This window comes from Pseudoliparis swirei, chromosome 12 (genome assembly GCF_029220125.1).
Source record: "Pseudoliparis swirei isolate HS2019 ecotype Mariana Trench chromosome 12, NWPU_hadal_v1, whole genome shotgun sequence".
Classification (NCBI taxonomy): Eukaryota; Metazoa; Chordata; class Actinopteri; order Perciformes; family Liparidae; genus Pseudoliparis; species Pseudoliparis swirei.
Window position 1 is genome coordinate 8825732 of NC_079399.1, and position 70799 is coordinate 8896530.

General features: G+C 44.0%; 4 protein-coding genes across 10 annotated transcripts; 3 read left to right on the plus strand and 1 right to left on the minus strand.

Moving 5' to 3' along the window:
• Nucleotides 1-275: 275 nt before the first annotated feature.
• Nucleotides 276-4581, plus strand: LOC130202390 (uncharacterized). The gene is made up of 6 exons (XM_056427894.1): nt 276-398; nt 1775-1987; nt 2509-2601; nt 2986-3105; nt 3555-3669; nt 3786-4581. Exons 1-6 carry the CDS (start codon nt 336-338, stop codon nt 3878-3880), a joined length of 699 nt encoding a protein of 232 aa, XP_056283869.1. The 5' UTR covers nt 276-335; the 3' UTR covers nt 3881-4581.
• A 712-nt stretch (nt 4582-5293) lies between these two features.
• Nucleotides 5294-23266, minus strand: snx9b (sorting nexin 9b). Of its 5 annotated transcripts, none has more exons than XM_056427890.1 (19): nt 22993-23266; nt 21338-21424; nt 19618-19692; nt 18626-18751; nt 17851-17937; nt 16671-16833; nt 11077-11215; nt 10726-10813; nt 10511-10636; nt 10251-10368; nt 10024-10154; nt 9851-9954; nt 9635-9738; nt 9388-9465; nt 9169-9245; nt 7739-7828; nt 7081-7195; nt 6901-6992; nt 5294-6768 (listed from the first exon to the last, which is right to left on the minus strand). In XM_056427890.1, exons 1-19 carry the CDS (start codon nt 23002-23004, stop codon nt 6721-6723), a joined length of 1860 nt encoding a protein of 619 aa, XP_056283865.1. In that variant the 5' UTR covers nt 23005-23266; the 3' UTR covers nt 5294-6720. The 5 variants fall into 5 exon arrangements, with proteins under 5 accessions (XP_056283865.1, XP_056283863.1, XP_056283864.1 ...); XM_056427888.1 differs by having other exon boundaries at nt 18626-18754; XM_056427889.1 differs by having other exon boundaries at nt 10726-10810; nt 18626-18754; nt 22993-23265.
• A 192-nt stretch (nt 23267-23458) lies between these two features.
• moxd1l (monooxygenase, DBH-like 1, like) lies at nt 23459-30116 on the plus strand. The gene is made up of 13 exons (XM_056427893.1): nt 23459-25028; nt 25190-25336; nt 26612-26764; nt 26966-27052; nt 27330-27485; nt 27624-27726; nt 27949-28121; nt 28221-28309; nt 28485-28581; nt 28735-28794; nt 29173-29267; nt 29437-29536; nt 29698-30116. The coding sequence occupies exons 1-13, from the start codon at nt 24759-24761 to the stop codon at nt 29851-29853; spliced, it is 1686 nt and encodes a 561-aa protein (XP_056283868.1). The 5' UTR covers nt 23459-24758; the 3' UTR covers nt 29854-30116.
• A 173-nt stretch (nt 30117-30289) lies between these two features.
• On the plus strand, nt 30290-52378 carry rps6kc1 (ribosomal protein S6 kinase polypeptide 1). Of its 3 annotated transcripts, none has more exons than XM_056428416.1 (16): nt 30290-30420; nt 31502-31537; nt 32994-33114; nt 33396-33511; nt 33591-33684; nt 33799-33852; nt 33978-34400; nt 35243-35367; nt 35763-35861; nt 37492-37539; nt 38087-38219; nt 39680-41314; nt 42943-43032; nt 48314-48396; nt 51039-51134; nt 51680-52378. In XM_056428416.1, exons 1-16 carry the CDS (start codon nt 30319-30321, stop codon nt 51779-51781), a joined length of 3357 nt encoding a protein of 1118 aa, XP_056284391.1. In that variant the 5' UTR covers nt 30290-30318; the 3' UTR covers nt 51782-52378. The 3 variants fall into 3 exon arrangements, with proteins under 3 accessions (XP_056284391.1, XP_056284393.1, XP_056284394.1); XM_056428418.1 differs by lacking the exon at nt 51680-52378 and adding an exon at nt 50052-50145 and having other exon boundaries at nt 50258-51128; XM_056428419.1 differs by lacking the exons at nt 48314-48396; nt 51039-51134; nt 51680-52378 and adding an exon at nt 44941-46630.
• The last annotated feature ends 18421 nt before the right edge of the window (nt 52379-70799 follow it).

A 70799-nucleotide genomic window follows, 5' to 3' on the forward strand; every position in this document is an offset into this window, starting at 1 on the left:
GTTTTGCAATCACGCTGTACAATGAAATACATAGTACAACGTTACAGATGGATATTGAGAAGAAAAAAAACTATTTTAACAATCATTTTATTATCAACTTCCTGTTGATCTGCCTCCCTCCATCCCTCGGCCGTTGTGAATCCTCTTAGAAGTGGATTATGCCACTAAGAATCTTAGTGGCATAATCCCTCACAGCGTAGACATTTTAGTCTAAAATGTCTATGCTGTGAGGGAGAGAGCGGAAAGGGAGGGCGAGGGAGAGAAGAAGAGCATGAGGCACAGTGAGAGAGAAAGATCGTCATAGCGGAGGACATATAGGGAAGGAGAAGAAGAAAATGGAGAGAACCCCTCGGCCTGAAATGGGTCGGGAACGGGGTAGAAGACGGTCTGTAACCAGGGTGAGTCGGCAACCAGACACCTTCTACAAGAGGACAGTACAAATATATTTGCTTAAGTTTCTGTCATATATATATCTAAATATATATATGTGCATGTTTGTGCTGTTGAGCAAGATTTAGAAAGTTAGAAGACAGAAACTATTACCTGCCTTCTAATTTAGCTTAATTTTGTCAACATCTCAGTTTGGTATTTGGAACAAGTGACGTGTGCAAACTGTGTGTGTGTGTTGTGTGTGTGTGTGTGTGTGTGTGTGTGTGTTAACTGAGTTACCTGAGGACCTACTAACCACAGTAATGTGATAGACTAAGGGGATGACCTTCCTCTTTCATTAATCTCACTTTCCTATAGCTTTATGTTCGAATACTGAAACACACAAGTGGGTGAGCGAGAGAGAGAAAGGACTTTTACTGATATAGCAAGTAGCGTTTTACTGATGTAGCTGGTCATGTTGCAGATAGCTTAGTCCAGTTCCCAATAGAGCTCAGGCCTGAAGTGAAATATGAGGGGTGTGGTTGCTCTCCCAAACTACCACATTATTTTGGACCTTCCTTTATCTGTGAATGATTGTGTACGTTTACCTCTTTGGGCCTTGGACAGTTATTTAAAATATTATGTTCACTGTTGATCCCTGTTGAGCTCATTTCCACTGCTTTATATACTTTTCAGTAATTCAATCAAAGCAACTTGATCATTCTATATTTCACAGTATTTAATTTTTTTTACATTTGAAATATAACTCGAAAAGCATCATTCTAGAGTGATGGCGGTGATCATCAACTCGAGTCCAGAATGATGTCTTCAAACACTGTATTTGTATTAGTGTGAAAAACTGAGGGATACAAGTTATTATTGAAAATAAGGGCTGGGGATGAAGATATAATCCTGTGTTGCGTTTATTCAATCTAATATCACAACATCGACGAACATCAGGATGAAGTCAACTTTCTGGAAAATAAATTTTATTGATAAAGTAGCCAGACAGGAAGGTATGTTTTTAGCCAATCCAATACATTTAATAACTGAACAAATGAAGGTATTTGAATACAACATTGACCTGCATCATAAGCACTCTAGCCTTATACACTCTTCAGTAAGCACACACAGTGACAATCTTTAACTGTTGAGAAATGTAACAAGACACATATGTCATATATGTCATCAGCACAAATTCAGGAGCAAAGTAAAGTGTTGGAAGTCCTGGAGTGTAAACGCATGACCGGTCTGTGAGGAGGACGCAACATGGCAGGAGCCAAGGAGCTGCACTTTGAATCTGCATGGGGAAGGGAAAAAAACACATCTGGGCACTTGTAGTTAAATTATTCATGAACAGATACGTTGCCACTCTGGAAGTCAGGAGTTGCCTGTCCCCGAACAGGTGATGGAGGATGGGATGTGTCGGCTGGTGGCCACACTGCCTCAGCTGGAGGAGCAGAAATGCCCGGATATGTTTCGCTGCACGGACGAAGTGTCCTACTGGCTGCAGGAGAACGAGAGGAAGCAGCAGATTGTGGCGCTGAAGGAGACCATCTCTGAGCTGCAGGAGGCGCTGAGAAACCACCGGCACCGCGTCAAAGTCCTCGAGCTGCAGGTGAGATCTCCATATGGACTTAGCAGACCGGGGTCAACCATCAGCACCAATCCTTTGAGAGCTTTACTTCACCCGCCGCTCACCGGATGTTGTGACAATGTGACTAGTCAGGTGACGCAACTCACCACAAGTAAACCTATTTGCTTCTTATGTATGTGTGTGACATTAAAATCAACTTTTTAGAGCCAGACATTTTTTTTTTTATTACATTATTTTTTGCATTTCCTCTATTCGGGGCCTTTAGGGTTGAGAGATAGTTCAGTCGGCACAGAAATATTGACTCAAATAAATATGTGCTTTAATTCAATATGTACTTTCACTATTAAGTTGAAAGCAAGGAAGAAACGTTCCTATTCTTAATATCTCTCAACTCTGAATAAATGTCGTGGTGTGCAATGTGTTGGAACGATTACAAATACTTGGCTGTACCATATTTTGGTCATTCGTGGTGTACAGTTCTGCACTGTAATGTGGCGCCTGGTCATCAGGCTGGCTTCCCCGTAACACGCCCTTGACCTTAGTCACGAACAGGATTCGCCTCCTACTCTTCCTCGTGCTGCCTCGTGTGCTCAGCCAGGGAGCCTATATACAAACACAGACTCTCAGCTGCACAGGTCAGTGGCCAAAGGTGGATGTTGGAGAGGGTTCATGTGTCGGATGTTTTGTCGGCTACATGGGAAGAGGGCACGGGACAGGGCACCCGGGGAGTTAGTGTTATCCTCTAGGTCCGGGCTAGGAATAGAGAGGGTTTATACGAGAGGGCTCGTCCCTTTTGTCTCCAGAGCGCAGGGAGGCGCTGCGTGTTTGAGGTTCAATGTGTGTATTGAGAAAGATTTTATTCTCGGCCAAGTGTCTGTTGAAGTAAAGGTGACATAAAGAAAATAAATGTAGACATTTCAGGCCATTATAAAGAGTTTCTTATACGAATCACAGTTATCGCCTGTGTTCTGGTGTGTGTGCATGCTTGTGTGATTGGCTGTTTACATGTATGGCGTCAGAGTGAAGAGAGGAACCCCTCAAACACCTCCTTGGAAAGCCGCTTTCACGAGTTGGAGCATCACTACACTGAAGCCACCACCCTGCTGCACCTGCAGGGCACCCTGATCCTGGACCTCCAGGTATACCTATAATAATAATAATAATAATTCAGACTTCTAGAGGGCTTTTCTAAGTACCCAAAGACGCTTTACAGGGAACAAGAGACAAACAGAAAAAACCCAAAAAGAAAGCAGACAAAACAAACAAACAGGACAAAGGTAACAAAAAGAAAGGAAAACAAAGCTTCTTAAAGCTGTATGAGTCGTATCTGGGTCAGGGGGTTAGCAGGTGAAAGCGAGTTGGAAGAGGTGTGTTTTGAGGGCTTGCTTAAATAATGGTAGGGTGGGAGCCTGACGGATGTGGATGGGGATGGGAACGCTCTGTTCCAGAGGGGGGGGGGGGGGGGGGGGCAGCTATATATACTCATAGCCGGACCTGGGGTGACCGGGCCTTCTCTTTCACTTCCGGGTGAAATGTGCACCGGGTGGTTCAGGATAGTTCTACTGATTCACTCTGTATTCCTCTTTAGAACCACCTCCATAATCTGACTCTTCTGGTGGATGAATTCAAAAGAAGCCCCGGGTGCTTGACCAACATCCTCCATGCCAACCCGCTGATGAGTGCTCAAGAAGCTCGGCACTCAGGTACTCTCTCCCTCTCTCTCTCTCTCAGAAACATTAACAGTATATAGTCATGTGTGCCGGGATCTGCCAGCAGAGGGCATCAACCCCACCTTGTTGCTCCCCTTCTCTTCCCACAGAGCATGTGAGGAACTGTCCCATAGACTGCGCTTCCATCTACTACAATGGAGCGAGGAGTCAATGGAGTGACGTTTGTCACCGTGACGACAGGTAGTACACAGGAGCAATCCTCGCTGGAGGGCTCACGTGGGAGATCTCTGAGACGCCGGAGTGATGATCCAGAAGGAACTGAATGACAACAGAGATGGCTGCAGGTGACTGGTGGGTACTCCATGTTCTCAGAAGTGTTGACGTCTCTTTCTGCTGCATATTTTTGGAAAACAAACTTTATACCGTGTCTTTTCGGGACACGAGCATCTTTCATTCAGTCACATAGGAAGCAAGTTGTTCTATTTGTTTACCTGTATTTTGTATTTTTAGTTTAATACATCAATACTTGACAGACAGCCAAGAAAATAAAAATAAAAACGGGACATTCTTGTGATGAGGAGGTGAGGAGCTCCCAGAGGAGGCACGAGCAACATGGCAGGAGGATCAAATCAAACTGTTTATTAAATTCTCTGCATATGGTCTTTGCTTATTGCATATTTATTATTATTTTATTATCCAATTTCATTTGTTTTTGAATTTGCAGCCAACGATGAGTTTAACCATTTGAGTAAATTCTCTTAAAATGAAAAAGGGTTTTATTACTAAAGCATCAGAACACTATTGTATTAGCTCTAATAACCCTTTGATTTGATAAGCGCTACTCTCTCACAGTACGAGGGTATGGCGGAGAAGATGTGCTATACGAGGACTATGTATACATACTGTATGGATTGTACAATAAACATATATATATAAGAAATGTGACACAAACTTCACGATTTCATCTTTAAAAAAAAGAACATTTCTGACCGGTATAAATAAAAGATAACTCTTATCATACAGTACACCTACTAGAGTTTATCAGTGGCATCCAGAAAGTGTTCAAATGACTTCACACGTGGTTTCCACAGAACTTTTAGTCCGTGTCAACAAAGCAGGAGAGTGTTGAGCGGGGGTTAAGTGGCTTTGGGCCACTATGGGGGAAAAGAGCTGCAGGTTTGTACGAAGTTCACTTTAAACTCGGAAGCAACTTGCAATCTAATTTAGAAATGTTTCACATTGATATTACAGACTTGAGTGTGAGAGAATTTGTATAGTTGAAGAATCATTTTAAACTAAAACGAATCCCCAAAGACACTAAAGCAAATACACTCAGAAAATAACAAGAATGCACGTACTGTCTGGTGTACAGGATCTGTACTTTATACACATCCAGCTGCACCTGATGGGGGCCGACAGCCCAACGTGGAGTAAAAGGGCTCTTTCACTTCCTCCACTACAAACTGCACAAACACACTCTTTGACCATTCGCTGCAGACTCATTCTCATTCCCATCCATCTCTACGCAAGAATCTGCAAAAGCGAAGAAGGGCTTTACTGTGTGGGTCAGAGAATGCGTAGTGTGTTGCGCTCTCAAACCGTGCGGGGAACACAACGAGGTTTCTTTGGCAAACGCACACAAAGAAACAAACTCCCGATGAGTACAAATCATTGTTTAATAAATCAAACCGAATTTGTGCTGCTCTTTGAGTTACACTGCATTGCAAATACTATACTCCTATACATAAAATAGTATCTCAGTGAAAAAGAAGCACCTGATAAGATATTATATATATATATATTTATATATGTATATTTTTCATGTATCAAGTGACAAGAAAACAGAGTGAACACAATTAGAGAATGATTGAAAAATGGGTGGAGAAAAGCAGAACTGCAGAAGTGACGTAATCCACGGCTCTTCTTTTAGTATATTCTTTCAGCTAACGGTGCTGTTACATATAAAACACTATTAGCTGGTCAAAAAAAAAGGAAAAATATTCTTCATAACTGGGGGGGGGGTATAATATTTACTGACTTTTGACTTTACAGCCCCAACACTTAAAAGAATCGAACTTGAGTATTATTTCTCCCTCATGTTGTCGTGTCTCCTGATATGTAAACTGCAGTGTCATGGTATTCAGCCTGGGGGGCCACTAGGTCAACCATTTCTATTTTCCTAAAAGGGGAAAGACTGGAAGGAGGTGGAGCTTCCTGTTAGCTCTGTGAGGAAGTGCCGGATGAAAGTGTGTGTGTGTGTGTGGGGGGGGGGGGGGGGGGGGGGCTGCCAGCAATGGACGTACAGAGAACACACTCCGTCCTTTGACGGCTCTTCCAAGACTCCATGGAAGGAATACTCCACTGCTTTTACCAGATATGTTAGGACTCTCTCGAATGTTTGCAAAAAATTATTCAAATATTGGCTGAGGAATAGACAATAAAGCTCTGATTTGTTGACAGTGCTGTATTCAGAAACCCCTCCCCCCCCCCCTTGCTGTCCCTAAGGACAGAGGGGAGGGCAGCTTTGGTGTTGGGAGTAAGTACATCGCGACGCCACTGTGCAGACGGCACGTGTAAAACCTTTAAGTTACCATTTTCTACATGGAAAAACTGCAGAGTATTGCTTTAAAATAAGTCGATATAAAGTAAGCACAGGCATGTTGGCACCGATAAGCTGTACAACACTTCCCTTGCATCACATGAGAGAATGCGCAATGTGCAATTCATGGCGTTAACTTCCTGTCTCGCGAGCCGCAGACCTTGAGCGAAGGAACGGGGGTGCAAACACGTGACTTGGTCCGTTGTCATGGCTGGCCCGAACAATAAAAGCGCCGAAGCCTTTTTCAGCTGCCGCACACGCTCCTCGACCGTTCATAACCCTCCGAGAGCGCCGCGCACAAAAGGGACACCACGAGCCGGGACCGTTGGCACGAGCCGTAAAGAGATGAGGTAAGACCGAAAGGAAGAGAGAAGTGACATTTAAATTAAAGGGAGGGAAAGGAACGCAGTGTGAGGAAAAGAGTTTTGGATGCCGAGCTGGTTGAATTCTTCTTCTCGTCTCGCGGCGCGAGACCGGAACGTCGCTCACATGGTGGTGAACTGACCGTGGGCTTGTTTCAGCTTCTCGGCGATCTGTCGATTCAGAAGAAGAGACACTGGCATGAGAGGCTGGTGAGCACCAAGCGACCGCTCCACGGGCGAGAAGGCAACCGCGAGCTCAGACCGCCACGGACTCTGACGGACGCTCGATGTGAAAGGCTTTACCGTCTCGTAAAACTTGACTTGCTCCTCCAAGTACAACTGCATGACCCTGTTGTAGTCATAGATACGGTTACTGTGGAAGTGGTTCATCTCCGCTGTGGGACACAAAGAGGGGAAACCAGATATCAGGTATCACGTGACGCTTAAACTCCGACGATTACAATGTTTGGGGGTGAGTGTTACCTTGCAACGCGTACGACATGGTGCTGATCCGCTTAGCCATCGTGACTTTGTCCTGAGGGGTAATCTTACTGGCGGCCACAAGCTTGTCTCCCTCCTTCACCTTCTCTATTGCTGCCTGCAGGAATGACAAACAGTTGGATGAAGACAAAAGAACATTTTAACTCCACTGCATTCAGATAAGGTGAAGGAATTAAAAAAAGCTAAATTAAACTTTTAGCTGGGTTCCACCAGCTACTACAACTAGCTACAGTCTAAACCTGCGAACTAATGAATTGACTTGAACTATAATTTGTCTTCAGGAATGTTGTTGTTAATAAAAACTTTAACAATGTGTAAATTGGCAGCTGGTAGCGCTGTCAAGCAATCAACCATGTAAACATTAGCATTATGACGCTACTGTTTACATAGTTGATTGCTTATGAGCTGGAACTAAACTTCCTAATACAACAGTCTTAGAAGACAAATATATTAAACTGTAGGTATGACTTTGTTTTAAACCTACCGCATACTGTACGTGGAAAGTTGGAGTTAGTGTTCAAGCACTTTCTCTACTTGGTAGAAACTACCACGGCAAAGCTCGAAGGTTTAAGCTATATAAACGAGACACCCCATTAAATTAGTTTTCTTGCCAACCTTTGTGTAACTAATCCCAGTTTACCTTATGGTACCCGATGGTGTCAGGGAAGCATCCGAGAAGACCCTTATATTCATTGTTGGTCTCCATGACGAAGTGGAGGTCTTTCTTGGGCTGTAGAGGGAGCAAAGGAAGATGGACAGAACATAAATATTTGACTTAAAATCAAAAACAGGAAATACCAGAGATGTGAACGTGATATGAAAGAACACAGGGAAATATTACCTCACAGCGTTTAAATTTTAAAACAAAGGCCAAACTGCCTTAAAAAGGGAAATGTATAATAGTGACGATTCTCCTTAAAGGAGCAGTGTATGGGATTTAGTGACATATCTAGTGGTGGGGTTGCAGTTTGCATCCAAAAGAATACCAATCAGCTCTCGCATATATGTTTTACCCACGGCGACCTTCAGGTAGCTGGGAAATGTGAAAGGCTCTCACTAGTCAGTGTTTGGTATGTCCTTTCTAGGCTACCGTAGGAGCACGGCGGACTCCGTAACAAGGACCCGTTTCCTATCTAGAGATAAACACCTCATTCTATTCTAAGACAACGATTCTTAGTTTCAGGTCATTCAAGGAAAACATAGTTAATTATACTATATTCCATTTCGACCAATAAACCGTCCTAAATCCTACACACTGTTCCTTTAAGGGACCACTGATTGAGGTTTGCATCCAGCAGAGCCAGACACTAAAACAAGAGTTGCTGTAGTACGACAAAAACATGTCGTAATAGTAGAGGCAATAATATTAAGCTGCTATATCCATGCATCCTGCAGGACATCTTGATATATGTATCAAATTAAACAGCTGCATTGATGCCGTATCCTTAAATATATCAAGGGGAATCTGTTTGCAGCCTTAGTTCAACAGATACACAGCATTGTTGTAGAAGTTTGGCTCCATCCGTGTCCAGACTATCAAAGGCACAGCGAAACTTAAGCCAACACTTCCACAGTCACACTGACAAAACGGGTCCGGAGCAGCAAGCGCTAACCAGATGAATCCGCCCTCTGGAAGCTGCATGGGTATCAAAAAAGGCCCAAGTTTCATTTTATTACACACCAAACCGACCAGCCCACACAGAACGTCAGAGAAGCCACAAATAGAAGGTTAAAAACAACGTGTCGGAAATACGAGACAGAAGTTTGCCCGTGGCCTCTTCCTCTACAGATACAGGCATCAGGGACAGGACATCGGGTTCCAGGGGCCATTACAACCGACAACCAGGATGTAAACACTGATTGCAAGCAGGAAATGTTCACAGAAATTGAGAAATATGATGATTATTGCGAGAGTGAACACAAAACAATGCGTTTGATAAACGGGTCTAAAATAAACTCAGGATCTGCTCCGCTGACAACACCCGTCAGGACGGGAGAAGTAGAGGTTGTTTGGGTGAGAATAAAAACACGTGATGGAAACACTACATATCTCTGAGTAGTAGAACCCACCTGCTCTGCCACCATCTGAGCTATTTCTTCATACGTCTTTCCTGCCGCCGTCATGGCATCAGTCAGGGTGGACTCGCCTGGAGCAGAGAAGGGGTTAAAATATTGTCGTCACCGCGTTTCTCAACAGTGTCGGTGTGCAAACTGGTTTCAAAACAAACAGACTTCCACGTGATGAAAGCCAGCTGGTACGATGATGATGAGCACACAGGGCGTATGTACCTTGGTATCCACTGCTGTTGAAGACGGTCGCCAGGTTTTGGAACGCTTTGCCGATTCTCTGGTACTCTTTGGGCAACGCTGTGGAGGGAAAGAGATGAACCGCCAGGGCGGACACACACACTGTGTGAACGGATTTGTCTTCAGTTGACAAAACACTCCACATAATGAACCACACATTGGACAAACAGTAATTACAGATCCAAATGAGGGTGTGGCCTGTGTGTGCTCAAACATGTCGTGTACGTACGGCCTGTGCATCTCTTCCAGTGCTCGTTGCCCACTGTGAGGATTTCCTTCACGCCGTCATCCATGGCTTTGGTGAACCGGCTGAACTGCTCACATTTCTGCTCCCTGTGGACGAGGGACACGTGTGACGTACGTTAAAGCATACGCAGCGTACAGGTCTGCCGCACAATTCATGTTGGTGCCTTTTTAGTTTGTGGTAACGTTTGATGGAACTCACACTTCCACGGGATCCAAGTCGGCACCCTCAGGCTCTATCGTGGAGAAGACCATCACTCCCACCGTCTCGTCCTTCTCTGCTTTTCTCTTCCCCGTCTTCCAGTCCTGGAGCAATAAATCAGTTTAAATATGCACTCATAATAATAAAATACTTTAGGAGGAGAAATAGCCCACCTTCTCATCCTTGTAGGTGAGGAAAATCTGGAATACGTCGCTGCTGGAAAGAACGGGGTGCCTGCACATCCTGGTCATCCAGCCCTGCAGCCGCTCCATACGCATCTTAATAAACTCCTCTTCAAATCGCCCTACAGTAGAGGCGGGTGGGGCACAGAAAAGAGTCCATATTTCATGCTTAAATCTTCAGCAACGGTCATCTTTTTTTGCGTCTTGGTCACACTTACCCGTCACCTGCTTGTCTGGTAGAGCCGGGATTGGGATGGCCGACCCAAATTTGTCTAGAAGCCTCTCATACAGCCAATCAAAGTGCTTGTATCTGTGATTGACGGGTCGGTTTGTGGTCTGCAAACCAAGAACGTGGAAATATAGACACAGTAAGTAATTCCCACTGGAGGCAAACGTTGAGCCTTATTTCCACCATATTTCATCATGTTTATCTGACTGAATGTGACTGGAACATGATTGGACGGTACCAGATACTTACATTGGGTATGATTTGGTACTCGATGTAGCTCTTGAGCCCGTACATCTTTGAGCCTTTCTTGGGATCAGCCACAATACAGTCCAGCTGAGTTTCTGGGTAAGACCACACGGGACCAACTTCTCCTACCTGAGCATAAAAAAGAACGTTTAGAAACCTAATACTCAGCTTTCTAATGGCATACAAACAATTGGTATGTATATTTAGATATAACCCACATAGATTGGTAACCTCTCTTTGCCCTTAGTGAGCTGCTTGCATAAGAGGTAGAGCTCCGGTCCAGGCTTGGAGAACCCAGGAAACCTGCTCAAAGAGAAGTTTGGAAATTAACCACAATGTTGACGTAGAATTTTGGGAGTGACGGTCGGTGACATTCCTGAAGGAAGTAAACCAACCAACCTCTTAAAAGGGAACTTATTAGCTGAAGCACATCAGCTCAATCCTATTACAAAGCATTTGTAATAGTTTAAATCCCAATATTTCTATTTTCAGACACTGATGTATGACTGACAACAATTCTAGACCAATCCACACAGTTCTGCATGTCTTACTGCTCTTTTAGGTCTTACTTGTTTAGGGAGATCTTCATTGAAGGTGCATGAGCTCCTCCCCTCTGCATCGCACCACTATCTCCAGATTCGGATTCGGCGTAACCTCCAGTGGACTTTACGTCGTCCCACTCGTCATCCCACTCATCGTCCTCCGCTCCTAAGAGCAGATACACGCACACACAATTGTATTTTAGTACAAACTCTGAGTCAGGCTGTAAAACGTGTAAATGTAGCGCTGCTGCAGGAGATTAAATGATACAAACAGCAGCTTCTGCTCCATTAAATCAATAAAACACAAGCAGGGACGGACATTAAAAGAATCAATTCTGTTAATCAAACAAATTCCTAATTGCTTCCATTATTGATTGCCGTTGTGGTGGATAGAGAAACAACTACATGGTGAAGCAAGTGTTTGATTAATAATGTAGAAAGTAGACGGAGTGGTGGAATATCTGAGTCCAATTAAGGTTGGAGTCAAGACTCGGAGGACAAAGACATAGGAGTCTTCCGTTGGAGTCAAGACTCGGAGGACAAAGACATAGGAGTCTTCCGTTGGAGTCAAGACTCGGAGGACAAAGACATAGGAGTCTTCCGTTGGAGTCAAGACTCGGAGGACAAAGACATAGGAGTCTTCCGTTGGAGTCAAGACTCGGAGGACAAAGACATAGGAGTCTTCCGTTGGGTCTTGAGGGTGGCTGAATTTTTTCCCCTTTTTGAATATGTGTGTCTTTTCCATACCTGTGCGTATCTCTACCTAGTTACTATAGGACTCGCTCATTCATGTGCGGAACCCTCCTCTGTTATCCTTCCTACCCGTTCTACTCACACCCAGCACCTGGTCACAGGAGGCCTCTGGAACTGTCAGTCAGCCAACCGCAAGGCCGACTTCATCTCTGGCTTTGCTGTGGAGCAGTCGCTTGACTTCCTGGCTCTCACTGAGACCTGGATCACTGCAGACAACTCGTCTACCCGCTGCTCTCTCCTCTGCCTTCTCCTTTAGCCACACACCCAGACCCTCTGGTGGGGTGGAGGTACAGTTTACTCATCTCACCCACATGGTGTTTCTGTCCCTACCGCTTCCTCTTTATCCCACTGACTTTTGAGTTTCATCCGGTGACCGTTACTCATCGTCCAACTTCACATTGTTGTTCTCACCGTCCCCTGGTTCTTTGGGAGATTTCTTGGGCGAGCTAGGCGTCCTCCCTATCGAACTTCGAAACGGGCCCCCGCTCATCCTTCTGGGTGACTTTAACATCCAGACAGAGAAGTCATGTGATCTCTTACTCTTATTGTCTTCCTTTAACCTCTCACTCAGTCCCTCCCCTCCTACTCACAAAGCCGGCAACCACCTTGACTACATTTTCACAAGAAACTGCTCTACCTCTAACCTCACTGTGACTCCTCTCCATGTCTCTGACCACTTCTTCATCTCTTACTCTCTCTCGCTCTCTGGTACTGACAACCCACCCATATCTACAGACTCTGCACCTGTACGGCAACATTCGCACCCTCTGTCCCTCCTCTCTTGCCTCCTCTGTCCTATCTGCTCTCCCTCAACTGACTGCTTCTCACTCATGCATCCTAACTCTGCCGCAGACACCTCTCTTCCCTGTCTTCATCTCTTGATTCTCTTTGTCCTTTTAAGACACGACCCGGTTGAAAATCTCTCCGGCTCCGTGGTTGTCGACTCGTGCTTGTTGCGAGAGCCACCCTGCGGCGGCGGAAAAGAAAATGGCGCCGTCGAATCAAGCGGAAGACTTGCTCTTCTATCAATCTCCTCTCCTCCTTCTCTTCCTCTATCTCTGCAGCCAAAAGCTCGTTCTACCTGACCAAAATTCAGTCTTCCTTCTCTAACCCCAAAAAACTCTTCTCTATCTTTTCCAACCTCCTTGATCCCCCCTGTCCCCCTCCTCCTTCCCCCCCTTTGCCGAGCCACTTTGTCGACTACTTTACAAACAAGATAGACGACATACGCGCCTCCTTTACAAATCCATCTTCTATCACCTCACCAACACTAACTTCTTCATCCCCCTCTCTTTCCTCTTTCACCCCCTTGTCTCCCAATCAAGTTCTTAGCTTGGTGACCTCCGCCCGACCGACCACCTGCGCCCTTGACCCCGTCCGTCTCCCATTCTCCAGGCTATTGCTCCTGACCTTCTGACCTTCCTCACCCATCTTATTAACAGCTCCTCTCAACTGGCTGTTTCTAACTCTCTGAAGGAGGCGAGTCAACCCTCTCCTGAAGAAACCCACGCTCGACCGTCTGAAGTCAGCAACTACAGACCGGTCTCTCTTCTTCCTTTTCTCTCCAAAACTCTGGGCGAGCTATCTTGAGCCAAGTGTCCTCCTATCTCCACAGTAACAACCTTCTTGACCCTCACCAGTCTGGATTCAAGGCCGGCCACTCGACAGAGACGGCCCTCCTTGCTGTCTCTGAGCAGCTTCACACTGCTAGAGCAGCCTCTCTCCTCTGTCCTTATCCTTCTCGACCTTTCTGCAGCATTTGACACCGTGAACCACCAGATCCTGATCTCTTCTCTTCAGGACCTGGGGATCTCAGGCACTGCACTCGCTCTTTCTCTTCCTACCTTAAAGACCGCACCTACCGGGTAACTTGGAGAGGATCTGTGTCTGATCCTTGTCCTCTCACTACTGGGGTTCCTCAAGGCTCCGTCCTGGGTCCCTCCTCTTCTCTCTGTACACAAATTCTCTCGGCTCTGTCATTCGTTCGCATGGCTTCTCCTACCATAGCTATGCTGATGACACCCAACTGATCTTCTCGTTTCCACCGTCCGAAACACGGGTGGCGGCCGAATCTCTGCCTGTCTGACTGACAACTCTCAGTGGATGTCTGCTCACCACCTGTAGATCAACCCTGACAAGACTGCGCTACTATTCCTTCCAGGGACAGGCTCCCCACCCACGACCTGAATACCACTTTCAACAACTCTGTGTTAGCCTCTAACCCGACTGCCAGGAACCTCGGGGTGACACTCGACAGTCAACTCTCCCTGACGGCCAACATCGCTGCGGCGGCGCGTTCCTGTAGGTACATGCTGCACAACATCAGGAGAATACGTCCTCTTCTTACTCAGTAGGCGCCGCAGGGTCTGATCCAGGCTCTGGTCATTTCACCCCTCGACTACTGCAACTCCCTCCTGGCTGGTCTACCTGCTAAGGCCATCCGACCCCTGCAGCTCATCCAGAATGCAGCAGCTCGACTGGTCTTCAGCCTCCCGAAATTCACCCACACCACTCCGCTCCTCCGCCTTCCACTGGTTACCGGTGGCTGCTCGCATCCGCTTCAAAACACTGGTCCTGGCGGATCGGGCCCGTCTACATCCGGGATATGGTCACACCGTACACCCCACACTTCGCTCCATTCGGCAACAGCCAATCGACTTGTGCCTCCTGCACCTCGAGCTAATCACTAAATCCAGACTGTATGCTGACCTGGCTGCCCAGTGGTGGAACGGCTCCCCACTGACATCAGGACAGCAGAAAGTCTCTACATCTTCCGTCGGAGACTGAAAACACACCTTTTCCGACTATATCTGGATTAAAACACAGATTAGCACTTCAGTGGCACTTAGATAGCACTTACTTATGGTACTTTTGTAGTTCGACTATGTTGAGGAAATGTTACTTCCTGTATTCTTGTTGTTCTTAGTTTGTACTCTAGGTTGAAATGCACTTATTGTAAGTCGCTTTGGATAAAAGCGTCTGCTAAATGACATGTAATGTAATGTAAAATTTACTCTTATTTACAGAGGAAATGCTGCTTAGCCTTACTCTGTGCAGAAAGAGAATCTTCCAAAATTAACAGATCCAGTTTGAGAGCATGCAGCAGTCGAATATTAGTGATCAGAGAAATTGCATTTCTGGAATGACGTGCATTTCCATCAAGTGTTTTAGCATCTACACAAAATTGCCGCCCTTCCTCAAAACAAATCAGTGGCAAATATTGCACTTTGATCTTGTGATGTTCGGTTAAAAGTATTCACAAACTAAACAGAGCGCATGCGCCATGGTTTAGAATTATTTATTGCATCTGCAAGTACAGCTGAGAAATAAATAGCCATTGATTGTAACCTGGTTCTAAACGGGAAGCAATTCTCAATTTGTATCCCTAAAAACATGAAACATAATTGTCATAGCATGACTTTATCAACAGTTGTGCACTTTAAAAATGATTACGTCTGCCTTAAAAAGCCAAAATGCAATCACTCCCTTATTAATGAAAAAGTTATCTGATTTTCTGGCATTTTAATTTCAGAGAGAAACATTATGTTAAGTTTAACAACCAAGCTAAAACGATATGTAACAACTCTTTCCCACCTGTTTCCTGTCACTGAAGAATCATTTGAAATGATGCAACATGTTATTCACTTTGTCATCCAACACAAACTGAGACAATCCAGCTAAATGACGAGCACAGCTTAGCAGAGCTGTAGCCGTCGGTTACAAAGTCTGAAACTCAAAACCTCTTTTTCTCAATTTCAACCCGTCTTTAGTGACTGCTCTTCATCTTCTGTAGCACAGAACTCAAACTCATCATCAAACACTACCGACTACAACAACAGTCTGTTAAACATTCAAACATTGTTAATTTTGACTTCACGAATGCGCCGCATGTACCAGAGGTACATTTAATCCATTAACACTCGGTTTCAGAGATCAGTCACATCAATTAAGTTAACAGTGTTAATATCAAGAAACACATTGAATGCTGCACACACACACACACACACACACACACATGCTTTTTAAAAACTGTCCATTTCTTAAAACTATTTGCTGGTATTTATTGCCAGTCCACACACTCACAACACTTTGGAAAAGGCTTCCACCAGGCAATGCATGGGATACCTGTGTAATCGATAAGGTACGGATACGGGTAGATGTCTTTGGCAAGAGGGAAAGAAAGGAACATTCAGTTAATTCTTCTCCTTCATTTCTTCCCCCAGTTCTGTTTATACAATAACAACTGTTAAACTATTAAAAGGTAACGGGTCATGAGTTCGGATAACTTTTCAGTAATGACTTGATTGTCGTGTCTCTGGAGGGACTGACCGGAGACAGACAACTGAGCAGAACCACATCTGGGCGTTAGTCACTGCACATATTTAAAGAAATGGATGAATGGATTTGAAAATAATAAACAATGGGTCAAACTTCCCCGAAGTTCCAGATTAGAGGGTCGCTTTTCAGCGAGTATCAGGTCAACCTAACAGCGTGACCTTCCCACGCCGGGATGCAATCACAATGGAGAGGTGTAAACTCTGATTTCATTTGTCTCGATCATTTTGTCTGTCACTTCAGAAATCTTAGATTCAAATACAATTAAAATACCCTGTTAAACATTTGACAGGAGACGAATATAAGAACTTGAAAAGAAAGCAGATTCACTCTCGTGTGACATGTGTGAAGCGGAGTCTTAATTTACTGATTTAATCCTCAAGAGCATTTGAATAAACTTAGTGAGTGGTGTGAGTAAAACTATAAGAATTATATTTAATATGTATAAATAGTACACGGTCATAGGCAGTGCTGTTTGCTGTACTGACACACAGTGTGTTTCGAATGGTTGCTAACTGAGAAGCTGGTCTTACCGGGGCCCTGGTAAGCCTGAGGGTGGCCCTGGGATATGGAGCTCCAGGGGTCAGCGGAAGTCTTCCCAGTCTGGGTGCCCTCTGGATTGGATGCCCAGTTGTTGTTGGAGCCCCCTGAGGGGTCCGTGTTCCACACCGACCAGGGGTCATTACCGTTACTCGCCTGGAGCAGACGGAGAGAGGAAATGTGAGAGGGCTGAAAGAACGACAGATGAAGTCTGAACAGGAGCGAGACGACACAGAGTCCAGTCCGGTCCAGTCCAGTCCAGTCTGTTTAATGAGAAGCTGACTGTAGTCATTTCACAACATGCTTGTTTCAAACACATGATGCAGACTTAACGGCTACTTTTTTTAATTTTTAAGTGTAGTTTGTAAATGCTCCTGAACACATGCAGTAACTACGAATATAAAGATATTACAAAATGATGCATATGAAAACACGGGTGCCTCCAATATGAATATGCACACTCACACACAAACTCTACCATCCGCATGTCTTTACAGTACTTACAAGTTTAAAAAAACAACTGCATGCCATGCTCTGAAGAACCGCTATGAAAACATGTCGGCATAGGCATGCAGCAGAGTGTGTGTGTGCCTGGGTTGCAGTTAGCTTAATGCTAACCAAGCAATGAGCTGTCTGAACACAGAACCGCTGCAGGGTCACTAAATCAGCCCATAATGCACAGATATACAGAACAATGACAAATTCACACCGCAGTGCAACGAGGACCAACACTCTGCAGCAGCAGCATTTTCCAGAAGCACCTTCATGCACACAAGTAGACAACAAGTTATACAACAGTCAAAACGGCTTTGAAATCATGTTGAAGATTATTCATGAGATTCAGACGATCATGACGGAATTGTTTGTGCTCCGGTCTGATGATTCGTCAGTGGGATGATTCGTCAATTACACGTGAGATACGGGATCTTTATGCTTTTAAAGCTCCGCCGTCGTGCTGATTCATACGGTTGAGATAAAGTGCCCGGGTGTCGATTGGTGACGTGCGAGTGTGTGTGTGCAAGGTGTAAGGAGAGGGTGGGGTCATGCTCTTTGCAGGCAGTGGGAGTCGGTGTGGGGGGGGGGGGGGGTACTAAAACAGGAGGGGGCATGGGGCTGAGAACAGGGTGAGGGAGCAGCACTTGGTTTCCTCCACCACCCCTACGTGGCGGTTACCTCATCGGGGGACGGAAAGAAGGGGGAAACGGGGGTGTCGGGGGTGTCGGGGGTGTCCGGCTGGGGACTTAAGCCCCCAGCATCCACCTTGAGGGGAGAAGAAGGTGACATCAACACAAAGCGCCAGCAGTGGAGGGTTACACTCAGCATGGGATGAGTTAAAGTGATGCTGGATACGGATGCGTTTGTGTGTGTGGGAGAAGAGAACGAGAGAAAAAGAGCATGAGGGATAATGGCTGACACATTTCCTGCCTTGACTCAACACACTCACTGTGCCCACATTTCTACTGATCCAGCATAATGCTCCGACTTGTGGAACTTCCTGCCTGTTTTCACTGAGATTTCACTCAGCATTTTTCCTCTTGTTTTTTTCTTACTAGAGCTAAAAACCCGTGTCGGTTATAAGTGACATGACCATGATGAATATCCTCCACGGCAGTCGCTCTCACTTCTGCATCTCCGAGGATCACACAGGCTCCACGGCTGCCGGTAAAGCTCGGTCATCACTCACTTCCGCTTTCTGATTCTTCCCTCAAAACATCACCCTGTCACACAACCGTTTTAATGGACACACGGGATCATGGCGGGAGCTCTGTGTTGTAGGTTGTAACGCTTACTCCTCCACCACGGGGTCTGAGCCGCTGAGTTTCGAGAGGTGAAGGTTGTATATTAATCTACAACTCTGACTCGACGTCAGCAAGTAGCCAAAGAGGCATTTGATATGACACCAGTAACAATTGCGTCCACCCAAAGCTTCATCAGGTGAGCACATTACCTGGTGTTGTACAGGTGGTGCTGTAGGTGGTGCTGCAGGAGCCAGAGAATCAAAGATGGACAGGTCTGGAGTTGCAACATGTCCGACACTTGGAGCGAGGGCGGCAGGTCCTGTGAACGATGGTAACTGCTGACCGAACGACAGATGAAAAGTTGAAAGACAGAGGGAGAGACAGATAACAGTCCCATTAGAACAATTCCAGAGATTCCAGTATGATTTTGTTGACTTTTAAAGATACATTCTTCTGAGGTGATGTGATCGTGTCTCCTTGGCATTCCCTGGCAAACGGTGTGGTCAACTTTCTCAGTGTATCTAAAGTGTGATAAGACTGGCTGGTGATACTTAGATGCACACATTTAAAATCTGCTTTACCACTTGTCAATGTGAAGAAACCACACTTAATTATTCTGTCTATTTTTGTAGTTCGCCTTTTCCTTTTTGCAGATCTTATTTTTACCAGCAGATTGCACTGAAACAAGTGTAATTGTCCTCAGTGTTTTTAATTTAAAAAAAATATTTGGAAAAAAAACTGTCTGGGGGCAGCTGGGGAGGTAACTTAAGGTCAGAGAAACACACACATCCACTTGAGCTTGCACACGCACACACAAAATGGTTGTGAGGGAGGCTAAGCTGTTAATAGACTTCATAAACTTTACTTCTAATCAAACTATCACTGTATCTTTTTATGAATGTCATCAGAGTGAATCATATCCCCATGATGAGGTCAGCCACACACACACACACACAACCCTAAAGAAGGCACATCCTGTTGTGATTTTAGTGAGCACCGCAGTTCACAGTCAAAGGAGAAAGCCATCCTTGACTATGACGCTCATATCTAACAGATAGAGGGCCTTGATAGGTTGACATGTTTAATTGTTGAATGTTGATTTCGTACATATTGTGGCATCACGACCTCAAAACCTGATAGCAGATGTCTTTGCGGCTTTATTTTCTGTGGTTCGCCAACTCGCACTAAGAGACGGTCTTACCTCGATGTAGTCCACTGGCACCAGTCCAACCTCTCCTCTGGAGTTCTGCGCTTCAATCCAGCCGCCTCCAATACTCTAAAAATAAGAGTGAAACCAAAACACAACATGTTAGCATGAATAGCCTCAGGCCAGCAGAGAATAGATGTCTGCAACACATGCACACCAAAAACATCCGACTGGGAGGGAAACAAATCACATTCAAAGGATCTCTGAGAATATGATCAAATGCATGATTACTTTAAAACCCACATGTACATGCAGTTGATCAGTAATGGTATTTCTGCTCTCGTTCCGCCAGTAGTTTTCGAGCATTCGGAAGAGCTCAAAAAGACAGAGCTGTGGAATTAAACTCTATAAATCTTATCAATTTTGAGGCAAGGACACATTTCTCCAAGTTCTGATGTTACCTTGATCCCTGCTGCCACAGCAATACATTAACACATGTAGCTGTGTTTCTCAGAATGCACTGTTGCATTTAAGGTCACTGGCTTTTCCATTAACATGTTATTCACGTCGGTTACAATGACCAGGTTTCCCAAGTATCTGTAAACGCACACCGAAAGCATCCAGGACAAATTCCTCCACTGTCCCTTTATTTAGACAAGAAAAGATAGAGACTTTTTTCCTACTACAGTAGGCCCCGATTGGCATAAAGGCCACTTTAATGAGAAAACTATGCAGGTCCGCAAACAGCGAGTGACCTTTGAACTGTCGACAGGCTGTAATGACATCATGTTTACTCTTTTTCCTTCCTCTGTACGCGTTTGTGACACTTCTTGTTTGTGTTCGGCCTGAGATCATGGGAGTTGAGCCTTTTAGAGGTCTGTTTGTTTGAGATGGCCATCTTGCAGAAAAGTCACATGAAAACAAAATATCCGGCAATAACACATACAACTATAATGGCTAACTAATACTCTAATTTTAAACAGAACATGTATTTTCCCTCTTTCAGTGTCAATGGTGACAAACAATTAGGTCCAGTCATTCTTAATAATCTAATGAGATAATGCAAAATTACATCAATCCAAATATGATTTTTATATGATATAAATAACCACCAACAATGTAAACAAGCTGAATAAAATGAAAAAAAGACAACTAAATTCAGCAGTGAGATCATGTGCAGAGGAGATATATATATACAGTATATATATATATATATATACAGGACTGTCTCAGAAAATTAGAATATTGTGATAAAGTTCTTTATTTTCTGTACTGCAATTAAAAAAACAAAAATGTCATGCATTCTGGATTCATTACAAATCAACTGAAATATTGCAAGCCTTTTATTCTTTTAATATTGCTGATTATGGCTTACAGCTTAAGAAAACTCTAAAATCCTATCTCATAAAATTTGAATATTTCCTCAGACCAAGTTAAAAAAAAAGATTTATAACAGCAAAACAAAATCAAACATTTGAAAATGTGTTTCCAGGTGTTTCGAGTTAATTAGGCGATTCAAGTGATTTGTTTAATACCCTACTAGTATACTTTTTCATGATATTCTAATATTTAGAGATAGGATATTTGAGTTTTCTTAAGCTGTAAGCCATAATCAGCAATATTAAAAGAATAAAAGGCTTGCAATATTTCAGTTGATTTGTAATGAATCCAGAATGCATGACATTTTTGTTTTTTTAATTGCATTACAGAAAATAAAGAACTTTATCACAATATTCTAATTTTCTGAGACAGTCCTGTATATATAGAGATTTACCTGATTGGTGATAGTAATCGTCTCTCCTTCTTTCACAGTCAACTCGTTGTTTCCGGCCTCAGCAGAGAAGTCATATAAAACTTGTACCTGAAAAACACACATGTTTGACTGCTTGTTTGATGAACACTTGTATGAAAACAGCACATGGATATTTATCTGCATGTACACGCATATCCCAACACACCCAATATCACCCTCGGGATTGTACCTTTGTGGACTTAAATTAAACTGCAGTGAAACCGGCTGAACTAGTTCTTCTGCAAACGTTATGCTGACTCCTAATTATGCACTAGTATAAACCAAAAACAAGGCCAGAACCATGAGTTTAAAACAGGAGCCTGCAGGTCCTCTCCCACATCTACAAATCGGCCCTTCCCTTTTGGCTCACACATGTAGCACACCAACACATACACGCAACTAAGGGAAGTAACAGTGTAAAAAATATTCTAAATATGACTTTGTTTTTCACAGTTGACTTCAAGGCTATTTTCTATATTCAGGCCGCATTATTTTTCATATATTTGACTATCCAAATGTACTTGGAGTGTCGTTTCCGCAGTCAGTATGTCATGTGCTATAAAAACAAAACTTTACAGACTATTCTAACTAATGTGTTCATGAACTAGTTAGATGGGGTTTAGAAATATTTAACCAGAGAGCTGGTTTAGTGTAGCCACCCACCTTCCAGAAGTTAAGAAAAGTGGATAATATTTAAAAATACAGGAATCACAAAGGGGTCACAAATTCAATTACCAATTTTTCTTTTGTAAAAGCACTTTTGTTTCTGTTAAGTTTTCTTAGGTGAAGGATGATAGACCCTCTTAGTTTGATGGCATGATGTGGATTGGTATGTTATTTAAATGTAAAGTCCCCCACCAATTAAAAAGGTGTTTTACTCATTGTTACTTCACTTTAATGTTAATAATAATGACACTAAACAGATATTTTTTACATGAAGCTACAGATGAGGAAAGGTTGCTCAGGGAAATCATCAAAGCAGATAAATTTGTCAAATTAAGAATATTTACATATTTATAAATTCTGAAAACGAGATTCTTATATTATGTATTTAATTTATATTGTTTGGACCACACGTATATAATTGTATTAAAATGACCCATCCACCTATTCCCTGTTATAGAATAGTATTAATACCAACAGTAAATCTAATAAATGTATAAATAATACTTTAAAATAACTGTATCCTTTGTAATCTATGGTGAAAACATATCAAACAATCATATGCACACTCTGTAACTGTACAGGAGGAACAGACGCGCATTGGACTACATTTCCCAGCATGCCTCGGAGGTAGACATGACCCGCACTGGAAAGGTAGTAAAATGTCACAAGACACTTTCATAATGATGCACACTTTCCATGTATAGCAAGAAACCCCTTGTACTGCATACAAGCGTGTCGTAAGCGCCCATTACACGCGTCCTGGTCGGATCATTGAACAGTGTTTTACTCTTAATATAAAGCTCATCGAGTGAAGAGTTCACTGTGAACCTAAAGCGAGAAACTACAACTGCCTGTGCTTCTCCGAGTCCACAGCCCGCCTTATTGGTAAAAATGCAGCTGTCAGGGGACCCAGAAGGACACGAGATACCGGGAATGACGTTGAAACAGCCGAGGAAAGTTACCGGACTTACCTTTTTCGCCATTGTCGAAGTATCGATCAATCATTACAAACACAGGCCCTGCGATTTTCTGGATTTCCAATCCTCAGCTGGACATTTCCCTCCGCTGCTTTACAACTAAAAAGCGGAGACAAAACGGTATTTCCGCCCAGTGAAGAGCGGCCGCGCCACAGACTTTAACACATTACTACTCCAAAAACAAGAAAAGTGTGTCGTTTAAAACGCCCGAAAAACACAAAATGAAGCCAGCAAGAAGACGGAAGGAATAGTCAAGTTAGTTCAGTGTGACTGCAAGTTGGAGCCGCGCAGAGCTGCTGACAGCACGGAGGGAGTGACCTGCAGCGCGGAGGGAAACCGGAAAGGTAGTGTCGGTCCGAGACGGGACTCGTTAATTCAAAAATAAAACGACACACTTCAAGTAAAACGAATATTAATGTACGTTGAAAGTAGTTATTAAAAAAATTAATTAAAAAAGTAAACACAAATAATAATGATAGTAATACGAATATCCCTTTTTAGGACATTTTAGTAATACTAAAATAAGCAGTCAAATTGCAACTATACACAGCCATTAAAATGTTTTTCCTTTTAAAATATATATTGTGAACTTTAATGTGTCGTCGTGTGTTTTTTTGTCGGTTAATATTCTATTTTCCTTTTTTTCTTTTCTTGTGTTCAACAAATTGTGCAACGTTCCGGTGTGTTATTCTAACCCCAAGGCGGCTACTGTCGTGTGTTTACTGATGTTGTTGTCAGCTCACAGCTGGCTCAACGGCTGAAAGGGAGTGACTCTGGGTTGATTTCTCATGCGGAAGTCGACCTCTGCTGGGCTCAATGTGCTATTACATTACTAACGAGGTTCTGGACCTAGAGTTTATAAATTGAAGCGTCAGAGGTAATTTAAATAAGTGCCCTGAAGATATTTGTGTGTGAGGTGGTAAGAAGTGACAGCAGAGTTGCTGCTTGCTGTCAGTGTCAGTTGATGAGTGGAGGCTTAAAGAAGTTGACTTTTCTGTTAAAGTTGAAGCGACGGAAATATTTGAAGTGTGCACTGATATAACGATAAAGACGAATAAAGATATACCAGTGTACAAGAATATGAGTGCGCATCACCAATTGAACACAAAAGTTCAACAGTGAACTTCAGTGCCAATAATCCCGAAAGAATGATTCACATTCCTATAAAATGACATTGTTTTGGCTGGAATCGAATGTTTGATATGTGGGAAGGTAACAGAGAGAGAGGGGGGGCTTTCATTCCTACTCCTACCTCGTCACCTCCTCATATGTCAAACACCTGAGTGGTCTCATTTGTCCGTCGATGTGAGAGAACCGGTCGAGCAAGTTGATGTGAGAGGACCTGAGGTGGGGATACAGTAAGTAGGTGAGTTCTGCAGCACGTTAGGAGAAACAGAAAGAGGGGATGAGAGTGTATGATTCTGTGAAAAGACTTCGAGGCTTCCCATTTTCACATCAAAGGCAGTGAAGAAGCCGATTTCACACGGAGAATGAGCTTTGAAAAAATTCCCTAATTAGAAAGTATAGTAAAATATAGCACTCGCATGAGAATATAACTGAGACAGCAGTCAACGTGGTATGCAGTGTGTGTTTTTTTTTGTGCCACAAGGAAAAATGTGAAATGACTGAGCATTTATTTTGCTCTTATCACACGGTTTCATCGCGCAACGCAGGTGTGTCAGAGGAGGGGTGGGAGGGTCTCTGGCAGCCCCACAGACACTGAGCTCAGTTTGAAGAATCTCCAACTTCACAGAGACATCATGCGTCCTCTGCTTCCTTTCCTCTGCCTGCTCTCGGTCTGGACCAGAGGAGCAGGGGCGTCGGACCCAGACTTGCCCTTCATGGAGTACCTGGATCCGAATCATCTGGTGTGCCTGAAGTGGGGCTTCGATGACCTGAAAGGAAACATCACATTCAAGCTGGTCGTGAACACAACAGGCTGGGTGGGCATTGGCTTCAGTGAGGACGGAGGAATGACAGGGGCAGACATCGTCATGGGGGGAGTTGGACCCAGTGGACACTACTTCTCAGTAAGTCAGCAGATGTTAACAACTGCACGGGGAGCAGTTGGTTTGATGCATATCTCTTTAAATATTACTGGGAAAAAAATGTCTTTTTGCTTTTTTTCCTTGCTCAGCCGCAAACTGAGCACAATGCAGCAGTCTGAGGGTTGTGTCTTTGTGCCCATTAGGATTACCACGCCACAGGGAAATTCATGCCTGTGGTGGACGAGCGGCAGAGCTACACTCTCCTCTCTCTGATTGAGAGTGAAGGTCAAACCATCATGACCTTTCAGAGGCCCATTCTGACGTGTGATGACAAAGATTACCAAATCTCTGTAAGACTTTCTGATATTTTGTGTCCCAATTACTTAAAGTTTATGTTCTGCATGTTTGGTAATAGCTGAAGAAAAGCTGCATGCGTATTAATTCTTCTTATATTTTTTAAAGAGTGTTTTATCCGTTAAATAGGTCTTAGGCTCCGGTCAAGTCATTGCTAAATTACACTGAACATGTGTTGAGATGGGAAATGTTCTCGCCGAGTAACGTTAATCTCGTTGATGTCAGACTGGTTGAAACTTTTTACAGAAATAATGGATTCATGAACCATGTCTTGTGAGAATTGGTTTGTTACCCAACCTGTACGAGGCTGCTGTTTCCATGGAAACAACACCATGCATACAGGCCAACACCTCTCATCAAACTCATCCTGAGGCGTTCCCAGGCCAGCTGGGAGATATAATCCGTGTCCTGGGTCTTCCCCGGGGTCTTCTCGACTCATTCAACCTCACTGAACTTAAACGTTGTGTATTTATACCGTGCAGCTTCAACCTGAATCAGTAACGTTTTGACTTTTTCTCCACTGCCGTGGGCATTATTTGTAACACTAGACTCTTTTGTATCGCTGATCTAAATCTCGAAGCTCAAGTTTCCTGCTTTTATCCACCTTCATTGTGTTCGAGAAGTTCTATTGATATTCTTGAGCTGGGTGTTTTTCAGATATGAAGACAATGGCAACGAAAGAAAGAGGCGCGCAAAGATTGTATTCTGCATTGAACAAATGAAATGCGATACATCTTTCCTTGAAAATGGAAAGATACAAAGTCAGAGCATTAAACTGTCTCCGTTTATCACTCGATTAAAAAAGAAAAGAAAAAAAGTCTATATTTTCTTAATGTAAATAGAGACTTGCTTTTTCAGTTTTGAGAATACAGGGACATGCCACATCCCTTTTCCCCTAATGAAAGCTCTCATGTATGGAGGACTTAAAATGTCTTAAGTATAAATAAATAAATGCATGAATAAATACAGGAATAAATTAATAAATGCTTGAATAAATGTATAAATGAATAAATAAATACAGGAATAAATAAATAAATTCTTAAACAAATGTATAAATAAATACAAGAAAAAATAAATGTAAATTACACCTGAACAGGACATCATTAAATATATCTATTTCTACATTTCTGTATTTCTTCATTTATTTATGTCTCCATTTATGTGTCCACACGTATTTCTTCATTTATTTATGCAAGACATTTTAAGTCCTCCATACTCATATTACCGCTTTGAATCACATGCCTTGACTAACATCGCCGCCTCTTTTCCAGACTCAAGCCGTTAAAATGATCTATGCCTACGGATTAACAGATGTGATCTCTTACCACCGGGCTCGGAGAGGCGCCAAGGAAGTCAATCTGCTGAACTATATGCCCAGGACAACCGTAACCAACCTCAACTATCTCAGCGCCACAATGGATAATGTAGGAATACTTGAAAACTAATGATAAACAAGGCATGTGTGCAGGGATTATGGGAAAATGTATATATGTTAACCTTTTAGTCGATACATAGTTTGGATGAATGGATGAAAATCAATTAAAACCTCTATCCAGTTCTGATAGCAGTATCCAAGCTCAGAGACAAGGACATGTTGTGTTTACCTTTATCTTTATCTTTTACAGATCACTATCCCTCACAATACCTACTACCATTGCAAGGTCATGAAGTTAAAAAACTTGGATCTAAAAAACCCATATCATATATATCAGGTAATCATCATTAATTTTTGTTCTCACCTTTAATCAAATTCAGCAATTGAAAAGTTATTTACGTGGTATTTGATAAACATGCCATGCCACTGTCATCTTGTGAGTACATTGTAGGCGTTACGAGGACAATACTGAACTGATATTGTATAAATAAGTGTAATTTATTCATTCCTGGATGTGGCAACATACAAATAAACTATATGTGTCTCGATTTCTTTTCTCATTTCTACCTCCATTAACCGTTTTTGAAACCCAATCTCTTCGTACTGTACCTCAGATTGAACCCGTGGTTGAGCACCCTGACATTGTGCACCACATGCTGTTGTACCGCTGCCCCTCCTTTGTGAAGGAACCGTACGACAAGCCCTGCTACATAGGCCACGCGGGGGATGCCTGCTTCAAGGTGGTGGCTGCGTGGGCAGTGGGAGGAGGGGTGAGGGACAATCAAGTGTCTGTCTCTGAATTCACATTGGTGTCTGTTTTCGTGTGTGTGTGTGTGTGTGTGTGTGTGTGTGTGTGTCCATATCAGGGCTGACATGAGCTGATCCACAATGTATTTCTGGAACTTCAGGTATTTGAGCTTCCGGAAGATATGGGTATTCCTGTTGGAGGTGCGGACAGCGATACTTTCTATAGGCTGGAAATCCACTACAACAATCCAAACAATGAAGGAGGTAAATACTGAATCTAAGTATCAGATAGATATAGATCTATATACTTAGAGTGAATTTCATACAACATGGAAAACATCTGATCGGGCTGCTGTCTGAACAATAATACACAGCATACAGTCATACTATAAGGCACTTTCATAACACAGCATTACTTTTTAACCTACTTTTTTTTCACATGACCATCATGCAACATCTTTAAACTCCTGTCTCTTTCGTGTTTAGGTAGGACCGACAGCTCAGGGCTGAGGCTTCACTATACAGTCCAACCCAGGAAGTATGATGTGGGCATCCTGACCACAGGTGTGCTACCACATGCTTACCTGGACTACAACATTCCTCCGAAAGCCACTCAATTCCACACCTACGGCGTGTGTAATACAACTCTCTTTTCTCAGGTCTGTAGTGTTTCAGTGTGGATTTCAAACTGATATAAGTCAAACGTTGTTTGTTTTTTAATGTGTGTGTTCCTAATAGTGTTTGCTTTCCGCCCTTAGTTTATGAATCCTGTGCCTGAACTGCAAGTGTTTGCTGTGTTGCTCCACACTCACTTGGCTGGGAGGAAAGTCAGAGTGGGCCATTACAGGTAGGAAAAGGAGAAAAGGGATTTAATTTGTGTCAGTCAATATAGTGTAAGAATGAAAAAAGATAGAAATTATTTTAAAAACAAACGTTTGAGTAATATCCAGTTTTGATGCGGAACATGCGTTGCAGCATGGTCGTCTTGTAAACTGTTATTTTATACATCTTGTTCTCTGTAGAAATGGAGAGCTGATCGACTTCTTAGCCTTGAATGACAAATACAACTTTGAGCTACAGCAGACCGTTAGTTTGGGAAACATCAAGACCATCAAGCAGGTCCGTTTACAATTCCTGCTTACCCAAATATTACACCCACATTTTACAAGGCTTTTTCTTAGTCAGTCATTGGTTGTTTGTGCTCCTAAAAACTATATAATTGAAACAGTGCTCTGTCATGTATCATGCCACATTTCTTATCTCCCATTTCAGGGTGATGAGATTGCGGTGGAGTGCACCTACAATACTACCAATCGCACCAAAGTCACCAGGGTGGGTACATTATGTTAACCTCTTGTCATTGTACACGCAATGTGCTTTACATTAAATCAGTGTTGTCCAAGAAATACAAAACAAACACAAGTAATAACAAGACTTTTGATGAAACAGATGTGCGGTTTTATCGTTCATGTGACAGATTGATGCCATGTGTGTTTGTCAAACTGTGTGGAAGTATCACTATAACCCACGGAGAGGTGCACCTTAACATGAACAGAAAATGAACTGGTCTTTCATGTACACATGAAATACAGTATTATTTAAAGGGTGGACTCTTTAAGAGAAACATGTCAATTTAAACTACAACTCATAAGAGTCTGTATAAAGAGGATTGCATGTCTTTAATGCATGGTATTACATTTCCTCTTTAAGATGGGGTTAGCAACTACTGATGAGATGTGCCTGGCCTTCCTATACTACTACCCTGCAATCAAGATCACCGCCTGTGTCAGCCACCCGAATACAAGGTATCTCAACAAACACAAGCCAGCAGTCAGACCCGATGCAGTCCTTCACAATATATTTCTGCTGAGACTGGTTTATAATCAGCTCACACGTTACATACATGTATATATTGCACACATATTAATTTCAAGCAGCTGTGTGTTGATACGCTCTCATACACACTTCTGACAGCATGTCTGAGGACGCCACAACTTCAGGCCAGGATGCGATTGCTGCGCAGGAGAGCTTCCTAAAGACCCTTCCACAAATTCAGTTTGTCTCTGATGACGATGTAAGTAACCAGTTTGAATGGTTTGATTCAGTCTGTTGTTTTTTTTGTTCCTCCAATCTAATACAAACATTTTTGTTTGTAAAAGAGTGTGTAGTCCTCTGTTTGCCTCCATCAAGGATCATAACAATAGGTATTTCTTTGTCATGTTTTCTATTTCACAGCACAACTTCTCAAACCAAGAAGGCGTGGTCAGAGAGATGATGGAGACACCGACTGTAACTTGTCACGAAACCAATGCGGCGAGCAGAATCTACACTTCCTGGATTATGAATTTAGCAGGAAACATACTTCCCTTTCTCTGGATTGCAATAATGTAACATGGTTTCACAACAACATATCCAAACCATTGCAATTTTGATAAAGGAAGGCACAGTCTATATTGTAGCTAACTGGATTTATTCAGCTGGACAAGTCAACAGTGTAGGCTATACCATGTTCTATGTTTTGGTTTTCTCCGTTCATTGCATATATCTTTTTCTCTTCGGTATTGATTATTAATCATCTCGTATGTGTGTATATGGATAATTGATGATCTGTACATGCATGGAATTATATAAAAGAGCCAATCATTTGCAACGTTCTTACTGAATGAAATATATCCCCAAATAATACATGAAAGTGGTGTTATGACAAGTGGATGCACGTGACACTAAGGCATGCAGTTACACATACAGTCCACCGGGAGGCGCTGTAACGTGTTTGCCTGCCTGGCTTTATACTGTCAAGGAATGAATGTGTAAGGCTAGCCGAGTGGTAGCTTTGGCAATGTTGTCACTATCAGAATGATATCGCAGCGGGACAGAGGAGAACTGGCTCGCTTTTATACTGTCACAGATCCTAAAAAGCACCTGAGAGGCTACACCGTGTACAAAGTCACCGCGAGGGTAAGTAGAAGGAGGACCAGCACTCCAGGGCGAGCTATCTGGCTAGCTGTGCTAACCAAGCGAATACGATGCAAACACAAGTAACGTGCCTTTATCCTCTTACGGTGGGGCTGATACTTTTAACTGCTGTTGTTGACGTGTTATTGTTGACTTGGAAGGAACATTCGGGCTTTTTTTTATTTTTTTAAATGTGACCCCTTAGTGGATTTTCGAGCTGCTAACTTAACCGATATGAGCAAGACTGATTGAACCTAAACCTAAACGCTTTGTTGACCTGATTTTAGCGAGCTAACCTAGCTTAGTTAGTCCTCCGACAGACGGCCTTTAGGGAGATAATGCAGCTAAAGTACAATGTAAAGCATCTTTAAGTCGAATGAAACAATAACCAGCAGGTTCATGTTGCCATTATATCTCGAGGCAAGTGTCTCAGATAAATGAGTAATGAAATAAGTAATTAGCATTGTGGGGCATCCTGGTGATCAAGTCAGACGTAGATGGAGAAACGTCAAATCCTTCATAACCTCCGTGTTCATTGCTTAACATGCAACTCCCTGTATCTATCTGCCAGAGGAAAGTGTTGCTTTACTATAAAGCTATTTACAGGTAGGAGAAACCCTGCATCGTAAATAAATAATGTGCTTTCAGTTTTCAATTTACTTTCAGTTTTGGATCATCAGGCTTTCATTTTTATGCAATGGGTCCCCATTGATGATAGACAGCAACTCACATATCAAGGACTGGTATTATAGTAAGTCATGTGACGTATCTTATTATTCAGCCACCCTTATGCCAAACCTCACGTTACCAGTAGTCTTACAGATATGTGTGGTCACACACACAGGTCAATAGCTCAGAATAAGGACACGCTGGGTTTCTTTGTCTCTGCATGCCATCATGCTTAATGGTTGTTGGTGATGTCGCGTTCCTACACTCACTCGCCATATAAAGCACGCATTGTCACACTGGGAGCTGTGTCCCTGCTCATACTTGTGCCAGCCTCACAATGAAGTCTTGAACCAGCGCGGGCACTTGGAGGTTTTAATCTAAGGCCTTGGGTTGTCTTCCCCCATTCTCCACATAGATCATCTCCAGGAAGATACCAGAGGATGTCCAAGAGGTAAGACACACAGTCATTATTTATATATTGTAAGTCGGTGAGTGGGCAAAGCATTGGCAGAGATTTGACTTTTTCCTGCAAGACAGGATCGATGTCGGAGGGAGTTTCCCCTGCAGGGTTGGAGGATAAGCACGGCTTCAGTGGAGTGTGAGCGCTCGGTTATCTCAGACTAAGTTGGTTGAGACCTTCAAAGACCAAGTGTGTGTTGTGTATGGCTTTATGTTCCTTATCCACACACATATATTGTAAAGCAAAGCTTAATTTCTCTGCCCAGACATTTCCATTGTCAAAACAAAAAGCAAATTATAACGTTGACATCAGGATAATTTTTTTAATTTCAAGCTTACTTTCTGTCAACATACTGACACTCAGACTTTTATTGTCCACAGTTTAATTATTTAAATATGAAAGTCCAATTTCTTTGCCCAAGATAACTACTCTGTCTTTTAACCCTTGTGTTGCCTTAGGGTCATTTTGACCCGAATCAATATTACACCCTCCCCCCGCCTTAGGATTAATTTGACCCCATTCAATGTTTAATGTCGGTGTTCTTGCGGTAGTCAACAAACAAACATAAAGTGCCTCACACTTAAACTTGGAAAACAATATTCATTCTAATAATTTTCTGGAGGTTTTAATTGTTGGCGTCAAATTGAACCCAAAGGGTAAAATATGTTAGTAAATATAAAGGTAACAGGAGGGTGAAACATTGAATCGGGTCAAAATGACCCAAAGGCGGGGGGAGGGTGTAATATTGATTCGGGTCAAAATGACCCTAAGGCAACACAAGGGTTAAAATGTTTTACATAAGATGTAACTCTTACCCCTTTCTCAGTGTGTGACAAACCTCTCTCGTGTTTGTCACACACTGAGGAATGCAGTTTAGCCGGGAACCTGAGCTAATGCAGCAGGCATGATTTCAATTACTGCATCTGTGTCTGAGAGACGGAGTGAAAGCATTTAGCCTGGAAACACACACGGCCATTATTGGGTCAGTACTTCTGCTTCGGATGGTGCTCTGCAGGCTGCGCTGGATTTGAGCAAACCGGAGTCGCAGCTCAACATTAGGCCATTATGTTTTGCTTAATGCCGCAGAGTAAGATACTACTTTATCCACGTTTTTGTGGGAATGTTGTGACTTGTGTTGGACATTTTAGTGCACAAGATGGTTCTGGGATGAGCAATTTTACTGAACTTAGCAGAGGAACAATAGCTGTTTTTTCTAATTCGTTTTAGCTTCCGGCTATGGAGAGTTGCTGTTGACACTGAATATATTACTTACTATGATATTTTAAATGAAGTGCTAATGAGATTACAGACGATTACACAATATGGTTACTTCTTCAAGCATCACCATTGATTTAATGAATTTGGTGACGCTTCACATATTATTATTAATTCCTCAACTCCTCCTCCTGCCTATCTTCATCCATCTCTCCTCTCGTTCTTTCTGTAGATAACGGTATGGAAGAGATACAGTGATTTCAGGAAGCTTCATCAGAACCTCTGGCAGTTGCATAAGAATGTATGTAGCCAGTCGGAGCTGTTTCCTCCGTTTGCCAAGGCCAAAGTCTTTGGTAAGAAACTATTGCCCTTGATTACTGTGTCACACATTTGTTCAGATAAATGCAAAAAGGTCAAATGCTGACAAAACTGTGCGGCAGACTGCTGTAGTCAGAGAGACTACATCCTGGATCTGTGGATCACTGAAGGAGGAGTGAGGACTCTGCCCCCTTGAGGCAGCCAGGAGTTATTACTCAGTCATTAAGCATTACTCTTACTTGACTTAATAATGCTTGAAGGCAGTAGCCCTCTAATGTGTGCGTGTGTATCCTTTTATCCATGCATGCGTGTGCAGGCCGTTTTGATGACTCGGTAGTTGAGGAAAGAAGACAGTGCTCCGAGGATCTGCTGCAGTTCTCTGCTAATATCCCTGCTCTCTATAGCAGCCAGCACATCCAAGATTTCTTCAAGGTACCAAAACACACACTCGTGAGGAAACGGACATATTCCCGGACTACTTTGAACTGCAATGTTTTTAATTATTTTCCAGGGAGGTGAGGTCCACGACGGCTCTGAGCTTATCGGACCAGCTGAGTCTTTTTCAGACTTCTTGGCAGACAGTTTATCAGACTGCAGCTCTGATGGTAAGATTAAACGCAATAAAACCCTTCCTTAAATCTATTGTTCTCTTCATGTACAATCACTTGATTCTACAATGAAGTCACACATAGATGTGTGGATATGTTTTTTTTATCCAGTTCAAAGAGACATCAGTGATGCGGATGATTTGACTATCACGTCTGAGTATGGAGGTAAAGTGTGTTTGTTTATGTATCAAAATAACACACATACATGGTAGCTCATACATATTAATTAAGGAGTGTGTATGTAAGTGTATGTGTGTCTGTTTTGACCCACGCATTGCTTTCCTCCACAGGCCCGTCCAGTGACAGTGACCTGACCTCTCTGGCTGTGGATACAGACTCTTTAGCTGAGCTGGATGATGGCATGGCCTCAGGCCGCACCTCCCCAAACCAGCCACAGGGGGGAGCCACCAACATTAGCAGCAGCTGCAGCCCTCGCTTGCCCTCTCTGCATGATCACCACACCCCATCTCCTGCCCCAGTCCCTGCTTCCTCAGCCCCGAACCCAGAGGTCAGCTGGCCAGGCCGGACGCCGCTCTTCTCTGGCAGTCTGAAGAAAGCCAGTGGTGGCAAGCCGAAGGACGGGAAGTCCGATTACCTCGACAGAACCAGTGAGCTTATCTGTTTGGCTGTACAGAAGGAGAAAGAGCGGGACTTTCAGGCAGCTTTCTCCTGCTACCGCAGCGGGGTGGACCTGCTGCTGCAGGGAGTGCAAGGTCAGTCTGGGCGAGAGCCGAGGAACTACTTGTGCTGCAGCGACACAACTTCTGTCTCATGTGACAATTTCACTCTCGACCAGAGCCTTGAATAATTTTTTGAATTAGCAATTACGTCAGGGTTTGTTGCAGCAAATATTTACTTTAAAATAACTATTTTATTAAGAGACCCGACACAACTTGCTGTACCAAGTATGGTAGAGCAATTTTAGAGTTTTTTCCCATAGAGTTAGGGGGTCAAAGAAGACATTATACAACTTTTTCACAGACTTATTAGTACTCAACTAGCAAACCCATTCAAAACTTTCCGTGGCCCACATGTTTTCAATATTTACAGTCTGTAGGTCCTGATCCAAATATTGAAAAAAACAGCCCTTTTGAACCTGGATGTGGCATCCAGCAAGCTAGCAAAGAGTGGTCTTGAAGCCATCATTGCTTGCGCTGGCAGGCAGGTGGCAGCGGGAGGAAAGTGAGGGATTGGATAGACGCTCGGTTCTTGTCAGATACTCTGTGCGAACTGGTACAGGCTTGTGGTCGGGTCTGCTTTAGAATATCCTGTTGCTGTAGCTATTAAAGCTCATTACCTCTCACATGTGGTAATCGTGGACGTCTGTCTACTCGGATGGGTGTCCTTGCGTTTATGATAGCAGAGGTTCCAGCAGCCGCTCATTAGTTGACCCTGACATTGCCAAAAACGACATAACATTTACTCTGTGGTGGGTTACCTTGTCACGGTAATAACGTGCTCTATTGTCAGTAAATTAAATGCTTGTACAGGAACTTTTAACCCCCGGCGCAGGATAAAAAGTGCTTCGCAAAGAAAAATGCGTGACCCTTTTCAGGTGAGCCCAGTCCCACGCGGCGAGAGGCAGTGAAGAAGAAGACTGCAGAGTATCTGATGCGTGCAGAGCAGATATCCAGTCAGCATCTGAGAAGCAACATGGGTCAAGGGTCGACACAGACAGTGGTGAGTGGGAGGGAAATGCCACTGGCCTGTATGCTGTGAAAAATGTTTAGATTATGTAAATGTTCCTTTTATATGCGTGCAGCCATAAGGGTCCTTAAACCTCTCGAAGCCGTATATAATCTTTTATAAAGCCGGCTGTACAGTTAGTTTTAAACCAATCTTTATAATGCAAAGAGATCATCAGAATTAATGGTAATAAATAATAATTTCCACCCACTGTACACGACATGTATCTGATGATCAGACACCAGTGTTTTTTTTCTTCTTCTTTTCTCCACGTATTACTCGGGTCACGTGTTGCAAGAAGTTGTAATACCTCATGAATGTGATCATGTTTGAATGATAACATCTCACCGTTAATCCGCTCTGAATTTCTTTTCTTTTCTTTGTCCAAGGCTTTGGGGGCACATTGCTGCCCTTCCTCCAGCAGAGGAGGCCAGCAGAGTCCATCTGAGGAGCTGAGAGCATACAGGGTGTTGGGGGTCATAGATAAGGTCAGTTTACTCTGGACAAGTCTTGTAACTTGCAGCCACATTTTTGTGAGTTTACTTCAAAGTGTTTTTAATTTACAATCGCAAGCAATATTTTTTTTTTTAAATAAGAGTGAGTAGTACACACTTTGATCAATCAAGATCAGTTATAAAAATAAACATTGTTTGATTTTATGTCAGACCTTTCAACTTGAATATAATAGGACACATGAAAGAGGACAATTATATAATGTCGGTCCCAAAAAAATAATCGTGCACTTCAATCTGGCAAACACTTATTTTGAAATGAACTTCCTGTCCAGATAAATGTAGACGTTCAAATGTCTCCTTGTGTCCTCCTCTTTTGAATATCTTTTTTTATCTGAAGCAATAAAGCGTAATGGCTTTACTGAATGCTATGGTAAGGGCTGAGTGTGTGTATGTTCAGCGTCAGTTATGACGACCACAAGGTCAGTTTGGGTTGCTGGTCCTCTCAACCAGCTGCCGGCGAAGCAACTTCACCACTCAGCCATGAAATGACTTGGCAGGCAGCTCGCAGCGCTGCACACTACATTGAATCAATGATGCTCGTCCTGCGCACACACAAAACCCCAAGGAAAATGTTGATACAATACTAACATGTGTTACTCTATAGAGGTGCATGCAACATCCACAGGATGTCAGAAACAAGTCAGCACACAGCAACAACAAAAAAAGAAAAGGTAAAAAAGCCTGCCCTAAGTGGATACTGCGCTATCCAGAAATTACCCAGCTTTCCTCTCCTCTTTTTCCACCTCCTCCTCCTACCTCCTTTCACTTTTAATGGGGACAGAGGGGACAGATGGAGAGAGCTCCTCACCCTCGTGCCCCCTCCTCTCCACCTCCCCCCTTCCCTGATGTTTGTGTCTTAATTATATTAGTGCCCTGGCTAGCACTGCCACTCTGTTTACTCACAGCGCCATTCATATCCATTTAGCCTGCACCTGTTTGGTCCCAGCCAGGGTCACACGAAGAGAGCGCACCCACAGAACATACGCACGCACTGCGCTGTGTACACACACACACACACACCGGGTCACACACATATGCTTTAGCTCTCCCCCGAGATGCCGAGGGGGCGGAAGAGCAATGAAGATGTCAGGGAGAAGGGGGGAGGAGATAACGGTTTGGAAGAGAACGAGGGGAGGAGGTAGGGATTCAGAGATGGCTCTGCTAGAAGTTACTGTGTCTGCCATGAAGCATCGCATGTATTTGAAAAATAAGGACAAAGGAAATACATTTGTGCACTTGATTTATGAGCGTACAAGTGAATAAAAAGCCATTCTCCAGGTTGCAATACAACTCAATTAGAGATGATGGAGACTAGATTTAAAAAATACTTAATGTTGTTAAGTTTTTTTTCATTTACTTTTCTGTTGATCAGCTCATCGAGTTATTGAAGCTAACATGGCATTTTTTACAACTTTTTCTATTATACAAGCGACTTGTATAGATTCCTTTTGGTCGACACATCATGTTAAGTATTTTTAAGGACCTTCATTTGTCTTGCAGTGACCCTGCTGTGTGCCCTGAGCGTTGAATAACACGACATCATCTCACACTGTATATGTATGTATGTTCATATCTGGCAATTAATGGCACTCTTCCATCACAGGTTCTTTTGGTCATGGACAAGAGAACACAAGAGACGTTCATCCTGAAAGTAAGTTGAAAGTGTGTGTGTTTGTGTGTACGTGTGCCCAACATCCTTGTCATGTGCGTGTGTGTGTGTGTGTGTGTGTCTGTGGTGTAATTGATTCTAATGGGCCTGTCCCTGTCAGCTCCTCTGCTCTCAGGTGTGAGACGTGTGCCAGATGCCAACGCACAGGGCGGGCACAGATGAATACACACACACACACACACACACACACAGTGCCATTGTGAACTTTACTACTATCGCTGGTAGATTCGTGCGGCTCTTTTAAAGTCACGGTGATGTGTGTGGCTTGATGAATCCCGTGACTTTGGGTTGCTGTGGGGCAAAGCCGGAGCCTTGCTAATAGGACGTTTCTCCTTTTGCCACACTCGGTTCTTCTTTTTCTCCTCCTCGGTCTTTACACAAGCTAAAACTCACCTTCCTTTACCTCCTCCCACTCATGTCCTCCATACTGAGTTCATATTTCTTTTCTCCTCGTGTCCTTTCATGTCGATTTTTTTTTCGTCTTCTTTTCGATACAGTGCTCACTTCTCTCTCTCAATTCTGATTGCAGGGTCTGAGAAAGAGCAGCGACTGTGGGCGGACGAAGCGGACCATCATGCCTCATGCTGTGCCCCACATGGTGCAGCTAAAGAAGTTTGTCGTCTCTGAAGACACCGTGTTCCTTTTACTGCAGTATGCTGAAGGTAAAACATGCGCGTGTCATCGAATGATCACCAACTTCATCCTTCTTCTTTTGTCTTTTTCTTTTGGGTGTCTTCTCCGCAGCTTCACCTGATCCCTCCCCCTCTCTCTGTGCCCTTGTTCCAGACAGATGTTTGATAGAGATGGGTGTGTGTCACAGGTCATTATTCTGAATACCAGGTGGCGCCATGCTTCATTAGCTATGCCAACACCTGGGCCTCCTTACAACCACCTCGCTCTACGATGCATGTGTGTGTGTGTGTGTGTGTGTGTGTGTGTGTGTAGCTCGTGTGTGTGGGTGAGAGCGTACGATGAAATGCAGCCATATTTTGAAATGCCCCGTAACCTATCCAATCTGGTGCACTCTATAACCACCCTGCGCTAATATTAGTGGACAGTATTTAATATCATATGAACATAATCTAATAAAGCCAATCAAATGCCAGAAAGGGCATCGTTTCACCACAGTTACAGTTCAGCGCTGCGATTAACAAAATCCAGGATTGCTTCTTATGCTTTAGTATGCTATTAGAAGCTGATAGGTTAAACGACAATAGACAGACAGACGGAGGGAGGCGGTGACCTGAGTGACATTGGACAAAACAACATGTGGATGGTTTTACTTTCTAAGCCATCGAGTTGCCCTACTATCATTATCATCACTGTAAACTCCCTATCCATTCTCATCACACACAACAGATGCTGGCTTCCAATTGCTCACACTGCAGCTGTGTGTGTGTGTGTGTGTGTGTGTGTGTGCATCAGTATCAGTATGTCTGCATGTGTGTAAGACAGAGAGAAGTCAAAACGCTAACACAACACTGGGAAACTAAACACACACACACACACACACACACAACTCCAACCCCATTTAGCGAAATTGTGACCAAACAATCAATCAATCAATCACTCGTCTTGTTTGCCTTGGTTACTCATTCCTAAATGGAAGGAGCCTTCTTACCTAATTTTCCCAGTAGCGAAGGACTCTGAGGCCAAAGTCAGGAACTGAAAGCCTCCTTTGCACATTCCTGTTTAAACATCCACTACATGGACCATGATTTTTTTGTTTTTTTTGTTTGTGCATATATTTTTTCTTTTTTTTTGATGCAAGGTTTTCATGTACTGAAAAGTGAGAAGCATGCCCCTGAAATAGTGACGTATGGTTTCTTTGACTCAATTACCAACTGCATTGAACGACCCTCGTATACAGTTCATTTTGCCCTGTTTCAGCCTGTTTGGCCTAGGAACTACATTTAGACCAAACTCCCTCCTATTGACACACGGGTGGTTGCTGACTTCCGAAAACCATTCCCGGAGAAGTTGCAGAAGTGGAAGTGTGCTGCATTTGTCCATCCGTCTCTCTCGTTCTTCATTTGTCCTCTTAATATCTCTGCTGCCTACTGTATTAGATACACCCGTATCTTTTTCTTTGTCTTTAATGCCTTGTTTCCTACTTCCCTAGGGGGGAAGCTGTGGTCTCATATTGGAAAGTACCTGCGTAATTCCAGTCCAGATGAGAGCTTCGACATTCCTTACATCCAGAAGAGCCACACAGCGGCTGTCCACTCTCCCCAACATGCTGTACCGCAGCTCGATGTAGATTCAGCCGGTTCTGGTTCTGGTTCTGGTCCCGTTTCTTGTTCTCCCTCTGTATCAGAGCTCCAGAACAAAGGGGAGAGGGCGACCGCGTCTCCTAGGAAAAGCGTTCTCCCTCCCAAGCTTAGCGAACAAATCGGGGCCCGGTCAGACTCCGGAGCCGCCTCCGAGGAAGAGTGCACCAACAGTTATTTGACGCTTTGCAACGAGTACGAGCAAGACAAAGTCGAACCGGATGCGCTCGAAGAAGAGGCGGGAGAGCAGAGCGAACAGGAAATGCTGTCGCTGGAAGTGCCCGTCACGACGACCACCACTTCCTCGCACAGCCGGTCGCTGCTGAGCAACGACAGCCTCTCGTCCCCAATCGGCTCTCAGGAACTCGGCTTTTTCACCGAGCCGTCCGACAAAAGTAGCCACGCCCTCGACAATGAGCAATACCGTGGTGAGGGACAGGGCCACAGTGACATGTTCAGTCCTTTGCTGTCCCCCGCCGGGCCTCTGTCTTTGGATCAGTCCAAGCACACGCCAATGGCGTTTTTCCGTATTGACAGCAAAGACAGCGCAAGCGAGGTGACCTGTCTGGACTCGGGAGAGCAGCGGCCTTCTCATAAGCCGCTCTCCCTCTTTTCTGCATTTGACCTGGGCTCGGACGCCATTGAGGATCTTCCAGAGCTGGCTCAGGAGGTCAAAGGCCACAGCTCCGAGCTCTGGGGGTTGGACTGCAGCGATAAAGGCTCCAATGAGTCGGTGCCGGTCATCTCGTTTAAAGAAGCCGTCGTGGAGGACGAGGGTCACCCGCCAGACCTTTTGGTCAACCTGCCCGTGATGGGTGGGACTGTCGACTCTTTAAAGGAGGAACTCGACACCTCGGGCGTGTGTCTTGGCCTGGAGGCCACAGCCTTGCCGAAGAAGTTCATCCAGCCGGATGTTTTACAGCTTCACAGGCAGCCTGAGGACGGGGAGGAGCAGCCGCTGAAGCAGGAGCTTCCATCTCCACGCGTTGCATCTTCCTCTCCCTTCAACTCACTGTGGGATGACTGCAGCTCGGCGTTTGGGTCAGACGCCTCCGACAAAATGGTTGTTCACCCGACATGCCAAAACAATCACCTTGACCTTTCAGTTACTGACTTGCTTAATGGGAAACTAGGGGCCCGTACAGGAGTAAATACAGACTTGGTTCCTGACCGCAGTGGCAAAAGCACAGACTCCATCGCAGCCGCCAATGGGACCGAGGCGTGCTCACTGGTTGAGAGTACATTTGGTCTTGATGGTGAATCTTCAAGAGTTCTTAGTAATACAGGTAGCTGCAAATTCGATGAAGAAGTATCGCGGCTGTTCGCAGAGCTGGACGAGCTGTCGTTGGCGGCGTCCCAAGTCCGCATCCCGGAGGAGTTTATACGATGCTGTGCCGTCGGGATGGTGACAGCCCTCGACTCTCTGCACCAAGAGGGCATCTTCTGTCGAGACCTGAACCCCAACAACATCCTGCTCGACCACCAAGGTTAGACGTCCGTTATTACTGCAGCTCACTATCAAGGAAGATCCCACGACCGTGTCCCCTATCTCATAGCGCTCTGAAATGTTGTACAACATTGATGTCTTAAAGACTAGGGGGGGGGAAGTTCTGAAAGTAAAAAAATCAGCATTTTTTTAAATTAGCTGCACTAAACAATAATGCTACTAACGAGCTATAATATTAGGGAAGCATTGCAGTGTAGTTTAGAATAAAAGATGTTGATTAGTATCTGTGAGTCTCATCCAACATCTGCTCGCTGTTAATAACTAGCACGTGGTCCTGGTCCCTCTTGTGTAGTGATAACAAACTATTTAGATAACTTTTAAAGCAAAACATTGTGGGCTGAATTGTGATTATTAATTTAAATGTGAACTTAAAGTGAATCTATGCTCTGAACAGAGGCGGCCGCAGGAGCAACACCTTTTACCATGAGGTGGCCTATTTAAAGTTTCACAACAGATGTTTCAAACATACACTACCGTTCAAAAGTTTGGGGTCATCCAGACAATTTCGTGTCTTCCATGAAAACTCACTTTTATTTATCAAATGAATTGAAAATTGAATAGAAAATATAGTCAAGACATTGACAAGGTTAGAAATAATGATTAATATTTGAAGTATTAATTTTGTTCTTCAAGCTCAAAGGAAGGCCAGTTGTATAGCTTATATCACCAGCATAACTGTTTTCAGCTGTGCTAACATAATTGCACAAGGGTTTTCTAATCAGACATTAGTCTTCTAAGGCGATTAGCAAACACAATGTACCATTAGAACACTGGAGTGATCGTTGATGGAAATGGGCCTCTATACACCTATGGAGATATTTCATTAGAAACCAGACGTTTCCACCTAGAATTGTCATTTCCCACATTAACAATGTATAGTGTGTATTTTTGATTCATGTTATCTTTATTGAAAAAACAGTGCTTTTCTTTGAAAAATAAATACATTTCTAAGTGACCCCAAACTTTTGAACGGTAGTGTACGTGGTTCAATAAAGACCTCGTGAGAATCGTAGACATCTTGGTGACATCGGCGGGTATTTCTTTGGCGGCGAGCATAAAACCACGTCTCCCCGAAGCGGCTTTACTCTTGTCAGTCAAACATGATGTCATGTATTGACTAAAAACGAAGGCTTTTCCAGAAGCCAAAGTGTTTTTTTTTACCAGGAGGTCACAGATTCCCCCTCAACTTCTTCTTTTGTCGTCCTACAATCATCTCTCTCCACCTCGTTATCAACAAGCGTCTAATTAGCTGAGTGGCTGTTTTCGTCTCCCCGGTGGTAATTATTGTTCTAAAGGGCCCATCAACGGCGTAGTGTGGTGCATCAGTCTGGCTAGCCCAGGCTAATGGCCGCGGCTACCTAATGACACCATTAGTTCTAATGATAGCGTTAACGGGTAGCCGCTAAACAGGAGTAATCGCTGGGGCTGTGTGCTTGAAAAGCTCGCTGAGGGATGTAGAGAGGCAGAAAGGAACGGTGGAAGGAAGTGCTCTGAAGGTGAGTAAACAGTTCGAAAAGTATCGAGTCGGAGTGGTACTTGACTCTGTCGGGTTGAGGCGGAGCATTAGATGAATGTTTCTTACTTTCCCCTCTGTTCCTGTCTCCTTAGGTCACGTTCAGCTCACCTACTTCTGTAGCTGGAATGATGTGGAGGACTCCTGCGACAAGGAGGCCATTGCCAATATGTACTGTGCACCAGGTGAGACGTATACCTGTGCACTTTATCTCTGTGGCACTGTTCTGTACTTTTTTTAATTGGGAGCGTCATTTTGTGTGCCACTTTCCCATGGTCACAAAACCCTCATTCATAGCCAGAAATGAATAAAAAATACACGTGTACACACACACACACACACACACACAAACACTGATTCTTCTCCATTTTGAAATAGACAGAGATCACCAGGCAAAGCTGCTCTTTGCATTCTGTGCATTTGCCTTTTATTTTTTCATCTAAACAAACCGCATCTTCAAGATCCGTGCAGTCATCATGACGACAGTGTTTTTTAAAAAACATTTTAATCAACACATATTGCTTTGTATCTGGAGGATAAATGAGAAGTATGAGTTGCGATGTCCTCGCAGTCTGGAGAAGCTGGCTCCTGTTGTGGCTCTCATTGTCCGGTAGAGGGTGCTGTTGCGCAACAATGAGCCAGCTGTGCGGCAACTCCATGTGTTGCCCTCAGCAGGCTTGTGGCAGCTCTGGCATGCTGTTTACAAGCTGCCTAAAACAAACCGCTGCTAGACGACAGCACCATGTCCCTACTTAGCACGTGTGTGTGTGTGTGTGTGTGGTGTTTGTGTGTAAGAGTGCATGTGTGCACATCCGTTCGACATCTATGGGCGGATACTTTTTCCAATTCGTTGTCGTTTCCAACATCAGGCTTCACACTTGGGATGCTGGAAAAAATATGTCTGTGTTTGATTACATCTTTCTTAAATATGCAGGATGGGTAACTGTTTGCTTAGAAACTCTGGATGCATTCAGAGACATACACAATGACCCTCGCAGCCATTTACTTACCCACGCACTTATATTAAGCTATTCTCTCATATTCATCCTCTCTCTCAAGCCAGGAAGGTCACTTCAGATTTAAATCCTCCTTGTGACTAGAACATTCAGTATGCCACTGTTGGGATGAATCTGAAAGCAACAAATGCTTTATCTAATATTCAAAGTGTGCATTTATAGTCCCTTAGAAACGGCCCTGTTTAAAAGCGCACTAATGGAAATGGAATCACGTGGAGGCATAAGTTCAGTGGCCAGCAGTAGATGACCTAAAGACACACCGGAGTAAAGCTCAGCACAAGGAGCTGTACGCATAATGTGGCTGGAAACCAAACGGCCAATTCGAGACATGTCTGACTCTGAAGTCATGTGTAATTGATGTAGTCATTTTCTAGTTAATTTAATTTTAAAAAGTCTTTATAAAAAAAGTGAAAGGTAGGTCTAAACAATTAGGATTGAAATATAATGTAAAATTGTAGATTTTGACTCGCAGATCATTTATAACAGTTTGTTAGGCAACGTCTGGATTAATCAAGTAAAGGTTTAGGGCTGCAACCACCTTCACCATAAAATACTGTATTTATTACTTTTTAAAAGGGCCGTTCTCAAATGTCATATTATCTATGAATGAAAATGGGATAATGAAACACATTTTTTTTACATTACATGTCATTTAGCAGACGCTTTTATCCAAAGCGACTTACAATAAGTGCATCAACCTAGAGTACAAACTAAGAACAACAAGAATACAGAAAGTAACATTTCCTCAACATGGTCGAACGACGAAAGTACCACAATAAGAGCTATTTAAGTGCCACTGAAGTGCTAATCTGTGTTTTACTCCAGATATAGTCGGAAAAGATGGTCCAAATGGTCCGACTTGAGAGGCTGGAGGCAGCTTCTGGTTTCTTTTCTTGACAATATGATTAATTAACTTGAATACGTCCAAAAGTTAATCAACTGGATTTTTTTTCAGCGCCGTAGAATTTAGATGTAGATGAAAACAAGTATCCCCAAAGTTGGACAAGAGCTGAAGGAGGCATGAGAGCGGTGTTACATTCGTCTCACTCACTTAAATGACAATACTTTTTTTTAAAGATTCCCAGTGCTGAAGTGAAGTGGAATGGTGGCGACCTCAGCCCAGCTGTGAAAGATGTTGTTGGTTAACGACGTTGACCCCTCATGGATCGATGGCCGTGATACCTTTCAGCCAACAGGGGGTGTGTTAAGCTGCTGCTGAGCCATATGATCACTTCCACATGCATTGAATCTACTCCAGAAACACGGGCACATTTTGTCTCTTTCTCATCTGAATTCACGTTTCTTTCTTTGTTGTAAGTTATAGCATCGCATTTGACTAAGTATAGTACATAATAATAAGTAATGACTGTTGTCTTGACTTTTTGTTCTGTTAACCTCCACGATTGGTACATGCATGTGTCTGTTGATGTGTGTGCTTGTTAACCCACACACACTCTCTCTAGCGCAGAGGTTAGTGTGTGTGTGTCTCCCCTGCCCTTGTTATGTATTGCTGTTTATCCAGACGGGGTCAGCTCTGACGATGGCTTCATTCCTGATGACAGATTTATGACTGTTTGCCAGAAAGCTAGCAGGGGGCCTGCTGTGACCGTGTCTGTGTGTGTGTGTGTGTGTGTGTGTAAGACGGAGGGAAACATGTTTTTACAACGCACACATTCACGCCCAAAAAACACGGGAGTGGACTCGGAAAATACAGTGACATCTGTGAATGTATTTATCCATCCTGCACTTCTGCTTATTTATTTTCTCAGCACATCACATTTGTTGGCGGCTCGTGTTTTGTTCTCTAATAAGAAAAAAGAAGCCGTTGAGTGACAGTGAGACACAACCTGGTTCTTGCGGAAATCGGAATTGTTTATTGTTCTGCGGAGAGGGAAGCCAGTTCTCTGCAATGTCTAAGAAAAGGGAAATTAAATATCCTTCCCCTCTGAGGTTACAAGTCAGTTAATGATGACTCTGTCATCATGCTAGCGCCGTGTTTTCCGGCGTTTTTTTTTTCTTTTACCTGCTCAGCCGCTGTGTGATCGACCGGAAGATAATGTTTAGTTCCCCTTTTTATCTCTTTGTATTAAGAAATGTGACCTTGCATGTACTTTGGCTTTATTATTTGAATATTTTCAAATATTTACAGGATTGTTCTCCATTTGTTTGAATATAGAACTTATTTGTTTTTAGCAATAATTGGCACCATTTTAACAGAACCTCCCCGGCTCACATGAGACGGACTCAGTCTTGGAACATCAGACACCGATGCCTCCTTTACTTCCTACCTGCAAACACTTTACTTCTCCTTTCAACAAAGGCTGACTGTTAAGTTTTTAGGGAAGTCAGACGAAGAGGAGAAGAGGGGAGATGGAGTGATTAAGATTCAAAGCGGGAGGGAACTGCATTGTTAAGGGGAAAGGGAAGAAGAAGAGGCCATGAGGTTAACACCCTACTGTTTGTATCCAAACTCCTCACTATCCTTTCAATTTCTTATAAAAACTTTTGTTTTCTTTTTTTCCATGTGCTGTTTAAGAAAGCTTTGTGGAGGTATGGGCAAACGTATGCGTCACACAGTGCAACAGCGGGGTTTGAATGACCCATGGCCCGTGGATGCAGTTAATTCCCCCCTCCCTCCTCGTTCTCTCCATCTCCCTTCCTCCCTGCCCCGCTCTGACAGAGCGGGAAGTGTAGCCAGTGCCACTGGACTCTCCCTGCAGCTCCTCAGACATTAATCCATTGTGATGACATCGACCTTGCTCTGAGGTGTGTGTGTGTGTGTGTGTGTGTGTGTGTGTGTGTGTGTGTGTGTGTGTGTGTGTGTGTGTGTGTGTGTGTGTGTGTGTGTGTGTGTGTGTGTGTGTGTGTGTGTGTGTGTGTGTGTGTGTGTGTGTGTGTGTGTGTGTGTGTGTGTGTGTGTGTGTGTGTGTGTGTGTGTGTGTGTGATCTCCCCTCCCCCCCCAGCTCATAACCACGCAGGTATCACTAGTCCGTTCAATGACGATCTTCTCTCCTTGCCTGTCAAAACAGTCGTCCTGGGGAGCCCTGAAGACTGGTTGCTCAGTTGGCTGTGTGTGTGTGTGTGTTGGCGCGTGCGTGCGAAACGTGCAAGTCGTATCATAGTCCTCTCTAACCTTTACTGCAAGAGAGCCGCACAGGCCCCTGGAGTTCCTGGCAGCCTCCGGGAGACGAGGGGTCTTTGTCTCCTCTGCTCCCCCAGCTGAGGCGCCTGGTCTCTGGGCACAGGCAGCCGTGACCCTGGGTCCCAGCCCTCTGGAGAGAGCGGAGCAGAGGGAAGCTGAATGGCACACAAGGCCATCTGGTACCCAGTGGAGCTCACACACACACACACACTCTCGCTCTCGCTCACGCACACACTTTTGACTTGAAACGTGTATCCCTCTTGGTTTCTGTGTCTTACTTAAACACAGATTGTCGAGTCCCAACAGCCTTCCTTAAAAACTGTTAGCCTGACTGACTGTGGATCAGAATCTCATTAAACGTGGCCACGAGCAAGATGGTGGACAGATGTCCCATGAAATGTTTATCTTGAGAGGGTTTTAGAGTCTTTACGTGTATGTAGAGATGGTAAATGATGTCTTTGATTATTGAGAGCCTTTAATCTGTTGTGGTTGTCGAGACAAAACCCTGAATGGCGGACTGTCATCAGGATCTGTGGGTGATGGATTAATCATTTAAGTTATTTCTCTCACCTAAGATTTGCTTTGTTTTACTTTTCTTAACCTAAACTGAACACATTTGGACTATTAAACAGACAAGACCTTTGATTGAATTACTTTGAGCTTGAGTAAATTGCTATTGGCCACTATTTTTTGACATTTAAAAAAACCAACAATCAAATTAAAATAAATGTTTTTTTCGGGAGCTGAAAATAGTTAAGGAGAAAAGAAAACTAAACAATAATGTTATACTACTTCTCAGTTGTTCATGCTTTACATTTCTTGCTGTGTGTGTGCGTGCGTGTGTGTGTGGTATGATTGTGTGTTTGAGGTCAGGTCATGCAGATGGTGTGAAGTTGCAGCAGACGGTTTCCTCAATTTAACTGCTTTTTTATTATGCAAATCACCCTTTTATGAGACACACACTTGTTTGTGTGTGCATGCGTGTGTTTGTGTGAGAGACTGTTCATGTTTTTGTGCTCATTTTGTATTGATTGTATCAATTCAATGACATATTAAGTAATCAAGATGTCAGTCGTAAACAGTGTTTAATGTTGAGTAAAAAAAAAAAAAAACACTCAAGAGGTCTCTTTTGCACTTAGCTAAGCTTGAGATGAGTCCATCATTTGAATTATAAATATTGGGTTATTTTTTGATTTGACATCTATTACCAGTTGACAATTCTTCCCCAAAGCACAAGTTATTTCTCTGCGTGTTGATTTATTGATTCATTCATTCATCGTTTTCCCTCCTTTTTCCTCTCGTTTCAGAGGTGGGAGGAATCAGCGAGGAGACCGCAGCATGCGATTGGTGGAGTTTGGGCGCCGTCCTGTACGAGATGCTGACCGGCATGGTGAGGCATAAAGTATAACAAATGTTCTTATCCGTTGCTATGGTGGGGTGGGGTGTCTGTCGGGGCTGCCTTCCACTCTTTATGCTTGTGCCAAGTTGTGTTTGATTCTGCGTGTGTGTCTGTATGTTTGTAGAGATTATTGTGTGTGTGTGTGTGTGTGTGTGTGTGGTGCGTCTTGGCTGCCACCTCTTACTCTGGTTCTCGGGGAGTGCCAGGGGTGTCGGTGTGGCTTTCTCCCCCAGCCTGAGCTCCATCTGCCGGGGCAGGGGGTGAGCTCTCGCCGGGCCCCGTGGTTGGCTCCTGGAGCAGTGCTGGGCTCGGAGCGCGCCGATCCGAGGTCGGTGTGGAAGGTGAAGACCGGGGCAGCTCTCAAGGTGCTGCTACTCGGCCAGTCCAGGATCCGGGCTGTCCGAGGGACAATCTTTAAAGGGTTGGCACGAAGGGGAGCATCTCGAAGCCTTTTTGTTCGGAAGACAAATTATACATATTCACAAGCGCATGCTAATTATACCTCGCTGCTCTGCTGAAGGACACATGCACATACAGGTGCACCTGCACAGGCACCCTGTGCAGGTGCACAGCGTCCCTTCAATTTTGTATTGTCTCCCAAATTTGAATAAACTCTAACTGATTCCCAGCGGGCATATTTTCATATCGGCTATCAGTGGTTTCCATCAATGGCCCCGAACATTGGGGTGTTAGTTAGGTTAGTGTTTCGCTGTTGAACAATACACACCCACTTTCCTGGGAAAAAAACAACTCCGTCACACAGATGTCTCCTTTGATGATTATGTGTGGGTACGGCCCTGGCAAGGATACACACACACAGGCACACATAGTGTCTCTTGATCCTTGCAGGATAAGATCTTGCCTGCAGCGGTCTTGACTGTGCCTAGGAACCCAGCCAGAACTCCCGCAGTACGTACCGGGAGAGAGCGAGCGGCAACCCACCTAACTGATGGAAGGAGCACACGGGGTCCCCCTCACAAACGGTTCATGGGCGTCCTCTCGCTGCACGCGTTCTGTTCTAGCGTTTTCAATTTCGAGGCTCAACGTTAAGGACTGCCTGCTTGCCTGGAGCAAGTAAAATGTCAAGTCTGGGGCGAGGAAATCTGGCAACGCACTCGATCGATCGGGCTAGTGGGAAGAAATAGAGAGACGCGTAGTTCTCCTCCGTAACAGATGATGGGAGTAGCTCAGGAGCGATCGATCCCGTTTCCTTCTCATCTCAAAGTCGCACATGCGCAGTGCTGATCTGGCCCTCGTGGCAGTGAGTAAAGACGGAGCTTTTGATCTAAAGCGCTCGCGAGCATTTAGATTACGCTGAAATCAGGCGCTCTAGTTGGGTGATGTGAAAGAGGACGTGTGCAAATCTCCAACGACAGTCAAGGCCATAAGTAGACTGTAACACGTTATTCTGATTTTCCTCTTGAAATGACGGTCAATATAACTTGGAGACTTTTTGCTTAAATTCAATGAAATTGAAGCTGAACCGTTCAGGAATTAGAACCATTTTTACACATTTTCAGAGGCTCAAAAGTAATTGGACAATTGTCTTACAGATGGTTTGATGATGTTCCCTCGTTATTTCATGATAAACTAGGCAAATAAAAAGGTCTGGAGTTGATTCAAAATGTTGAATTTGCATTTGGTAGCTGGTCAAAGGAACTCTCAGCATGAGGAGCAGAGAGCTGTCCATGCAAGGGAAGGAGGCCTTTGAAAAGCCGACAAACTGCACAAGCCGATCAGGTAGATAGCAGAAACATTCGGGTTGACCAAATCAACAGTTTGTTACGTTCCTTAAAATGTGTTAAAATGGCTGTAAATCCTAAATGACATTTTTTTTTTTTACTTGATGTAGTGCGCAGTTTCCCCCAAGTTTGAGAGCAAGGCAGACGGAACGAGACGATCAACTTCAGTCTTTGTTATCATCCGATAACTAGGCGAAGTACAAATGTACCGTGGGCAAGTAGATTTCCGATACACTTGCCCGATCAGGCAAGTGGAAAACAAAAACACATTAACGCTGAACCCTGAAATTGGAGGTTGAGATTCGCTGAAAGATGTCCTGTAGCAACACACAGTGATTATGGTCATTATTGTCAATTATTTTAACAATGGGGCTGCATTCTGTGCTTGTAAAAAGCATTCGCAGGTCTTGTGCTCTCTTTCTCTCCTGAGTATATCTTCTTTTTCAGAGTGCAACAATCCCTTGTTATTGACGGTTTGACCCGGTCCTATTTGACTCTAAAATTAAATAATAATGCTTAATATTTACGGCTGACTGCTTGACTGTTGGTTCTTCCAGTAACACAGCGCTGGATAATTGAAGAACAAAGCGACCTCAAAACAGGCATTTTCTTTCCATGTCACTCTTTCTGTGACACTCTGTCTGACACGCGCATCACTTCTAAGAAAGAGCAACAGTGGTTCAGCCGCGGCGGCCTTGTTGTCGTTGCTGTGATCAGTGTTGTTTCAGTGGCTCTTTGCTCTCCTCCTATTTGTCCAGCACTGGAGCTCTCGCATTGACCGAGGCTCCCCGGGCGTCAGCGTATTTGTCCCTTTCGCCCTCAGTCGGTCAGGTTTTCGTTGTTTTGACTGATCATTATCTATTCTTTCCATCCCTCCTTCCCGCTGCACAGTCCTTGCTGGGGTGCCATCCAGCAGGAATCAGTCGCCACACGGCTCTCAGCATCCCCGAGTCTGTTTCAAAAGAGGCCAGATCCCTCCTGGAGCAGGTGGGTCTCGTTGCTACTGGCAACTTCCTGTATAGTTTAACATCACTCTGTTAATGGCATGTACATTATTTAACGGAGTGGCACACTCAATACATTTTCCCTTAGCTATAAAGAAGTTTGAAGATTCTGTATTTATCACATTTTCTTTACAAAAGTCATTTGCACTTGAGAAAACGTGAACATAACTAATGACAAATGATTTGCAGCCTTTTCCGAATGGGCATGAGTCATTTTATAGTAATAATCTGTTGTATTTTGACATAATGTTCCAACTCAATTTAAACATCGATATAACAAACCTGTAAATTGGATATTTCAAATAACCAGTTTTTTGCACAAGATGTCCTGCAGCAGCAAAAGTGTTTTGTTAGAAATAAGTACAGTAGAAGAAGAACTGGATTACATGTTATATTCTTTAAGCTAATTGCAAATGCTCAACATTGGTTAACTTTAAATGTATATTAATATAGTCAGTGGACTTGGGGAAACTGGCATCACTTATTATTACTCTACTGAATTATAAATGCCTCTTATTGTGTCTGCAGTTGCTCCAGTACAACCCAGTGGAGAGACTGGGGGCAGGTGTGGGAGGCGTGGATGATATCAAATCCCACCCTTTCTTTGCCAGAGTGGACTGGCCCAAATAGACGCTGTGCATTGTGGGACTGCGGAAACCAGAGCTGCATGCTGTGAGACCGGCTGTCCCGAATGCGTTCCTTTCAGACTGAAAACACGAATAGACAGGAAATACAGAATATGCATTTCTGCACGCATCTCCCATTTTATATACGGCCATTCAGTCTCCACATATTTCTTTTTATACGGAATTTGCCAAGAAGCAGTATTACTTTCCTTGTAAATTGCTCATTTCTTTATCTCATAGAGGGTTTACTGTGTAACCTTTGTGGTGCAGGGAACACTTCACAACATGCGCGCAGTCATTTATACAATAAGAGCTGGTACAGAGTGATGATCCCGTACGACGTTGTCACTTTTACAGTCGCGGTAAGCCAAATAGACACGAGTGAAAGGTGACGTGTGTGTTTACACTGCATTTATTAGGTTGTGTAGGTTACCCATTGAAGTTGAGGCAGAGTTAAAGCTGCAAAATGTGTCTGAGCATTAATAGAGTGACAAATTATTATTATTATTATTTATGTAAAGATATAGTGGAGCCTGAGCAGAGAATGGAGGTGTGTGTGTGTGTGTGTGTGTGTGTGTGTGTGTGTGTGTGTGTGTGTGTGTGTGTGTGTGTGTGTGTGTGTGTGTGTGTGTGTGTGTGTGTGTGTGTGTGTGTGTGTGTGTGTGTGTGTGTGTCTGTGTGTGTGTGTGTGTGTGTGTGTGTGTGTGTGTGTGTGTGTGTGTGTGTGTGTGTGTGTGTGTGTGTGTGTGTGTGTGTGTGTGTGTGTTAAAATGTAAAGTTCCTCCGCTCTTTGTTGACCCAGCCGGGCCGGCTGCACGTGCACGTTAGCGCCTGTGAGCGCTCCATGCCCCACTGGGTGGTTCATGGCCGCCGCTCTGCACTGCGCTCACACGGTCATGACGTAACGATGTCCCGACCTATTGCATCATGGCGGAAGCCGAGCACCCACCCATTGACTCCACCCTCAGGTAAACAATGCCGCCTCTGTCAGCACTTTAGCCGTTGTTTGCTCTGTTAGCTGCTAGCACTGTTAGCTTCTAGCCGGCTCGGCCGTCGCCTCGTTGAGAGCCGCCGAGAGGCGATAGAAAATACTCCCAATCTCGTTTATTGTACCTTTAAGTCAGCTTTCCTAAAAACACAAGTGCAATACACACGCCTTTTTAACATATTAATTCTTCCTCGCCGAGCCCAGTGAGTTGAGCTCATTTGATGGTTAGGTTGAGTTGCTCTGATCTAGGATCAGATATTTAGCCAACAAGCTGCGCATACAGAGATGGACACAACAAGATCAATGAAGAACATATTTTGAGGTCAGCAATGTTTTTGTTGTTTAGTTAAAAGAAGATTTACTTATTTAATAGATTATAGCTGGAATACGTGTCCGTTTAGCAGACGGGAGAGCCTTCGCCCTCCAGAGACCGGAAAGAAAATAAAGGATGAGACTCGAACCACATATCTCAAAGCAGCCCTTTTACAGTTTGTAGTTGTTTTTATGAATCTGTTCACTACATTTTCTGCATGGAAGAATATGATTGATGTAATATATGTTGTACTATGAAAATTCTATCAAACAATAAATGACGTGTGTCTTGTAAATACACCTTTTTTAAAGGATGTTTAGCCGAGTGAAAGATACACCCAGGTCTAAACGCCCTGATCATGTCCAACGTGTCGATTACTTACTGCCTCATCAATCAAATCCTTTTTATCTGGTTGTGCGTTTTATTTCTGAGCAACACACATTTGCTAACTTGCGACACAGATCTGAATGCCAATCTACAATGACTGCATTATGAGGTAAACATTGCCATGGTTACATTTCATGCAATATATCACTTCCTGTATAATCAGAGGAGATGTTTAAGATTTATCGGGAGCATATATGAAATGCCTCATAATGCACTTCGCTAACTATACACAGTTAATCACTCCACTATAGCGGCTGTACTGCATAATGTACATTACCAGGGCCATATTCCACAAGTTAACCCTTTCGTCACACTTCAAATCTTTTTTTAAAATATTATCTCCGTCTGTGCTGTAGGTCGGTACTGGTGTGTCAACTCATGATAACAATAAACATACCTGGATGACAACATCTAGTGATGCTTCCTTTATTGATTGTGTGTGTGTGTGTGTGTGGGTGGGTGGAGGCTACAGCCCCTCTTATCGGCAGGGCCGATGATACTCCTAGAAATCTGCTGTCACTCCTGCTAAGTGTCACTGTGATGGTAATGTGAGTCAGCACTCAGCACACACACACACATAGAGACACGGTACATCCTAAGCTTTGACAAACATGGGACATTGTTGGCTGCAGTGATGGTAGGACCACTCTCCAGCCGCCTTGAAAATGTCTTGAAGATTTAAATCATACCTTTGGTTTTCCATGAAGCAGCAGGTTACATTTTCATGATGAAACTGGAATGCAGGAAAACAGTTGACTTCTCAAATATTACGTATTTGTATTAACTGAGCCAAGTTGGATATCGGAGAGTTAGATACGATCTAAACCACTTTGTGTGTTGATAAAAAAAAAAAAAATACAAGTAACATTTAACAGGAGATTGTTTTTTGGCTGACGCACAACAACACATAACCTGTGAATTGGTGAACAGGCGTGTTTATAGATATTTTTTGGGATAGATTAAACAAACACAAAATATTTAGTAACCTTTTTATGAATATTTTCACATTCTGAAAATTCCGAACTAGGCTTTTCTGAACGTGGGCTCGTTCCTCTATTACCTGATATGACACGTGCTCATCTAAACACACACAGGTTGCAGGAGTTGCTAGATGTGTCGCCGTGTGTGTCAGCCTCACTGCCGCAGGGTCAAGAGTCTGGGCTGATTTGTGCTTGTCACAAGACCTGTCTCTCATTACACACACACTCAGGGCCAGAGGTTCACTTCAGCTCAGAGAGGAAACCTGTCAATCTTACTCAGAGGAGATGTGAGATGTGCCTACACACGTCAAAGTCTCAAAACTGACGGATTTGCAGTTGTGGAAAGTAACTGAGTACACTGCACTTAAGTAAATGTTTGTAATACTTGTACTTTACTGGGGTATTTAAATGTTCTGGGAGTGTATCGTCTCATATCACTCTCCACCACAGGTATATGTACCAAAAGGTCCAGAGTATTTTTACATGGTTGGACCAACAATTACTTCAGAAAAGTATCTGAGAACTTCTTCCACCACTGTCTATTTGGCATCACACAAAGAATCATGGTGTACATGTTTTATATATACACACATATTACATATATATATATATACATATTTAAATTAAATGTATGTGTATATATATATTTATATAAAATATTTATGTATATATTTATATATGTGTGTATACATATATATGTCTACATGTGTGTGTGTCTTTGTGTGTGCACAAAGCCACCGGGAAGGATATGTCTGGTCAGAGGCAAGATAAAGAGAACACACCAAGGACTCCCATGATGCAATACAGGCCAGAACCCTGAAAGCGTCACCCCGGCCTGCAGGCTGAATTGACCCCTGAACCCTTTCTACAACTTCCTGTACCTCCCTCTCTCTTCCTCAGTAGTCTTTTCCCACCTCTCTCCCTCTCTTCAAATGCGCCTCCCGTCAGCCCATCGCTTTCACACCGAGGCAGCAGCGAGCGGGCAGCAGCCAAATGGCCTGCCCTCTGCTTCATATTGCTGTTGGTCAGGTTTTGTTTTTGTCTTTGACGGTTTGACTTTCGCTCACAAAGCCCAGGAGGACTCCTGTAGCCCCGGGACGGACACACACTCTCACATACACACTTGTGCCAAGCTGAAGAGTTCCGCTCTCAGACCCCGGGCATCTTCTCCAGCTTCTGTCAGAGCCATGATGTCATTATAAGGAGACACAATGCCTCTTCATTATCCACCACACACACACACACACACACACACACACTTACCACTGCATAGACAGATAAGCTACATGGACAACAGCATTAGCATGTGGCACGTGGGAAGGTAAACAGGTCAAACAGGTAAAAGTGAATGATGATTAACATACAGCTTCATTTTATTTCTCAAGTTACATAGTGCATAATATAAGATGTTTTGGCTTGATACATTTGGGACAGTAAAACATTTGCATATTGTCAATGCTCTCATTGCGTCTACGTTATCTAGGGGCACATGTTTATTAGCAGCCGGTGTCCAGTGTCCTCCTCAGGGAAGGGATGAGGACCAAACAGCAGAGCACAGCCATAAACAAAAAACAGCCAACACCCACCACATAAATGTGTCTTTTCAGAATATATAATAAATTCTACTGACGTGTGTGAGAAAAGACATATTTATCCGATCTTGCCAAAATAGATGAAACATATTCCCATAGCTTCTTTTGTACCTGATGTAACTCAGTCTGCTCCAGATGAAATAAAGCGCTAATTAAATTTCCTCCTGCTCTGCCTTTAATTAACTGCTGTAATACTACTTGTCGCTGACCTCGCGCCTTGGGCTGTCTCCCGCCTTAATCTGATCAGATAGCACAAAGCAGCTCTGCCTCTGACCTCAGCTCCTCTGCACTAGTGATGTGGTAACTGTGAAAGACATCTCATGTGCAGCCACAGAATCAGACTCAGTAGATATCAGTGTCTGTGAATACAACCCCAAAACGAACCACAAAGTGGCCTTCAGGGTTTAGGGATCTTACAAACCAGTCATTGACCCACGTGTGCTGGTGCGCCACACTCCATTTGAGCACCTTCATTCGCCTCGTGACTTCGTCCTGTGATGCTCTGCCTTCCCGCCTCAAGATATACAATGGGGTCACCGAGAGGTTAATGGAAACATGAGCCTGTGAGGTCATGTGAAGCCTCCCTAAAAATGGTGTGCTTACCATACATGACCCTTGAACCTTGTACATGAGTTTCGCCCTTTGCTTAATTTTACAAAAATATATGTGAATCTATTATAAACAGTTTTTTTTCTTTTTTTACCAAAGCACTTTATGTCTTCATCTTTATGGCTGATTTAATTTAAGTGTACACAGTGTAAATAAAATGCTTTAAAATGAATAGATCATTAAATTAAATAACACACCACCCGCCGTGAACGCTGTGTTACCCAAATCGAACGCACCCCTGATCCGCAGAAGTGCATTCTGGGTCTAGCTAACATGCTACAATGCTAATAGTGGCCCCTTCATGTGATTTCTACGAAGAACTTCTAACTGCTCTCATGGTGTTGGGCCAGGACTGGTCATATTACTGAGTGGACTGGTTATACTGGGACGGAGAGGCCTAGTGGACTGGTTTTATATGAAACATGGCGCATTAGTTAAGTGGAACCTGGAGCTGGACTTCACGGTGCCCACAAGACCCCCAAGACGCCTTCGTCACAGGTGAGTAAAACCAACTCACTTCTTTGGTTCGTATCAACGTCAACAAAGCTTGGTGATGTTGCGTAATGCGCAAAACCTTCCTTTCCATGGCTGTTGCTATTTATTGTCGGTCACTTTAGTTTAATAGTCTCATGTGTGTATATGTATGTATATATATGTATATATGTTTGTGTGTGTGTGTGTATATATGTCTATATATGTATTTATGTGTGTGTATATATATATACGTCTATATATATATATGTGTATATATGTTTATATATATATAGTTGATTTGGACTGTTCATAATGGCTCGACAAGGTGATACCTTGACACATTTATTAATGAAGCATTTATTAATGAAAATATGTTATCTACTTAGCTCTATCATATACCATCATCGTCAGTGACAATGTCTTTTTTTAATACAATGCAAGAACGTTTACCTTCATTTTAAGTGATCTATTGTTATTTAAATAGTTTAAATATATATATATATATATATTAATTTAAATTCTTTTAATACCAGTTTTGAGAATGTATGTATTGTGGTTTCAAGGTTAGAAATGTAGAACCAGCTTTCTTTTGTGCGGTTGTTTAGAATGACAATTGCTCAAATGTGTGCATTCTGATATTTTAGAGTGAAGGAGAACAGAGAGAGAGAGAGAAAAAAAAAATCCAGCTGAAATGCCTGCTAACCCTGAGAGATGTCTCAACTCCCTTAAAGTCAAATTACCAAAGGTGCCTTGCTGCATAAATCGTCCTCCGTATACCTCGATTCGAAGTGCCGGTTATTTCCCTCCCTCTGAGCGTTGTTCTACCTCACCTTCCCCGCCACATTGGATTTAGGGGTCTCTTTAAATAACCCACATGGCTGCGCGTGAGTCATGCTCCGAGAGGCTCAGATGGTAAAGGAGTCCCAATTGGTGCCCAAAAGACGTGTCACTAGTAATACCTCCCCCGCAGACTTGTGGTGTCTCCTTTCGTTGTGCTGTGGGCCTCCGTGATCTGAGTGGAAGGGCGGTGCGCCCGGGCCCAGGCATGCCGTTAGCAGCTCACTAACATAGCATTAGCTCCACGGTCATCTCAGTGGGCCTCTGCTGTCTCAACTGTTCCCTCACGCTCGGCTACACACACCTTCTGTGGCTCCACACCGCTTGTTAGCCGCAGACCCCCCTCTGTCATAAGACCATCCGCCCCCCTGACTGTGTCTCCTTCTAGGCCTTTAGCCCTCCCTCCCTCCCTCCCTCTTTTCCTCCCCTCTCACTAACTGCATCCGCTCTCTTGAGGCTTGGGGAGGCCTCGGCAAAGGGCCCCAGTTGGTCCCACACACACATGCAGACACATCGCACGGTTGCCGCTCAGGGGCAAAAAGGCGTTTGACTGCCCGGCTAAGAAAAAGAGAGCGTGCCATCGGATTACTTTCCTCCTCTCCTTGTGTCTGTGGTTGTGGGGTTGCCGCGGGTGACCTAGAGGGGAATGCGATGCTTGTTACGGTCTGTTCCTGAGAATGCAACTTGAGTGCCGTGCTGGGAGCTAGAATCTACCCGCTAATCTGTCTGTTCCTCCCAGGCGCAAGTCTTCCTGGCGATGTGACACACACACACACACACACACACACACACACACATACACACACACACACTCCTTACAGTTGCAGTTCCAGCCAGACGACATTTCGCTCACCCTCGGGGGAGAGAGCAAAGGAAGAGGTTCAAAGGAGAGAGAGGGGGCGGGGGGGCGGACGACAGCAGATTAGGGAGTTAGATGACATCTCACACATCCTGACAGCGGGGCATTAGACGGAAACGAAGGGAGGATGGAGGCAGATGAGATGTGGCAAAGTATTAACCAGGTGGAAGCGCAACTTCAACTATAAAGTGAAGGGTGAGAAAGACGGGGAGGGGAGAGCTAGTTTGGGGATTTGCATCGTGGCTAAGGTAGTTGGGGAGAGGGCAACGTCTGAGGGTGAGGCGTGAAGCGGGCTGAGGGGGTGAAAGGGTGGGGTTAGCGGGGCGGAGCGCAGTGTTCTTGAGGGAGTGTGGAGGATCCTTGGAGTCCTGGCACCTTCTGGCATGGCCTGCAGTCAAACAGATGCTGCAGGCCTTGCCAGCCTTGAGCAGGGCACAGATGAGACCATTCAGAGGCAAAGGAGGGACGTGCCTTGTCTTACCGAGCAGCGCTTGTGTGTGTGTGTGTGTGTGTGTGTGTGTGTGTGTGTGTGTGGACATGTCTTTCAAAGAAAAGAGAGCGTGAGGTTTTTTTTTAAAGCTATGCTAATGGCCATCAGTTGTCTTCCAGCTGAAGGCTTTGACTGAGTCTATTGCGTTGAAGCTGGCGTACATTCGGGTTAGTGGACATTGGGTCGTGTTACTCATTTAATTATATTCAATTAGTTTATTTTATATAGCCCAACATTATAAATTTGCCTCGGAGGGCTTTGCAATCTGTACACGTATGACATCCACATTTTCACGGGGGTAAAAAAGGAAGAAACCTTCAGGAGAGAAACAGAGGAGGATCCGTCTCCCCGGATGGACAGAAGCAATAAACAACACATTAAAATAATATGATAGAAATGTATGAATAATGAGTAGTAGACATGAACAGCAATCCAGACCTGATGTGTATCTTCTATCGAGGGAGCATTTACAGATCAATATTCTTCGTATTATCTCACTAGGCATGAAGAATAGAAACCAAACTGTAGAAACTGCTGTGGAGGTATTTTGTCAAGTCTGAGGAACACAAACTGACCTCCTGTGCATTTTGTTTCACTTTACTAATTTGGTCTAACATTGCATTGATGGTAACTGATCATTTATATCTGTTTTTTTATTAACTATAGATTTGAGTTTCATGAAAACAGTTTGTTTCATGAATACATATTCCATAAAAAAAGTCACATCAAAATGTGGCGATGCAATGTCAGAGGATAGGCTTCATTAAATCTAAACAGCCATTCCTCTCTTTCCAGTCCCGTCTCTCTCTCTGCACAAATCACACCTGCATGTTTAAGGACAGGAAGAAAAAAAATACTCTGTATCTTAACTTGAGAATGTACGCCTCTGTTTTGTAAAGCTACTGACTGTCGTGGGTGGAAGCATGCGCAAGTGGAAGAAGAGCAGCAGCGGCTCCCTCCCCGCTGCCTATTCTCTCTACTCCATCTCTATTTTTTCAAGTGTAAGTGATAATATCCTCCCTTTTTCTACCTCTCACCGGCTTGACTGATTTGCTAAGGCGGTGTGTTCATGCATGTGTATGTGTGTGTGTGTGTGTGTGTATCTCACATTAGCCTTTTTCCATTAAAGCAATTTCGCCGCCCATTGTATTCCTGAAGAGGACCTGGGAAGTCACTAATGGTGCCTTGCGTCCACACTTGCACGCTCGCAGCACGCAGCAGAACATCTCTCAGCGTGTGCTATCATCACCTGTCGCCTGATTGCTGTAAAACACACACATTAGCATAGAATGAGACGCATTATCACTCCTGATTATGGGACGCTAAGAGGTTTCACAGAGAGAAAAAGGACCTTGCACCTTTTCTCTACAATGCCTGCTGCTAGTGAGATAAATGCATGTTGTCCAACATCTCTGACACTACCCAAACAGTCTGAAGACTCCGCTGATGGATTTAATGGCCTCTTGTCAATGTTCAGAACTGCTCAGATTTGTCATGTCAATATTCGTTTTTCTTTTAAAAATTCAGGCGGCGCATCAAAACACGCACTTTGTATGTTTCCCGCTGTTTTGAAAGTAGATTGATAAGCGCTCGGCTGGTGGCGATTTCAATAGGTTATTACCAATTTTAGTGGGGTTACATCTAAGTAGGAGGCGAGCACAGACGCTCGCCGCATCCGCCACGAGAGAGGGGGCGTGGCCCGGTGAGCAGGTGGCCTCCTCTTCCCTGTCTTGATGAGTACAGGAAGTGTCCGCCGTGTACAGCGGAGGCAGAGGACACTTGTTGGAGTCAAAGGTCATCCCGCTCTTCTCGCTGCAATGTTTTCTTAAGTCTGCGGTCCCTGATGAGGTCTCGCCACTTTTGTACGGCCTCGCTTATTTTCAGGGGGCGGAGGAGGAAGGAGGTTAAAATGCTGTCGTTGATGAGTTTTTTTTGACTATTTTCTTTTTCTCTTTTCGGGGCTTTTTCACCAACATCCTGGAAGCGGAGGAAGGCCGTGTCTGGATCTGGATTTAGCCCGGCAGGGTCACAAGGTGATGGGTGGAAGAGACTTCAGGCTCAGAGAGGAAGTCCCCGGCGTTTGGGTTCAGTCCGCGGTGTGTTGGGAAATCTGTCGACTTTCAGGGTTCACGAAGATATACGTTCTCTGGAGAAAGTCCACTTTAATGAACTCTATCATTCGACAGAAGAGGAACTCAAAGCACGAGTATTTTGAGTCAAAGGTCATAGTTTGTCATTTAAAAAAGATATGATCTTTTAGAGATCGTGACCATATGTTGTTAAATATAAGGAATATAAGGATACACCCGGTAGCCGGTTAGCTTAGGTTAGCATGAAGACTGGAAACAGCTTGCCTGGTTTTAGTCCAAAAGTAAAATAAATCACCTCCCAGCATCTCTAAAGCTCACTAATTAACAAATGTAATCTGCTTTTGTAAAACGATAACTTGTGGTTTTACCAGAGGTTTCAAAAGTGCAGTATTCCTGTGTCCCTTTGCTTATTGATGGCATGTGCTGGCTCCAGATTCCCTCATAACGAAGAGGCCTGAGCGTGGTACCGGTCTTTTATAAATCTTGGCAAGAAAGCAAAAGTAATCCTTTAAATATTTACAAAAGCGTTATGGCCGCTGCAGGGATCCCACATTTCGGAGAGAAATCAGGAAAATACAACAGCGATTTTGAGTTAAAACTGCACAGTAACAAATAAAGAAAGCTCAGAAAGATGAAGAAAATGCTTTAAAGTGATCAAAAAAATCGACAGATATAGTATGTGAGAATTCAGATTTTCTTTAGTAGCCTCATTTGCCCACCTGTCACCCACCACACACGCACACACACACACATGTCTGTGATAATGACATAATTGTCCCAGAGCACATAGCCATGCAAATAGGGAAGATGGCTTGTGTTGCCATCCGTAGGTCTCCACCATCTATTTCCATTATTCTAATGCACTGCTGCTGATGACCTGCACACAATTAACAGTCAGGGAATGAGAGAAAGAGAGAGAGATAGAGAGAGAGAATGTGTGGTATTTTAGAAAAGCAAGCAACCCTGATCTCCTGCCCTTTTTCTTTTTTAATGGAATACCAGCTGTAACATATGTGAACCTCGCAGCTATATGTGAACCTCGTCTCTCTCGCTTTGTTTGACTTTGGTCATCCCTTCATCCTCCTGCAGGCACAGTTGGAGCTATAGCCGAACTTTGGAATCAAAGAATTAAAGGTGGACATTTTCCTCACTTTTTTTGTTCATACTTTTCGTGTGTGTGTGTGAGTGAGATCTTGGGAGAATGGGCTGTTGATTCTGGTCTGTTCCTTGGCTCCCCGTCTCATGGTCTTGGCCCAGGTCTGATCCCTGCGATTGGATCGGGGGGCTTTTGTGGAGGCTGATGGGACAGTATTAAGCCAAGTGGCACACACTGAGCACGCTCCATGGCGGGCAGATGGACGGAAAGTGAAAGAGCTGTGATTTCTCATTGTGTCCTGCCGTCTTTTGGGGTGTGCGCGATACCCCCAGAGCACAGCCTCCATCCAAGAGCTCTATTCTTCAATCAGTGGCCACCGCTTCCTGGGTCCAGAGACACGCCTCCAAGATTTCATCTCCACAACTGTGTTGCAAGCAGCTTAGAGAAGAATACTGCAGGGCAAGATACAGCGGCTCAGTCTTTGTTTAACCCTTGTGTTGCCTTAGGGTCATTTTGACCCGAATCAATATTACACCCTCCCCCCGCCTTAGGATTAATTTGACCCCATTCAATGTTTAATGTCGGTGTTCTTTCGGTAGTCAACAAACAAACATAAAGTGCCTCACACTTAAACTTGGAAAACAATATTAATTCTAATAATTTTCTGGAGGTTTTAATTGCTGGCGTCAAATTGAACCCAAAGGGTAAAATATGTTAGTAAATATAAAGGTAACAGGAGGTGAAACATTGAATCGGGTCAAAATGACCCAAAGGCGGGGGGAGGGTGTAATATTGATTCGGGTCAAAATGACCCTAAGGCAACACAAGGGTTAAGGCTCCGTCAAAAGCGTGAAACACGGATATATATATTTGTGGATTTAACCCTTGTGTTGCCTTCGGGTCATTTTGACCCGATTCAATGTTTAATGTCGGTGTTCTTTCGGTAGTCAACAAACAAACATAAAGTACCTCACACTTAAACTTGGAAAACAATATTAATTCAAATAATTTTCTGGAGATTTTAATAGCTGGGGTCATATTGACCTCAAGGGTAAAATATGTTTGTAAATATAAAGGTAACAGGAGGGTTAAACATTGAATCGGGTCATATTGACCCGAAGGCGACAGGAGGGTGAAACATTGAATCGGGTCAAATTGACCCGAAGGCAACACAAGGGTTAAAGAAAATCATTGAATATTCCTCACACGTCACCCACACTTTTTTCATTTTTTAATCACGTTTAACTTTCAACACATTTGTATTTTGTCTTTAGAAAACGATGCAAAGCCGATAATTCTGAAATATAAGGTTGTTATTTAAACAAAGTCTCTGGATCAGTGCACTTGCAGTTGTGTCCAGCTGTTGACAATGAGCTCGTATGCTCAGGAGACTTGAGGAGTAAACAGATGCACCAAATGTCTGTTTAAACATATTCTAAAACCGATTAAAAAGATATAAAAAGGAATAAATGACTGAGGCCGTAAAAGTTCCCATAGATCATATTTAACCTTTTACCTTTGGAGCCACCCCCTGTGTCCAACCCCTACAGTTTAGCCTCAATGGGATTTACACCACGAGTGTGTGTAATAGTTATTTGACTCCCTGCCTTTCTGTGCAGACATATGTGAGTGTGTTTGGGTGAATATGCCGATTACAGCAGATTACTTACACCCATGTAAAAACAGGAATTAGTTCCCAATAAGAACTGCTTACAGGGCCTAAAAACGGCAAAGCAATAATCATTAGACCAAGGGGAACATCAGTCACTGCATCACGCAAACACCCACTCTCACCATCACACGTTAGAAAAGAGTAAATACCCCTCTACCGCCTTTCTCCATCCCCTCTACCCCTCCCGAAACTAGCAAACTGAGCTGCAGACGATGACGCTTAACGGCTCCTCTGATCTGGACATTAGCGAAGGGGCTTTGGAGTTATATTTTGAGGGGGGAGAATCATGTGAAAGGGCCCAGAAAAAGCCTAAAGTTCTAGCCAGGAAGGGTGGACGAAATGCTTTCCATCCATGCTCATCCTCTGCAGAACCTTTCGTCTCCTGTTCTAAGAGCGGAGAGACCACAGCGAAAAGAAAAAGTGACCAAACGAGATAGCGGTGGCATTCCCAGGAAGGGTCGAGTGATCTACTTAGAAGGGCCGTGGCAGGCCTGGCCAGCAGAAGCCAGATAGATGCCTGAGCAGGCTGGCCGAGGACCAGACACCCCTTTAAATCTGTTACTATGGCTAATCTCTAATCTGGAGATTTACTATATCTGTTCCCCTCTCCCTCTGCTCCTCTTTTTTCTCTCTGTTTCTACTTCTCAGCATCTATGAATGGAGCAATCTGTGAGTATTTCAGTAATGCATTCATCCCCAAAATGTGTTATTAAAGACTGTCTAATTCCCCTCACATCCCTCGGCTTCTCCAACACAACCCTCTGACCATGCCCAGCAACACACACACACACACACACACACACACACACACACACTCTCTCACGCACACACTCACTTCTTTTCTTTCCTTTTCTTTTTTGTTGTTGCAGATGGTCACATAATACACAATCAGCCAAACAAGACGGCTGATTTCCGGGTGGAATATTGGACTCCCTCTCTCTTGGAGGGCATCCTTGGGGGACATGGCTAGCTTGCAGCCATTAGATGTTAGCCGTGTGACAGTGAGCCAGCACCAGTCACAAGCAATTCTGAATCTTTCTTTAACTGGATCGTGTTCCAGTCCAAAAAACGGGGGAGAGGGAGAGTTTGCCTGCCTGAAATAATGTAGTCGGATTGCAGAAAGACGTGCTGGGTGCCATGCATCTATCTGGTGGTTACCGCACACATCTTGCGACAAACACAATCTCAAAAAGCACCTCTGAACAAAGATCTTGTCACCAGACTTTTTTAATGGGTGTTCCAGTCATAAGGGAGACAAAAACGAAGCTCTCCTTTGCTGCCAACATGAGCACCTTTCCCCCTGAAGCACTCAACACATGGCAGTCTTGAAGCTAGCATGATGAAGACATGACGTGTCATAATAATTAGGAGGTGCACAAAGGAGCTGCTGTTTAACATGTAAATGTATGCAGTACCCGGTGCTTTCCATGAAGCTGAATTTGAGCGTTTTCCTTTTCTCTTTTTTTTTTTGGTGACCAAGTTCGGATTTGTTCAATTCATTTTCATCGTCCCTCCGTCTCGGACGGGCAAATGTTCACCGACACTAATGTGTTGCAGGTCAAGAGACGAAGGGTCCCACCTAATGTGCATCTTCATTTCTACTCTCCTCCTCGCCTCCGCCAAAAAAACAATGCTTTCCTCCTCCCTCGTCCCCGCTTCCCCGTACTTAGGCCCTCGCAGCAATTATGCCCAATCACAAGGCCTCAATAGGAAGCAACCATGGCTTGTTTGTGCCTCGGCGGTCATTAAGAGGGGGGCGAAGAAAGGAATTAATGACTTAATTGAGGAGGAGAGAAAAGGGGGAAATCACACAGACTCTGGGAGCGGAGGGGAGAGTATGAATGGGGCGCCTGGAACGTTCCTGGAGCAGGGGATTGTGGGATTGCTGAAGTGTGTCAAGATTTTGGTCGTCCTCCAGAGCAGATGGCGGCTTGTCGTTCGCATACCATCTATTCTCCTCTTTGTCAACCCAGAACGGCTTCTTTTGTTCCTCCCCATTGCTTTGCTGCAAAAGTTCATGGGCGGAGAGAAGAAGAAAAAAAACAAGAAGGAAAAAAACAACAAAACAAAACTGAAACATTGGTCCAGTTTGCTCCAGATGAACAGTCTCAAGGTCTCTCTCTCTCCCTCTCTCTCCCTCCTTCTCCCTCCTAAAGTTTTGACAAAATCAGAAAGGATGCTGTGTCTAAAGTGCTGGTGTGCCAGGCTTGGCACATTTCTTTTCATTCCTCTCTAATGTGGCAGGGCCCCCCCACTGCCAAGCCTCTGCTCCTGCTCCGCAGACTCCTGATTACTGTGGATAAACACGCAGGAGGAGATCATCCTCCTCGCCTCCATCCACACCAACTGAGACTTGAGAGATATGCTACCTCCAGCAAAATCTGGCTCGGCTCGCTCTCGCAATTTTCTCTTCCCGTCCAAGATTTCAAACCGATAAAGTAATCAGGAGGAAACTGAAGAGCAAAAGAACCCAGCTCGGTGACTATTCAACACTCGCCACGCATTTGAAATGTCCCTCTTTTGGTTGTTGCATGGAAGAAGAAGAAAAGACGTGAAAACAAGGACGAGCGTTGCACTGCCGCGCCCCAGGAGCCGCCGAGCTGATGGCGCTTTTAGCAGTTTCTTTTTTCTCTCTCTTTTCTTTCATGTCTCCTGATTCCTGGAAGCATTCCTTCTGTAAACAACGGCTGAAAAAACAACTGAGGCTTATTTGGAAAAGGGCTAGCACCTTTGCAGGGCCGAATAATTAATATATGCTAATGCTAACAATGTATTAGTTATTCAAATGTGATCCTTTTAGACAACAGCACTGTTTACCCCCTATTACTCCCTCTGATCGTCCACTCCAAAAGGGAAACACAGAAAGAGAAGAAAGCCGAGGAAGAGAGGAGCGATGTGACACTAGCAGACACCAGCCAACACAACAAAGAAACACGGGGAGATTAGCATGACAGAGAATGCGAGCGCTTCACACATTAATACACAACATGAACTACAGCCACAACCCTCAGGGGCCCGATGCAACATTCAGCTCCTCTACCTCCTTCACTCTTTCTCTTTTCACACCTCTCTGTCATTTCTTTTTCTCCTTCTTCTCCTCCCAACGTTTTCTCCCCTCTCTGCAGTCGTTTCTGTCCTCCGCCTCTCTTTCCCAGCCCTCTGCTCTTTCTCAGTAGACGTCTGAAGGGCCCTTCAGCCCAGAGGAGATGGGGACCGGTCTTACTCTGGGGGGGCAGGGGCCACTCTGTGGATGGGGGGTGATGGCTCAGGAGGAAAGGAGAGGGTTCTCTGTCTGGAGGATGGAAGGATGCTTGTGTGTCTGAATGTTGGGAGGAGGGCCTCCCATTGATAGATTAAGGGCCAGGTTGGCTGTGCTTGAGAACTGTGGCTCTGTATCGCACGAGGTGAGCCTCGAGGGCCGGGTCACACATTAGCATGTGTTTAGGTGTTGGGCCCGGCTGTCCCGGAGTCCGTTCCTCAGTTGTATCACTAACAACCGGGGGGATGTAGAGGAGGGTGAACCCCGCCGTCTTGTTTGCTGAGCAGTATTTGCGCAGCGTGTTAGGCTTATGTCGGGACGTAAATCTTTCTCACACACATTTATACAACGCAGGCATGGGATCGGTGTAAATGCCGTCCCCCCGTTGCTTCCTTCATTTACTGTATGATGTCAAACTTTATGTTTTGTAGCGAAGAAACGTAGTACCACAGTACTAAGATGATACAGTCGAATAAGTTGGAAAGGAACATTTGATAACTAACATGATCATAATGCCCTGTGGGAGATCTTTAGCCATTATGTTTTGGTGTTAAAACTCGATTCAGGCACATCCATATTATCAGTGATTATTAATAAATGCTGCATTATCTTGCTCTTTATCGCTTGTGTTATGATAAGCAATCTGGATTCCTTTTGAAACTATTACAATATGAAGATTACATATTCTGAACACATTGATTGGCTAGAAAATGAAGATTATATTTAGAAGAACCCGATTTTTATTTGGGTTTGATTTCATGAAAATATGACGGAATAAAGTTCATAATTAATGCAGTTTGATTTCATTGAATGTCCTGAACAAATCTTCTGTTCTGTATGAAGCCACTCCTACTCAGTGATGAAGGAGACAAAGATAATATAAATGTCATAAAAACACAATGTTCATGCTCAACTCTGTTTGTGATTATACATTTGGCCCTCGGTTTATGACAACTTGTGTGTAGTTCTAGCCATCGCTTTGATTGGCTCACATCAACACATCTTGTCTGACGACTAGGAATGAACTGAATTTGTATTTAAAGGACATGCCATCTCTTTAAACACCGTACGTTAATATGATCCGGTTCTTCACATTATCGGCAATCAAAATTCAAATACGTAAAAAATATTTGGCGGCTGAGGTCGTGTCCAGCGGTCACAACATCCTTTAAAACATATTTTCATGCCAGCTCCCGAACCGCGAGCCGCTTTTATTCGTGAGTCAACGGAGCTAAGACCGCCTGGAGCGAGCTCCTCAAGGTGATTCAGTCTGGGAATGTCTTTGAACCTCCCGGCGGCTACGCCCGCCTGCACAGGAGATCAACGCGTCTGCAAAAATGCAAGCGGAGTTGCCTTATACCCCCCCCCCCCCCCCACACCCCCTTCTTTCTTCCACTCATCAAATATGAGCTTGAATTAGGTGCAATTAAGGTATTTCTACAGCCACCATAAAACAAAAAAGCCCGGCGATGGGAAAGCCGTGGCTTCACCATTACCAATAATCGCTCACTAACTTCACACGTCGTCACTCCGCAGCAACAAGGTCAAAGATGTGAAGCTGACCTGTTTAAAAAAAACGGACATGCCAATCACGACAACAGTGAAATCCCACCAAGGGGCTGGGGAACAAAGCTACAGACGCCCTCCTCCGATTCTTCACAATGATATCAGTAATAGAGTCTTTTGTTTGATAATGAGAGCTGCTATTTCTGATAGAGAATAATAATACCACGGCTATTACGGTTTCATCTGTTGGGATTGAATGAACAACAATGCTCCATGCAATATTCACTGAAACACGCACATTCTGTACGTCTGTAATTGTGGGGCTGAAGTGACCGGCCACCTTGGTCAGGCGACACGGAGAAAAAGGTCCTTGGAGTTATTGTTACGGCCGTAACAATGAAGTCCGCGTGGAGTGTCAATCATACGCTTTCATGCGGCGTTCAGCCTTTGATGAGAATGTTTTTATGCTAATTGTAAAGTGGAATAATAATGAAGTTAACGACGTGGACATTTAAGAGAACATGTTTGCGGCGCTGGGAAGGACTGGCCCTCAAACGGAGGGAAATCAACACTGACGGTATCCGTACTCTCACAATCTAGCTGCACATCCAAATTCTTTTTTAAAGTTGAAGCGTGGCAACCTGTGAGAGTGAACAACTGAAAGTTGACAACTTTTTGTTGCCTGCCAACTTCAACAACTCCAGCTGCAACTGCCAAAGCACTGATTCACAATCTGACACAACTGGAGGATGACAAAAAGCACATTCTTAACTCCAAACACTGTGCCGATGCTTGAGATAGAATGTCTCTCCTTTGTGGAATGGATGATAATAGGTGAAAACAAAGAAGCGGGGTGTAAAATGCTTCAGCTGAGCGTGATTACAGCTGTGGCCGTCATTAGGCAGCCTCTTTAATGTAATTGATGGAGTGGATTCTCATAGCAGACCTCAATAGACTGGGCAGGGTCTCCTCGTTTATTTGGACTCATCTGCATTTGGTCTGTGTGTGTGTGTGTGTGTGTGTTTGTGTGCGCATGCAGGCATGAGCCAGAGTGTGCAATAATTATGACTTCACACTCTTCAGACACTTAGAGAAAAGAGCAAAACAAAGCACAGTAATCAGTGTGTGTTTGCGTGTATGTTTGCACGCTTGTGTGTGTGTGTGTGTGTGTGTGGTTTGATACATTTTAAGTGCAATTGTGCAAATGTGGTCTCAGCGTCTACATGTGTTTGCGCACACAAGCTTGTGTGAATGTGTGTGCAACTCCCATGCATGTGAGTCCCGTGTGTGTGTATGTGCGAGAGAGAGAGTGTGTGTGTGTGTGTGTGTGTGTGTGAGAGAGAGGGAGAGACTGTTTGCATTTGCTCAAGGATCCTGACCCTTCAGAAATGACACGTTTTCTCTATCTACCCCATCCTTTCCCCACACATTAGGTGCTTACAAAAGACAGAGCACTAATGCATCATCTAATTGGCCTAGGCTCCTGCCTCTGCCTCTCCCTCCATCACTCTATTAGCTCAGTAATTACCCATATGCCTCAGCGAGGCGGGCGTCCAGATAATGGCCGCCTCAAGGGCCCTTGAGCGCGGCAGAGAGGGGCCGCAGTCTGTCGCCGCGGGAACACAGCGAGCTCTACAAACTATCCCAGCACCGCACTGGGAAAAAACACAATGGGGAAGGAGTTTGGCAACTTCGTCTCCACCCCCCCCCCCGCACACACACACACACACACACCTCACACCTTCTCCTCAAAATGTATTTAAAAAAAGTAGCAAATTGTGCTGTTTAAATTGGATGTTGTCCTATTTAGTTAATGTGCAATTTTGTGTGTGAGTGAACCTCGGACATTTTGCATTTCTTCAAAGGAAAG

Bases quoted from the DNA above. Each gene is read 5' to 3' on its own strand.
- snx9b (XM_056427888.1), bottom strand. The intron at 19,693-21,337 runs GTAAATCTCTAT...TCTTATTTTTAG, and splicing joins CGATTACTATCACCAATCAG to AGTATTGGAGGCGGCTGGAT. The intron at 10,637-10,725 runs GTGGGTTATATC...TTTTATGCTCAG, and splicing joins AAGAGAGGTTACCAATCTAT to GTAGGAGAAGTTGGTCCCGT.
- LOC130202390 (XM_056427894.1), top strand. From the start codon at position 336: ATGGAGAGAACCCCTCGGCCTGAAATGGGTCGGGAACGGGGTAGAAGA. The intron at 1,988-2,508 runs GTGAGATCTCCA...CCTTGACCTTAG, and splicing joins TCAAAGTCCTCGAGCTGCAG to TCACGAACAGGATTCGCCTC. The intron at 3,106-3,554 runs GTATACCTATAA...ATTCCTCTTTAG, and splicing joins CCCTGATCCTGGACCTCCAG to AACCACCTCCATAATCTGAC.
- rps6kc1 (XM_056428416.1), top strand. From the start codon at position 30,319: ATGATATCGCAGCGGGACAGAGGAGAACTGGCTCGCTTTTATACTGTC. The intron at 33,115-33,395 runs GTAAGAAACTAT...ATGCGTGTGCAG, and splicing joins TGCCAAGGCCAAAGTCTTTG to GCCGTTTTGATGACTCGGTA. The intron at 33,512-33,590 runs GTACCAAAACAC...ATTATTTTCCAG, and splicing joins ACATCCAAGATTTCTTCAAG to GGAGGTGAGGTCCACGACGG.
- moxd1l (XM_056427893.1), top strand. From the start codon at position 24,759: ATGCGTCCTCTGCTTCCTTTCCTCTGCCTGCTCTCGGTCTGGACCAGA. The intron at 28,310-28,484 runs GTAGGAAAAGGA...TGTTCTCTGTAG, and splicing joins GTCAGAGTGGGCCATTACAG to AAATGGAGAGCTGATCGACT. The intron at 29,268-29,436 runs GTATCTCAACAA...CACTTCTGACAG, and splicing joins GTCAGCCACCCGAATACAAG to CATGTCTGAGGACGCCACAA.